The 68,870-nt window shown below is 54.8% G+C and overlaps 4 protein-coding genes across 6 annotated transcripts; 3 read left to right on the forward strand and 1 right to left on the reverse strand.

The window, feature by feature from the left end:
• Positions 1-4,747: 4,747 nt before the first annotated feature.
• Positions 4,748-19,584, forward strand: LOC125626156 (retroviral integration site protein Fli-1 homolog). 3 transcript variants are annotated; one of them, XM_048828850.2, is made up of 9 exons: positions 4,748-4,918; positions 13,973-14,172; positions 14,700-14,848; positions 15,401-15,604; positions 15,928-16,011; positions 16,478-16,540; positions 16,713-16,772; positions 17,219-17,266; positions 17,786-19,584. In XM_048828850.2, exons 1-9 carry the CDS (start codon positions 4,901-4,903, stop codon positions 18,298-18,300), a joined length of 1,341 nt encoding a protein of 446 aa, XP_048684807.1. In that variant the 5' UTR covers positions 4,748-4,900; the 3' UTR covers positions 18,301-19,584. The 3 variants fall into 3 exon arrangements, with proteins under 3 accessions (XP_048684807.1, XP_048684808.1, XP_048684809.1); XM_048828852.2 differs by lacking the exon at positions 4,748-4,918 and adding an exon at positions 5,169-5,434; XM_048828851.2 differs by lacking the exon at positions 17,219-17,266.
• A 1,864-nt stretch (positions 19,585-21,448) lies between these two features.
• On the reverse strand, positions 21,449-31,466 carry RBM42 (RNA binding motif protein 42). The gene is made up of 11 exons (XM_048828847.2): positions 31,290-31,466; positions 30,332-30,485; positions 27,900-27,987; positions 27,737-27,811; positions 25,908-25,973; positions 25,230-25,393; positions 24,487-24,630; positions 23,459-23,665; positions 22,817-22,937; positions 22,277-22,471; positions 21,449-21,860 (listed from the first exon to the last, which is right to left on the reverse strand). The coding sequence occupies exons 1-11, from the start codon at positions 31,424-31,426 to the stop codon at positions 21,748-21,750; spliced, it is 1,464 nt and encodes a 487-aa protein (XP_048684804.2). The 5' UTR covers positions 31,427-31,466; the 3' UTR covers positions 21,449-21,747.
• A 347-nt stretch (positions 31,467-31,813) lies between these two features.
• On the forward strand, positions 31,814-37,291 carry LOC125626152 (CD276 antigen homolog). Its single transcript, XM_048828845.2, has 4 exons — positions 31,814-33,055; positions 34,329-34,680; positions 35,193-35,486; positions 35,748-37,291. Exons 2-4 carry the CDS (start codon positions 34,599-34,601, stop codon positions 35,879-35,881), a joined length of 510 nt encoding a protein of 169 aa, XP_048684802.1. The 5' UTR covers positions 31,814-33,055; positions 34,329-34,598; the 3' UTR covers positions 35,882-37,291.
• Positions 37,292-43,304: 6,013 nt separating this feature from the next.
• Positions 43,305-48,772, forward strand: LOC142069997 (CD276 antigen-like). The gene is made up of 5 exons (XM_075122877.1): positions 43,305-43,602; positions 46,025-46,136; positions 46,572-46,919; positions 47,584-47,880; positions 48,142-48,772. Exons 2-5 carry the CDS (start codon positions 46,082-46,084, stop codon positions 48,414-48,416), a joined length of 975 nt encoding a protein of 324 aa, XP_074978978.1. The 5' UTR covers positions 43,305-43,602; positions 46,025-46,081; the 3' UTR covers positions 48,417-48,772.
• The last annotated feature ends 20,098 nt before the right edge of the window (positions 48,773-68,870 follow it).

Raw genomic sequence — 68,870 nt, forward strand, 5'->3', positions numbered from 1 at the left:
CCTGGGACACCGCGCTGCCCTCTCGCCCCCACAGCTGTTCACGTCCCCAGGAGCTACTCTGATAACTTCGTAGCTAAGTGGCAATCACTGCCCCGGAGTGACTCCGATGCGGACTCCCCGCACCGGTTTCTGCTCAGACACAGAGCATTCTCTCCGCCCGCGTCCTCGGCTCATCTCGCCGGGCCCCCTGGCTGCCGCCGGACGCGGCTGATCTGCATAACCCCGCCCCCCGCCAGGGGACCCGCCCCGCACCGCCCCCTCGTCTCCCTGCCCCAGGCGCTGGGTGCCGCGCTCCTCCGCAGCCCCGCTGCCCCTCTCGGCCCCGGCCCCGGGGGGCGCCTCCGGCCGCCACTGGTCCAGCCACCGCCCCGTCCCTGCCCTGAGCTCCCCCAGCTTCTGCACTCGGCTCGGGGAGCCCGGCAGTGAGAGCCGGGCTGTGCATGGAGGGGAGTTTCTGGGGGTGCGGGGCGCGCAGGGGCGACGGAATTTCCGGTCCCTAAAAGGGGGGGGCCACCAGCGCCGAAACGTGGCCACCCCCCTCCCGCGGCTCCCCTTCATCCGAGCCCCCACCTTTGCCCCTCCCTATCCGCCGAGACCCCGCCCCTTCCCCTAAGTTCCCCCCTGGCGCTTCAATTCTCCGCGATCTCCTGCTCTCATGCCGCCTCTTCCCCCCAGTCCCCGCCCCCGCACCGCCCCTTCCCCCAAGGCTCTGCCCGGTACCGCCCCTTTTCCCTAATTCTCCAACCCCGCAATGCCCCTTCCCCTTTGTGCTTCCCCTTCTTCTTGAAACCATGGCCCTGCCCCGCCCCTTCCCCAAGACTCCGCCCCTTTCCCCCAAACCCCGCCCCCACACCTCCCTTCCCTCATCCCTTCTCCCGCATTGTCCCACCCCGCCAGGGCCCGGCCCTGCCCCGCCTCTTCCTGCAAGGATCCGCCCTCGCCCCGCCCCTCTCCAGAGGCCCCGCCCCCTAACCGCCGCTTCCCTCAAGGCTCTGCCGCGTGCCGCCCCTTTTCCCCAATTCTCCAACCCTGCATTGCCCCTTCCCCCTTGTGCTTCCTCTTCTTCTTGAAACCCTGGTCCTGCTCCACCCCTTCCCCCATCCCCGCTCCCACGCTGTCCCACCCCTCCTGGGCCCGCCCCTGCCCCGCCTCTTCCTCCAAGGCCCCGCCCCCAGCCCGCCCCTTCTCCCGAAGCCCCGCCCCTGCACCATAGCGGCCCAGGAGCAGGGCAGAGTGGGGAGACGGGAGGGCAGAAACTTCCTGAGGAAAAAGACTCCGGTCCCAGCCCCCTGTTCTGCCCCACACTTCACAGGTGCCCTCGGGCACATCACTCAGTCTCTCTGGGCCTCAGTTCTCCCATCCGGGAAATGGGGCTGGTGGCGCTTCCCGCCCTCGCCGGAGCCTGGGAGGAGAACTACCCTGCGGGTTGGGAAGAGGCTCGGACCCTGGGGTAATGGGCGAGGGGCGCAGGGGGAGCGTCTTAGCACCATCGTTTGGTATCTGGAGTCTGTCTGGAAACAAAATATTTCCCGAAAGTCATTCCAAAAACCTGTATCCAGCCATAACCTTGGGAAATATTAAAGCCGCACGTTTTGTCCCCCTGCTCTAACCTCTAGACCCCGCTCCGTGCCCAGAGCCAGGGAGAGAACCCAGGTGTCCTGGCGCTCAGCCCCCACCCCGCTCTGACCACTAGACCCCACTCCCCTGCCTGGGTGCTGCAGGGTAACTGTGTCTGTGTCCCAGCTCTGCTCAGGGCCTTGACTGATTTTCCCAAAGTGCTTCCTTCCAAATCCATCACATCTGCCCCCCCCCCCCCGCACCACTGCCCACTCGCGTGTGGGGCCACCAGCACCGTGCGGGGTTGTGATGGGAAATCATCCAAGCTGGCCCTAGGGAGACGTGTGTGTTCCTGCCGTCCCCTGCTGGCCCGGCTGAGCCCTGCTCTGTGTGTGTGTGTGTGACAGTGTGTTTGTATCAGTGTCAATGTGTTGTGGGGCTAACCGGTAGGAAATGGTTTTGCAGGACTTTGTATCCTGTAGCAGGTGACACACACACACACAAACACACCACAGCTACCACACAAACACCTCAACAACTCCACACAGCCCGCCATTCAGACACGCTGACGCTCAAAGGGACTCACACAGACCCAAAAACACCTACAGACACTCACACACTCCACATCCAGGGCACACGCTAGCCCACCCCCGAAAGAGAGGGACAATCACACCCCCAGCCACAATCACAATCACCCCCCCACACACACTGGAATATTCACAATCATGCTCAGACACAACCACACAGAGTTCACTCCCAGCGCTCCCAACACAAGGACCTCCCGCCCCACGCAGCCTTTGCCGAGGTCTGTGGAACTCACTGCCACTGGACAGCTACCTATGGGAAAGGACCTTTCCAGGAGACCCATAGACATAGCCATGGCAACAGATGAGGATGGGCTCCCTGGGTCTGACCCGGGCTGAGACTGGGCTAGAGGGGCCCATGGCTCTGATCTAGAGGGGTCTATCCAGCAGGGGGCACCGTGACCCACACACAAACCCATCGGAAGCACCTTTCTTAGCAGATCTCCCAGGCCATCCCCCACCCTGCCCCTGGTTGAGTAACTAAGGGGGCCGCACGGGACTCTGGGCCGTGTTGCAACCCGGCCCCACCCCCTTGCTCCCACACGCTGGCGGGTTGGTTAACTGCCGAGGGATTACACAAGAGAGAGTCAGAGCCAGGAAGAGAACCCAGGAGTCCTGGCTCACTCCTTCCGCCCCCACCACTCTAACCACTAGACCCGACTCTCCTCCCAAGGCTGGGGATAGAACCCAGGAATTCTGACCACCAGCCCCCCCCCAAACACTAGACCCCACTCCCCTTTTAGATGTTAGGCTCGCTGCCTCTTCTATCCACGTACCCCACCCTCTCCATCTCTCCATCCCTTTGCTGGAGGTTTTTGGGGTGTCACCCCTGCTCTGCACTCCTCCAGTGCAGCCCAAGACCTTCCCTCCCCCCAACCACATATCCTCTCCCCCCTGGTACTGGATCATCTGCTTGGCCCCCCACTCCCTCTCGGGGCGCGCTGAGCAGTATGGCTGGGGATTGTGCAATGATCCAGCACCAGGCAACGCGGAACGGAAACCACAGACCCTGCCCTGCCGCGCCCCACCCGATCTGCCCTCCAGGTGCATCAGAGCCCAGCGCCCCGCACCTGCACCCTCCTGAGCCACAGGGGGCGAGCTGAAGCCCCCACCACACTCCGCAGACGGGCGAAGGGTCAGGCCGGCCAGCCCTTGTAGGATGGGGGAATCGCCACTGAGGTTGACGGTATGGGGGCTGTGACACATGGAGAAGCAGTTGTCGCTGTAGCCAGCAGAGGGCAGCAGAGATGCACACACACAAACATAATTGCAAACATACACAAACACATGCATGAATCCAGCCACACACACACATTCTTACTAACATACACAAACACCCGCACAAATCCAGCCGCACACCAACACAACCCTAACAGATGCAAACACATGCATAAATCCAGCCACACGAACACACACACCTGCACGACCACCCCCCCACAGCTACACAAACACCCACACACACACACAACCCCTGCAGAACCCAATTCGTACACAAACACTTGCACCAATCCGTACACACACACACGCCCCCCCCATCCCCCTCCTATAGACACACCCTGGGTCACTGGGACACTTAAGACTTCAATTAGATGGGGTGCCCAGTACCGTGTCTATTCTCTGCCTCTCAGGGCCCGTAGGGGGAGGATTGGGGTGTCATCGAGGTGCACTGTGCTGTGGCTATTCTCTGCCCCCCAGGGCCCATACGGGCGGATTGGGGGTGTGGCCATGCTGTCCTGCACTGGGCTATTCCCTGCCACCTAGGGCTTATAGGGGGTGGATTGGGGGCCTCAGCCAAGGGGGGGTTAGAGGTGGGGAGGGGGCCGTGGTTTCTGCACCACCTGGTTCCTGGCACAGGCTCCTTCGAGGATTTGCATTTCTTGGTAGTTTTCACCCCATCACCATTTCCTGCCCAGCCCCCTCCTGCTGTGCGAGATGGTTAAGGGGGGGATGGGAAGAACCCAGGATCCTGGCTCCCAACCCCAGCTGTGCTAACGTACCAGACCCCACTCTAACCCCAGAGCTGGGAATGGAACCCAGGAGTCCTGACGCCCAGCCTCCCTTCCTCTAACCACTAGACCCCACTCCTGCCCATTTTGGGAGCCAGGATGCCTGGGTTCTAGCCAGGCTCTGGGAGAGGAGTGGGGGCTATTGGTTAGAGCAGGAGGAGCCAGGACTCCTGGGTTCTGTTCTCAGTGCTGCTGTGTGACACCGGGCCTCTCTTTTTCCTCCCACTTTTTGGTAATGGAGACTGTAAACTCTTTGGGGCAGGGCCTGTCTCTCGCTGTGTCTGGGCAGCGCCTGGCTCAACAGGGCCCTGATCTCTTTAGGTGCTGCTGTGGTACAGATCACTGGTCCTGACTACTAAAAGGCATGGCACCACTTTGCTGTGCAAGGGCTAAATGGGATTCTATCCCTGTGGCCCTCCGTGCACCCTCTCCCCCCAGCTCCCCAATTCTCAGCCTTGTGCCGTTGCCCTCATCAACGGCAGTGCAGAGAGCCACCCAGCCCTAGCGCCAAAAGAAGAAGACAAGAAAAAAAAAAAGCTTTGCAAACTTGGTCACACCAATAGGAAACCAGCCCCGGCGGTTAGTGACTTCACTTCCCAAAATTAGACGCACACACACACATACACACACACACACATACACACACACACACACACACACACACAGAGCACCGCTCATCCGGCCCCCTTTGCTAATGCACCACCTCGCCTCGTCCATGGAGGTCTAGGCGGGGAGCTCCGTGGGGGAGCAACGATGGATGGAACAATCAAGGTAGGTTCTGGAGATGTTCCTCCAGGTGCCGGTGTCTGGGCTCCAGCTGGTGCTGGGCTCATGCTGGGCTGCGTTCAGTTCCTCTCTCTCTCTGGTGCGCGCCCCGGCTCCACAAACGCCCCCCCCCCCTCCGCTCTTTCCTTCTGGTACAAAAAATTTCCTCTTCCTTCCCGTTCGTGGCGGTCGATGTCGCTGAGCTTAAATAACCCAAACCAAACCGCCCGAGAGAGAGACACCCACGGTGCTGCTCAGCCGGAGCCCCGCAAAGGCACATGCCTCCCCCACCCTCCCCTCCCCGTTCCCAGGAGCGTGCAGGAAGGGGGTCAGGATCGGGGAGAGCCTGCGTCCCGAGGGGAGGAAATGGGGGGCTCACCCCCTCCATGGAGCATGGGGGTGCCATGGGGCACCTATGGATGGTTCCCACAAAGCAGGGCAGAAAGGATCTCAGGCCGGGATGGAAATGGGGGGGCCTGTGCCCCCAACATGGAGAATCTGGGGTGCAACCTTGCTTAACAGGTCAGTCTGTCCTTCTTTCTGTCACTGTCCCATTCTAACTTTATCTAGCGCTCGTGTTTGTTCTTTTTTGTTCCTTTCCTTCTCTAGCTTGCATGTTCTTGCTTGCTTTTGCTTTTTCCCCCCCTCTACCTTTCATGCTCTTTCTTTCTTTCCTTCGTGTTCTACCATTTTTTCTCTCCCTTTATTTCTTTCTCTGCCTTTCACACTCTTTTCTCTCTCTCTTGCTTGCTGGTTATTTTTTTTCACTCGCTCTTTTTCCTTGCTCCCTTCCGAGCCAAGTGGGTTCTCCTCGCGCACAGATTTTGGGGCAGGTTTCCCTCCCAATCACCGAGTGGATTAAACACGCCCCAGGAGCATATTATGGGTTACCCAGCAGCTCCGCTGACAGGACCACGGCTGGCCCGGGAAGCCTGGAATTTCGTGCACTGCATCAAACCGAAAACCCATTGGCATCAAGGGAACAAGATCCGTGGCCAAGACCCAGTTGGATTTTGGGGGCGGCCTTCGATACTTAGAGACGTTGCATCTTTATCCAAGGGGCAGGGAAGGCGTTTCTCGGGCTCAGAGCCACTTTGATCATCTCCAGGATTCTAGTGCTTTGGGATCGTGCTGGGCTACTACATTTGTTCCTCAGTAGGGAGAGCCAGGGCTTAAAGCCGGTTTGCACAGTGGGGAGCAATAGGGGGGCTGCAAGGGGGGGGGTCCCAGAGCCAGCAAGGAAATCACAAGGTCTATTAAGACTGATCCACCATCATCCTGGAAATCAGTGGCAGCAAGGCACCAAAATGCCCGGGAAGGTCTGGGCCTGCTGGACGAAAGCTGCTGCACCCAGAGGATGCTAGATCCCCCGGACTCGGTTCTGTGGCCACTTTAAGCACCGTCTGGCGAGAGGATGTTTTAACCGGCCAGGCCGCGACTGGGTTGAGGGGAATTAGCAGCCTTGGCAGTGACGGTGGGGTCTCGTCATCTCCTTGGCCAGGGGAATTGTCTGATTTGCAGTTTGCTGAAGGGCTTTGCTGGGGCAGTTTCCTGGGGATCGGCCTGGAGCCTGCATATGCCGAGGCAACTGTGCCCAATTGATTCTTTCTGACCCGGGCACTACACAGACACACAGGGAGAGATGGGCCCTGCCTGGCTGAGATCAGGGCCCTATTGTGCCGGGCGCTTCCCAGACACACAGAGAGACAGGCCCTGTCTAAAGAGCCCACAGTCTGAACAGATAAAGGACAGGAGTAGAAACTGAGGCCCAGAGAAGCGGCCAAGATTACATGGTAGGTCAGGGATTAGTCCTGGCTCCCAGCCCCCCCACCCCCAGTTCTAAACCATTGGACCCCCACTTCCAGGGCGGGGGATAGAACCCAGAAGTTTTGACTCCCAAGGGCCCTCCCCAGAGCTGGGGATAGAACCCAGGGGTAGGGTTGGCCAATTTTGGTTGGATGTATTCCTGGAGATTTCATCACATGACATCATCTCTAATTAAAGATTAATCTTTAATTCCTGGAGACTCCAGGCCAGTCCTGGATGGCTGGCAAACCTACCCAGGAATCCTGGCTGCCAGTCCCTCCTGTGCTAACCCCTAGCCCCCCCCTCCCCAAGTCAGGGATAGAACCCAGGAGTCTTGGGTCCCAGCCCTCGTCTCCCATCACTAGACCTCCCTCCCCTTCCAGAGCAGAGCAGAGTACAGATTGCTAATTTACAGCACACAAATTCTCCCGATCCAACTGACATGATTTGCTTCCACGCAACGTTTGACCCCTCTGCCAGTTTCTCCCAAAGTCCAGATTCAGCGTCTGGGCTGTTATCAGGGCGAAACCCCCTTATCACACGGGGGTGGGGTGGGGTGGATCTGAAATGGAAACCGCATAGTCTGTGCCACTCCCTTATTACACGGAATCCCTTCTCCTTGGCTTCCCGGGCTGTTCCGTGGTTCTGGGGGTGATGCGGGGAGAGGGAGGTATCTGTGTCTGGCTGTCTCTCTGTCTGTCTGTGCGGGTATGTATCTGCCTGTCTGGGTGCGTGTGTACCTGCCTGACTCTGTGTGTGTCTGCCGGGGTGTCTGTCTGTCTTTGTGTCTGTGTGTATCTGCCTGTCTCCCTCTCGCTCTCGCTGACTCTGTGTGTCTGCCTCTGTGTATCTGTGTGCGTGGGAAGGGGGGGTTACACCCTACCTCTCGCTGTGTTTTAGTTTCCAGGTGACAGCTAATGTAGTTGCAAGGGGTGAAAAGGTCGGGTGTTTCAAGTGCAGGGCTGCGCACTTGGTACACACACAGAGGGAGGCTATTCTCAGTGTATGGGGGAAACTGAGGCACAGAGTGATGTAGCAACAGGCACAAGGTCACCTAGGGAATCTGTGGGAGACCTGGGCGTAGAACCTTGGGGGGGGGCGCCTGAATTCAGCACCTTCCCCACAAGACCTGCCTTCCTCCCACACAGTGTTTTGCAGCAGGGGAGGAGGGGCTGGGAGCCACGATCCTGGGTTCTCTCCCCGGCTGGGGGAGGGGAGTGGGGTCCTGTGGTTAGAGCAGGGGGAGGGAGAGTTGGGAGCCAGGATTCCTGGGTTCTGTCTTGGCTCTGGGTGGGAGCTGGAGTGAATAGCTGTGTGTGCAGGAGGGCACCCCCCCCCCCGCAAACCGGTGCCCCAGCCCCCAGCCCATTGTCTGGCCGGATGGGGAGCTATTTAAAGCAGCCCAGGCCAGCGCTGCTCAGAGCCTCGCTCCCCATCAGGTGGCCTTATCAGCAGTCCAAGAGGCTTCCGGCTTCGTAGCCTCAGGCTTCCTGCCTTGGCTTCCTGTGCTGCTGCCCAACACAGCCCCGCCCACTGCACACAGCCCCACCTCCACCCCTGCCAGATCACACCCATGGGCCCATCTACCCTGGTATCCTGCCCCAATCTGACCCATGGGCCCATCTACCCCAGTATCCTGCCCCAATCAGACCCACGGGCCCCTCTACCCCAGTATCCTGCTCCAATCTGACCCACGGGCCCCTCTACCCCAGTATCCTGCCCCAATCTGACCCATGGGCCCCTCTACCCCAGTATCCTGCCCCAATCTGACCCATGGGCCCCTCTACCCCAGTATCCTGCCCCAATCTGACCCATGGGCCCCTCTACCCCAGTATCCTGCCCCAATCAGACCCAAGGGCCCATCTACCCCGGTATCCCACCCTGGATCAGACCCATGGGCCCCTCTACCCCGGTATCCTGCCACAATCAGAACCCTGGGCCCCTCTACCCTGGTATCCTGCCCCAGTCAGACTCACGGGCCCATCTACCCTGGTATCCCAGCCTGGGTCAGGCCCATGGGCCCATCTACCCTGGTATCCCAGCCTGGGTCACTTCCATGGGCCCATCTACCCTGGTATCCTGCCCCGATGAGACCCATGGGCCTATCTATCCCAGTATTCTGCCCTGGATCACATCCACAGGCCCATCTACCCTCGTATCCCGCCCTGGATCACATCTACAGGCCCATCTACCCTGGTATCCCACCCCTATCAGACCCCTAGGCCCATCTACCTTGGTATTCCACCTTGGGTCCGACCCACAGGACCATCTACCCTGGTATCCTGCCCTTGGTCAGACCCATGGGCCCATCTACTCCAGTATCCCATCCCTTCCCTGCCTGCCATATCAGAGCCCTGGGCCCATCCAGCCCCTAGAGATGGATAGAGGGGTTCATATGGGGATGGATCTATAGCGTCCGGTCACCCCATGCTGTATGGGGTTGGGGTGGTGATGCAAGGCTTGTGCCCGCTGCCTCAGGCAAGAGTACCTGGCTTCCTGCCCTCCTGGGCACATGTGGAATAGGGTAACCTGGGTCCCCTTGAGGTGCTTGCGTCTCCCTCGATTACATGGGCACAGTGTGTAGCCCACAAGGTATTTGCACCTCTTATCAGACACAGCAGTGCCCCTTCCCCTGTGCTTTGAGTCCCGTGGGACCCTCCCTTGTGCGTGGGGTTTCCAACATTGCATCCACCTGGTGCCACGGGACTGTGATTGCACTGAATGCAAAGCCTGCAGCTCACCCGTCATTCAGTGGGTGTGCAATCGCACGGATGGGGCATGTTCTGATTTTGATGCACACGGCACAGCTGCCGGGCAACGACTGTGCAAGTACACCCATGCATGCTCTGCTTGTGATGCAACTGGCATGCCCACCGTGCAATGGCTGAGAAGGGCCCTGACCATGCAGTGCTCTGGTTGTGAGGCATGTGGCGTGGCCTGGCAATCAGTGGGCAATTGTGTGGATAGTGCATCCTTGGGCGCATCCCTCCTGCAATGGGGCCCGGGCTTGGGCACACGCAGGTTGTGACGTGAATGGCACCTCTGTTGTAGGGAGGGCTGTCTTTGTGCACACACTGATGGTGACACGAGCGCTTGTGGGGCACGTGGGCCATCCGTCGTGCAATGGGGGGACCACGATTCCACTGCTTGTGCGTGCACAATACGGGACTCTGTGCTGCACGGCATGGCCCTGCCTTGGGCACAGGCAGATGGTTCCGCACATGGGCATCTGTGTCCGCAGGCCACCTCACCCCAGATGGGCACCCAAAGCTTGTGCAACGTAACTCACCAGCCCTTTGCATGCCACCCCGGCACCTCTGCCGTGCCCTGTGCCATCTGGTGTGCAAGCAGGCCTTGCGTGGAGCTCCCTACATGTGCTTTGTGCCGTGCGTGCGCTTGCCATGTCATGCAGCCTGTGCCCCACGGGCCAGCTGCATGGTACCATGTGCCCCAGTGGCCTTCTTGATTACTGCGCAGCTCGGGCATCATCGGTGGCCCCTCCACGGCACCCCACAACGAATCCCATGAATGCAATGTACTGCAGCCCCTCCGGTCAGCACTGCAGGGCTGGTGCCCCCCTTGGGCGCCACGTCTGGTGCCACACCGGCACTTCCATGCCACGTCGCGTGGGCATTGTCCCCGTGGGCATTGTCCTGCGTGGGGCACCCTCCATCGTGCCTCCTCCGGGTGGGTGTTCCTCCCTTCCCTGGAGCCCCCCCCGCCTTGCCCCTCACGGCTCCTACCTGCCTTTGCAAGAAGGGATGCTGCATGCAAAGTCAGCAGAGCCCTGCGCAGAGCAGCAGCCTCGGGGGTGGGCAGGCACGGCAAGGGAGTAACCGCAGCCAGGCCCCCCTCCCCCCCCAATGCTTGGGCGCCCGATAACATCTCCAGCGCAGCAGCTCCGGCTGCAAACAGAGATCAGCCCAGCTCCCCTGAGACTTCTGCTTTCTGTGCAAAGAGCCCACACCCAGCGTGCAACTGTATGTGTGTGTGGGGGGAACCTAGAGGCAGATCAGATCAGAGCCCCCCCCCACAGCCCTGCAGCAGGAGCACACATAGCGGGGGATGGGGGGAGGTCAGTGTCAATCGAGTCAGGCTGGGCTTGGGAGGGTTCCCCTGGTGCCTGGGTCATCCTGAGATTCCTGCAGCTCCCACTGCCAACAGGGGGCACCGCAAGGGGTGGGGGGAGCTTGCAGTGCCCAGTTCTATCATCCTCCAGCAGGGGGCGCTGCAAGCAGTGGGGTGTGGGGAACCTTGCAGCTTGGGGCTTTGCTAGCTACAGGCTGGGGCATATAACCCAAGGCAAGGGCGGGAGGGGGGCCTTGCGGGAGGGGCGAGTTTGAGCTATGAACCTGTGTGGGACCTCCACTCCTCTGCTTCCCTACCTGTACCCGGGACTCCCTGCCTGTAGTCTATGCTGGAGCCTGAGATGCCCTCCCTGTCTGCTGCTGTCACCGCTGCTCCTCTGTCTGTGTTTCCCGCCTGTCCCTGTGATGCCCTGGCTGTACCTCCATGGGTGTTGGCACTTTCCCTGCCTGTGTTTTCTGCCTGTACTTCTGCTTTCCCAGGAGGCTACCTGCAGACTCCTTCTCTGACCTCTGGCCAGGCTTCAGGGCCTTTCTCTGCTCCCTCGGCTCCACTGCGCTGAGGCTGCATAGCCCCTCCCTGCCTGGGCTGGTGCCACATCTGACTGCCCAGGGATCCCAGTGTCACAGCCCCGCCCACGCCCCCTGTGGAGTGGGGGGAGGCTGGGCTCCAGGACTCCTGGGTTCTATCCCCAGCTCACGACAAGGGAGTGGGGTCTTGAGAGGGGGGACTCCTGGGTTCTATCTGTCCCCATCTCTGGGACGGGAGTGGGCTGTGGAGGGGGCTGGGACCTGGGACTCCTGGGTCCTGTTCCTGCATCTGCCATAGACTATGTGACTTTGGACAAGTTACCTCCCCCCACCCCATGTCTCGGTTTCTCCATCAGTCAAATAGATACAATGGGATGTACCCAGCAGGTGCAGCCAACTGTACCCCCCACCCATAGAATCATAGAATATCAGGGTTGGACGGGACCTCAGGAGGTCATCTAGTCCCACCCCCTGCTCAAAGGGGGACCAGTCCCAATTTTTGGCCTAGATCCCTAAATGGCCCCCTCAAGGATTGAACTCACAAACCTGGGTTTAGCAGGCCAATGCTCAAACCACTGAGCTATCCCTCCCCGCAATTACAGTGCATTATGTATGTGTGTGTCTCTGACTGTACATTTTCACAAGCGCACTGGGTGTGACCGACTGTACATCTTGCACATGGTTTTGCATGCACTGTGCAAGCGTGTCAGCCATATGTGTGCGGACCATTTATAGCTGTGTAGGCCTGCACAAGTGCGTGTGTGTGTGTGTGTCTGGGATTTTGTGTGTGCGATTGTCTGTGTGTGTGTGTGTGTGTGTGATTGTCTCTCTGGGATTGTCTGTGTGTGTGTGTGTGTGTGTGTCTGGGATTCTGTGTGTGCGATTGTCTCTGTGTGTGTGTGTGTGTGTGTGTGTGCCTGGGATTGTATCTGTGTGTGTGTGTGTGTGTGTGTGTGATTGTCTCTCTGGGATTGTCTGTGTGTGTGTGTGTGTGTGTGTGTCTGGGATTCTGTGTGTGCGATTGTCTGTGTGTGTGTGTGTGTGTGTCTGGGATTCTGTGTGTGCGATTGTCTCTGTGTGTGTGTGTGTGTGTCTGATTGTCTCTCTGGGATTGTCTGTGTGTGTGTGTGTGTGTGTCTGGGATTCTGTGTGTGCGATTGTCTCTGTGTGTGTGTGTGTGTGTGTGCCTGGGATTGTATCTGTGTGTGTGTGTGTGTGTGTGTGATTGTCTCTCTGGGATTGTCTCTCTGGGATTGTCTGTGTGTGTGTGTGTGATTGTCTCTCTGGGATTGTCTGTGTGTGTGTGTGATTGTCTCTCTGGGATTGGCTCGGTGCATGCGTCAGGCTGTGCCGTGTGGGTGTCCAGCTGGGCATTGGTGTGTGGGTGGGTGCAGCATGTGTGTCCGTGTAACTGTACCTGGCCTGGGAGTGTCACACGGCAGACAAGGTTCCTTCGGCCTCAGTCCCGGGTGGGGTGGGTGGGTGTTTGCAGCCCAGGCAGGGCCAGCCCAGGCAGGAAGCCGCACAGGCCACTGAACTGTCACCTGCTGGCAACCACGCTCGGGCGCCGGCAAACAGGAAACGTCCCCTCCCCCCAGGACTAACGGCCGGGGACAGACACCACCCTGGTGGGGGCAGAATAACACCAGGGCACCCTGGCAGTCAGGGCTGGCCCCGATGTCCCAGCGCAACGTAGCCATGCTGTGGGGAGCAGGGTGGGGGGCTCAGCAGAGGGCGCCATGCTGCAGGGAGTTGGGTGGGGGGCTCGGCAGGGGGCACTGTGCTGCAGGGAATAGGGTGGGGGGGCTCAATAGGGGATGCCGTGCTGCAGGGAGTTGGGTGGGGGGCTCGGCAGGGGGCGCCGTGCTGCAGGGAGTGGGGTGGGGGGGCTCAATAGGGGGCGCCATGCTGCAGGGAGTGGGAGGGCACAATAGGGGGCGCCGTGCTGCAGGGAGTTGGGTGGGGGACTAAGTAGGGGGCACTGTGCTGCAGGGAGTTGGGTGGGGGGCTTGGCAGGGGGCACCGGGCTTCAGGGAGTGGGATGGGGGGGCTCAATAGGGGGCGCCGTGCTGCAGGGAGTGGGAGGGCACAATAGGGGGCGCTGTGCTGTAGGGAGTGGGGTGGGGGGGGCTCAATAGGGGGCGCCATGCTGCAGGGAGTGGGAGGGCACAATAGGGGGCGCCGTGCTGCAGGGAGTGGGAGGGCACAATAGGGGGCGCCGTGCTGTAGGGAGTGGGGTGGAGGGGGCTCAATAGGGGGCGCTGTGCTGCAGGGAGTGGGGTGGGGGGCTCAATAGGGGGTGCCATGCTGCAGGGAGTGGGAGGGCACAATAGGGGGCGCCGTGCTGCAGGGAGTTGGGTGGGGGACTAAGTAGGGGGCACTGTGCTGCAGGGAGTTGGGTGGGGGGCTCGGCAGGGGGCACCGGGCTGCAGGGAGTGGGGTGGGGGGGCTCAGTAGGGGGCGCCATGCTGCAGGGAGTTGGGGGGGCACAATAGGGGGTGCTGTGCTGCAGGGAGTGGGGTGGGGGGGCTCAATAGGGGGTGCCATGCTGCAGGGAGTGGGAGGGCACAATAGGGGGCGCCGTGCTGCAGGGAGTGGGGTGGGACACTCTAACCTCGCCATATGTCCCCCCCTGCAGGAGGCACTTTCTGTGGTGAGCGAGGACCAGTCCATATTCGACCCCTCCTACGGCCCTCCCCACCTCATGAAGACAGAGGTGCCCCCTGACGAGGAGTACAACTGCAAGGAGAGGCCGGTGCTGGGGGAGCCGGACTGGTCCAGTCAGACCAGCAGGGGGCACTCTGTGAAGAGGGAGAATGAGACTGTCAACTGCTCCAGGTCAGGCAGCTGGGGATAACCTGCCGGACTCCCTGCTACCAGGGATTAGTGGGGTTAACCTGTGGGACTCCCTGTCACTGGATATTAGTGTGGTTAGCCTGTGGGACTCTCTGCCACTGGGGACTGTGGGAACTGGCCCATGGAGCCAGGCTGCAGAGGGGGAGGTTCTTGCGCCCGTGGCCCAGCAGAAGGACCCGGCACAGCCCCCCTGCCCGCCCAGGGTCCACAACTCCCAGCTCAGTAGAGCTGGGCTGAACCGGCGCCCGCAGGAAATGACTCACTTCCCTCATCCCATCCCCAGGAAACCTCGGTCAGCGCCAGGGGCTGCACTAGGAGCCCAGCCGGCCTCAGTGCCACAGGGTGGGGTGGGACCGGCCAACACACAGCCCTGCTGGTGCTTCTCACTCTTGACCCGCAGCCCCTGCTAGCCCTGCCCTGCCCCCGCCTACACAGTGGGTCTGAGACTGGCGAAACTCAGTCCTCTTGTGGTCGGATCCAGTCCTCACCCACCCCCTGTCACCCTGCAGACAGTCCCCCGTGGACTGCAGTGTATCCAGACGGAGCAAATCTGGGAGCGACCCACACCCCATCCCCTACCCAGCCAGCTACAGTGACCAGCGGAGCAGCCCCCCAGCCAACCCCCCCAGCGAGGAGAAGAGGGTTATCGTCCCAGCGGGTGAGTGCACCCTCCCTTCCCCGCGTGCCCCCCGATGGCCTTTCACTGTAGGACAGCCCCTGCCCCCTCCCCTGACACGTGGCCCAGTGCTGGGGTCTCTTATTTCCTTGTTTGGGGCAGGGTTGGTAAATGCCTCCCAGGAACCCAAACGTCCAGCTCACTGTGCCACGTTTCTGGGCGGGTAGCTGCAGCCCAAGAACCCAGGTGTCCAGGGCCAGTTGGCCTCTTCCCTCTCCAAGCGAGGCTCAGAGTGGGTTGCTGTTCCTCTGGAACCCAGGTGTCCAGGCTGGCTGGATCCTTTCCCTACTCCTGTGTGTGTGCGCTGTGGTCTGGGAGGGCAACTGTACCCCGGGACCCAGGCATTCGGGCTGGCTGGATTCTTTCCCCCTTCCCAGCAAAGCTGTGACAGGGTGGTTGTGTCTCAGGGACTCAGATGTCCGGGCCAGCTGGACTCCCCTGTGCATGTGTGTGCCATGCTTTGGTTGGGTGGAGCTCTCAGGAACCCAGGCATCCGGGCCGGCTGGACTCCCCATGTCTGTCTGTCTCCTGCAGACCCTGGCGTGTGGACCCAGGACCATGTGCGCCAGTGGCTGGACTGGGCGGTGAAGGAGTACGTGCTGGAGGAGGTGGACGTGGGCCTGTTCCAGCACGTGGACGGCAAGGAGCTGTGCAAGATGGGCAAGGAGGATTTCCTGCGCCTCACCTCGCCCTACAACGCTGACGTGCTGCTGTCCCACCTGGCCTACCTGCGGCAAAGTACGGCCAGGCCCCACGGAGCCCTGCCCATCCACAGGGAGCCCCACCCACAGATAGGGAGCCCTGCTTCCCCACAGACAGGGAGCCCCCGAGGATCAGGATGACCATACATGTCTGGGAGCCCCATCCCCAGACACAGGACCTAGGCCCCCAGACATAGGAGCCCCACCCCTAAACCAGGGAGCCCCGCCCATCACCATAAACCACGCCCCCTCTTGCAGGAGCCCCACCCACCTATTGCAGGGCCCCCCTGCTCCACCCTGTCTGTGGTGCTCTGGGCAGACCCCAGCTCTGACCAGTGCTCTCTTGTCTCTCCCCCACAGGCAGCCCAACCTTCACCTACCCGGCTGCCCCAGCTGTGACCCCTCAGCCCCCCGCACCCCCACCACGGGTGCAGGTGAAAACAGGTGAGTCTGCGAACACCAGCCCTGCCCCTCCCCCATGGGCTGGGAGCCAGGACTCCTGGGTTCTAGCCCAGCTCTGGGTGGGGAATGGGAACTGGGGCAGGATTCCTGGGTTCTATCCCAGCTTGGGGGAGGGGGGACTCCTGGGTTCTATCCCAGTGGGGCTGGGGCGGGAGTGGGGAAATGGGAACTAGTGGGGGGGAGGGCTGGGAGCCAGGACTGCTGGGTTTGCTCCCCAGTTGTGGGAGAGGAGTGGGGTTGAGCGATTAGAAAGGGGAGGGGGCTGGGAGCCCGGACTCCTGGGTTCTGTTCCAGCTCTGGGTGAGGAGTGGAGTCTAGTGGTTAGAAAGGAGGGGGGGGGGGGCTGAGACCAGACACAGAGCAGGGCTTGTCCTCTCCAGCAGCGGTTCCCCTCCCCTTCGCCACTACTAATGGACTGTTTCCCCCCCACCCCACTATTGGCCTGCAGAATCCCCCTATGAGGAAATCAGGCGAAGCAGCTGGAGCGGCTCCCTCAGCGGGGGCCCCAAAGGTACCATCATCTCCCCCCACCCGTGTCTCCCCAGGGGGCACTGCCCCATGGCTGGCTAAAAACCCCTGAATCCAACTCAGGGGATGGCTCCTGCTACTTCCCCGGGGTGCCGGCTGGCGGGTCCTTCCCCTCCCCTAACGCTCTCCCCCCACATTTCTCCCCCACCCGCCAGGGTCCCCCCCGCAGATCCAGGGGGTGAATCGGACGAGTGAATCCCCGCGGATCGTAACAGGTGGGTGCCTCTGCTTGGGGAGTGGGGTGGGGGGAGATTGCCCCCATAGCTAGGCCCCTCTCTGCCCCATGAATGGCCCCCTGCCCCACACACCAAGGTCAGGGAGTGCTGCGAACCCACAGAAGGGGGTATTGAATGCATTTTGAGGGGTACGTCAGTCCCCAAACAGTGCAAGGTTTAGGGCTGCTTATGGAGAGTTTTGGGTTGGGCCCTGGGGGGGCGGTCTGATTGGGTTGGGGGCAACTGGGGATTTGGTGTGAAGCCCATCTGGGAATGATGGGTCATGGGGACCTGGGGGGTCAGAGGGTTAGATGAGGGGCTGGGAATCAGGACTTCTAGGTTTCCATGATGGGGGTTGGGGTGGAATGGGTCCCAGCGGGGGGCAAAGGGGGTGTCTCTGACGCCCCCCAAAACTAACTCCCCCCAACTCCCTTTTCACCCCCCAGATCCATACCAGGTCCTGGGACCCACCAGCAGCCGCTTGGCAAACCCAGGTGGGTCTGGGCACCTATTACAGCTTGGGATGGGGTGAGGTTCTTTGTAATTGCTAGAGACATGGGGGGCTGGGAGCCAAGACTCCTGGGTTCCATCCCTGGCTCTGGCAGGGGAGCGGGAGCTAGTGGGTTAGAGCCGGGGCCGGAGGGAGGAAGAGGGGCTGGGAGTTAGGACTCCTGCGTTCTGTCCGTGGCTCTGGCAGGGGAGTGGGCTCTAGCGGGTTAGAGACCCTACAATAACAAACCCGGGCCCTCCTTCCTGGGGCAAAGCAGAGCCCCTCCGTTAACAAACAAGTGCACCCAGCAGACCCTACCATAACCAGCCAGAAAAGACCCTACAATAACAAACCCGGGCCCTCCTTCCTGGGGCAAAGCAGAGCCCCTCCGTTAACAAACAAGTGCACCCAGCAGACCCTACCATAACCAGCCAGAAAAGACCCTACAATAACAAACCCGGGCCCTCCTTCCTGGGGCAAAGCAGAGCCCCGCCGGTACCAAACCCGTCTCCCCGCCCGGCAGGCAGCGGCCAGATCCAGCTGTGGCAGTTCCTGCTGGAGCTGCTGTCGGACAGCAGCAACGCCGGGTGCATCACGTGGGAGGGCACCAACGGGGAGTTCAAGATGACTGACCCGGACGAGGTGGCGAGACGCTGGGGCGAGCGCAAGAGCAAACCCAACATGAACTACGACAAGCTGAGCCGGGCCCTGCGTTATTACTACGACAAGAGCATCATGACCAAGGTGCACGGGAAGCGCTATGCCTACAAGTTCGACTTCCAGGGCATCAGCCAGGCCCAGCAGAACCACCCGGGCGAGGGGCCCCTCTACAAGTACCACCCGGCCGACCTGTCCTACCTGCCCTCCTACCACCAGCAGAAGGTGGGCTTTGGCCTCAGCCACGCCGCCCAGCTGCCCGTCTCCTCCGCCGGCTTCTTCGGGCCCCCCTCGCCCTACTGGAACGCCGGCTCCGGGAACCTCTACCAGAGCCCGCCCGTGCCCCGGCCCGCCGCCGGCCACCTGAACTCCTTCTACTAGCCGCGGGGGGCGCCCGGCCTGCCGCCGGCCACCTGAACTCCTTCTACTAGCCATGGGCGGTGCCCGGCCCATTGCTGGCCACCCGAACTCCTTCTACTAGCCATGGGGGGCGCCCGGCCTGCCGCCGGCCACCTGAACTCCTTCTACTAGCCACGGTGGGGAGAGGGGGGCGCTTGGCCCGCCGCCGGCCACCTGAACTCCTTCTACTAGCCATGAGTGGATGCTTGGCCCACCTCCGGCCACCTAAACTCCTTCTACTCGCCACGGGGCGCGCTTGGCCTGCCGCCAGCCACCTGAACTCCTTCTACTAGCCACGGGGATGCCCCAGCCTGCCGCTGGCCACCTGAACTCCTACTAGCCACGGGGAGGAAGCGGGTGCCACAGCACATGGGGGCTGCCTAAATGCCTACTAGCCATGGGTGGGGTCTCCCCAAACATGGATAGCCACGTGGGATCCTTCTGCTACCTGTCCCCACCCCTGTTGCTGCCTCCAACCCAACCAGTGCCTGGAAAGACCTCCCCCTTCCCTCCCCTGCCCCCATAGTGGGGTGCCCCCCCGCCACCTCAGGTTTTGGGGGGCCAGGGGCTCCCCACTCTGGCTGGACTCCTTGTGCTCTGGACTGGGCGGGGCCAGGGGGAACAGCCCAGGAGGCTGGGATTAATTGGGGAGCAGGGTTTTTTAAATGAGGGATTCACCGGCAGCTGTCCCTCCCAGAAGGCAGAACACCCCCCCCCCAACCCTGCCTTGCGCAGAGGCCTCCCCTCCTCCTCCCAGCGTGGCTCCCAGCTCCCACAGCAGGTGCTTGTTGAACACTGCGGGATGCCTGTTGGGGGCTGGCTGAGAACACCCTTTGGGTGAGGCTGCTGGCTGTTGAGAGTGGACACCTGGCAGGGGGGGAGGCGGGTTGTTGCCTTTGGGAGCCAGCTGAGGGTGGACCCCTGTTGTTACGGGAGCCAGCTGTTACCTCCAGACACTAGGGGGCGCTTGTTGGGCGAGGCCAGCTGTTGTGTGGTGGTGCCTGGGGGGGGTGGGGGTGGGAATCGGCTATTGCCTCTGGACATGCAGGGCTGGATCAGGAATCCCAGCCAGGTGTCTCCCCCTCCATCCCCTCATCCCGGCCCCCCCAGGCAGGGCCCGCGGGTCTCCCCCTCCCTGGGAGAAGGGTGTGCGGATACATCCTAGCACCACTGCTCCGCAGGGGGATTGTATCCGTGACACCCCCCACACCCCCAGACTGTAATATGCCTCCTCCCTCACCCCATGTATTAAAGGTTGTGTTGTTATGTGTGACATTGTTTATGCATGCAAGGTGGGGGGGGTCCTCCTGCTGGCAGGGGGTTGAGGCCCTGGCATGTTGGGGAGATTGGCTGGGGAGGCCGAAGGGGGTAGGGAAAGGGACTAGCTGTGGGGAGGCCTAGCAACCGGTGGGAAGGGGGGGCGGCAGTGGAGGGGGGCAGAAGAGGGGGGGCTCGCTCTACTTCACACCCAAAGCTCCAGGAGAATCTCCCTTAGCGGACACAGCCTCAAGGCTTGGGGCCGCTCCGGGCTGGCTCTCTCCAGCAGGGGGTGCCGGCTGCTCCCATGGGAAGGGGTTCCAACTGGGAAAACGGGGGGAGGAGCTAAGTGGGGGCAGACCTCCACTCCCCCTACTCCTTCCCCCAAAGGATACAGCTGCCCCTGCGCTGTCGGAGCAATCCTGTCCCCCCATGCATGGGGGGTATCAGTGCTCACAGCTTCCTGCCCCCAGTCCTCCAGACCAGCTGGGGCTGGGCAGGGATCATCTACAGGCAGGGGTGTCTGGCTGAATGGGGGCTGAGGTCAGGCCAGGGAGCCAGGACACCTGGGTTCTATCTCCAGCCCTGGGAGGGGAGTGGGGTCCAATTGTTAGAGCAAGGGAGGGGGGGCTGAGATTGGCTCCAGGGAAGACTGCAGACAAGTTCCCACCATTCACCAGCAGGTGGCCCTACAGCCTGCCACACCTACTGCCATCTGCACCTACCTTCCAGCTGCACAGTGCTACTGCCCGCTGGTGGAGACACTGCAGGGCTCCCTCCCCTAGGGGTTACAGCCGGGGTGGGCAAACTTTTTAGCCTGAGGGCCACATCTGCATATGGAAATTGTATGGCAGGCCATGAATGCTCATGAAATTGGGGTGCAGAGGGAGTGTGGGCTCCTGGGTGGGGCCAGAAAAGAGTTCAGGGTGCAGGAAGGGGCTATGGGTTGAGATGCAGGATGGGGAGTGTGAGGGCTCCGGGCTGGGGGGGTGCGGCTTCCAAGGTGGGACCAGAAATGAGGGGTTTGTCATATGGGAGGGGGCTCCGGGCTGAGGCAGGAGATTGTGGGGTGGGCGCGGGTAGGGGCTGGGGTTGGAGCAGAGGGGTTAGGAGTATGGGAGGGGGCACCAGCAAGGGGGCTTTGTGCACTGCCCTATCCACAGGCACCACCCCTACAGCTCCCATTGGTTCCCAGCCAATGGGAGCTGCAGAACCAGTGCTTGGGGCAGGGGCAGCAGCATGCAGAATCCCCTGGCTGCCCCTACGCGTAGGAGCCGGAGCAGGGACATGCCACTGGCTCCCGGGAGCCCTGTGGAGTGGGACAAGTCCCTGACCCTGGTCCCCAGCGGGAGCTCAAGAGCCGGATTAAAAGGTCTGACAGGCTGGACACAGCCTGTAGTTTGCCCACCCCTGGGTTACACATACCTGGGCTGCCTTACCAGGTCAGAGCTTGAGATCCAGCACACAGCCAGCCCCCCACAGCAGGGGCTGCAGGTCAGGATAGAGGGGCACTGGCAGAGCTTGCAGGGGGGGAGCCCAGGTCAGGCCCAGCAGGGGGCTATTGAGCCAGGATTGAGGGACACTGGCAGAGCTGGGGGGAAGCGGGGGAGCCCAGAGCTGGGCTGCAGGGTGGGATTGATGGGCACTGACCCGAATTCTTCAGCTCTGTGGGGGAACAGCTTGGTGCTCGCAGTAATCACCTCTCCCTCTGCCCCCCTACCCTGGGTTGGAGGGAAGCGAATGAGGCTTTAGACCCATCCCCATCCCTGAGCTCCGACCCTCCAGCAGGAGGCGGTATGGACCTGGGGAGCACCCCCCATACCACGCCCTAGGGAGAAACAGCAAGGGAAACTCCAGCCATTGGGCTTGTAAGTACAAAAGAAAAAAAAAAAGAACATTTATTAGAGTGGAGTCCCTGGCCTGGGGGGAGCATTACACACACGCCCAACCCCCATGGGCACCGGTACCCCCGGGCAGCACCCAAGGGGGCACTGGAGAGTCCATGGAGGAATCTGCCCTGGGCCAGGAGCTGTCATACAAGACAGATGGAACGGGGCAAGGAAGCTGGCCACCCAGCACCAAAGCCCCCAGGGCAGGCGGGGGCCAAGTCTGCCTGGCGTCTGCTGGGGGCCCCAGGGCGGGGGCCCGGGCTGGCAGGATCCTCCCCCCCGGCTATCTCAGTCCAAGTTTCTTCTTCTCTTTCTGCTTCTTGCGCACCACATCGATGTTGCGATCCTTCCACATGCTCTTGCGCAGCTTGATGGGGCGGCTGCCCACGTATTTACCTGTCGGGGGACACAGATGGGAGCAGGGGGTCAGTAGACGCTCCCAGAATGGGGGGGGGGGGGAACGGGAGGAGACACCACACAGATCTGGCTGCACCTTCCTCCGCAGAGGTGCTCTTCAAACACCCTCAGGTCGTTCCCTTCGTCAGGCTGGGTGCTTCTCTCAGGCCAATCGCCAGGGCTCTATGTGGGGCTGAGCTGCCCCATAGCTTGCATTGCCCGCCAGGCCCTCCCCCCGTAAGTCACCTTTGGGCAACCTCAGCCCCCCCGCCCAAGATACACGCTGGGGGTGGCAGCAGAGTCAAAGGGCAGCCAAGCCAATTGGAGCAAGACAGGGTAACCTGCCCCACGCATTCGTGGTGCGACAGCCTAATTCCCCCTCCCCCCACCCCAGCACCTGTCCCACCTCCCCTCACCGTTCATCTCGCGCATGGCGCGGACGTAGTCGTTGGGGTCCTTGAAGCTGACAAACCCGTAGCCCTTGGTCTTGCCGGTGCGCTTGTCCCGGATCACCTTGGCCTTGAGGAAGGATGGGTAGCGGCTGAAGGCCCGGGCCAGGATGTCGTCGTTCACCTCATTGCCCAGGTCCCCGCAGAAGATCCGGAAGTCATCTGGGATATGGGGTGGGGGAGGGAGGTTGAGAGTGGGGCAGGGCCATAGGACCCCTGCCTGTGATCATGGCAATCCTCTGCCACAGAGCTCAGCATCTGCTGCATGGAATGAGCCTGCCAGGTCAACCCCCAGCAATATCCAGTGGCAGGGAGTCCCAGAGGTCAACCCTCATCATCATCCCCCTGCAGCAGGGAGTCCCACAAAACAACTGCAATAATATCCTGGGGTTCGCTTGCACCCCGCTCCAGTTGGCAATCTCTCCCCTCCCCACCCCACCCCACCCCAGCCACCTGGGATTCCCCCCCCCCCCACTCCAGCTGATCACGACCCTGCCCCCCACTCACCTGAGTCCCACTCCAGCAGGCTGGAGTCCTCCCAGCAGCTCCCGGCGGCCGTGCGGATGCAGCGCTTCAGCTTTTCCTGCCTGCTTTTCTTCTTGTCCTCGACCACGGGTTCCACCACGGGCTGGGGAGGCCACAGGTCAGCCACATCCCAGGGCAGACCCCAGAGCAGCCATCCCCGCGCTCTCCACTCCTTCCAGAGAGTTCACAGCCCTCTGGCCCAGGGCTGGCTCCAGACCACCCCCTGCCCTGGTGAGATCCTGACTGAGCCATGGGGAACCCCCCCATTCCCCTTGGGATTTCCCCAGCCTGCAGCCCATTGGCAGAGGAGGGACCGTCACACAGTGCAGACCAAGCCCCACCCCCGCATGCAGCACTCCCACGGTACAGACCCCCACCCCCTGTAGGAGCAGCCCCCTGCCTTGGCACAGGACCTTCCTTCCCTATTGGTACCCCTGGTGTCTCTGGAGAGACCCCATCCCCACCCCTCCCGTGGTTCCCCCCACTCCAGCCCAGACTCCCTCCCACTTGGTGTCCCCCCACAACCATCCCACGACATTCCCCACCCCAGCCCTCCTGTTCTCCCCCCACTCCTGCACATACCCCTCCCCCGATCCCCTCCACCAGAGAAAGATGTCCCCTTACCTCCATTGGTGCAAATCCAGGTTCAGGGCCCCGGGGCCGCCGCCCCCGTATGGGCCCCAGTTCAGGCCCACGCAGTGCAGGCAGCGCCCTGGCCTCTGGCATCACAGGCTCCACCTCAGGCATGCTGGGGCCAATCACAGCCTCCTCCAGCCCCCCCGGCTCCTTCTCTTCCACCACAACTGGCGGGGGCTGCTCCCGCAGCTCCTCCTGCAGCAACAGGGAGACTGACACTAAGGGCCATGCGACTGCAGAGGGACTGTCCTGGGGAACTCCCCACCTCATTAATCCAGCCCAAGGGGGGGAGGTGTGTTCGCCCATGGGACTCCCTGCCCCATGAATCCCATGGAAGGTCAGCCTGAAGCCCTGAGTTAACTGACTATCCAGCCAGGACAGGTTATTATAAAGGAATTAACCAATAGGACACCCGAGCTAGCCCATGGGACTTCCTGCCACTGGGGCAGTTAATGGGGTTAACACAAAATCACTGGGTCAAACCTGCGGAACTCCCTGCCACTGGGACATGTACTGGGAGTTCTCCATGTTCCACACACTAATCCTCCAAACATCGATGCAGTGGGCGAAATCCGAGGTACTATAAGGATGGAATCCTGGGGGACATTAAAGTCCGTCCCACAGGACCCCTCCACCCCTGCTGCAGGGGTGTGGCTGGCACCTGCCCCACCAATCTCCCCGCATTCCCCCCAACCTGGCCAGCACCAGAGCCCTTCCAGGACACCTCCCAGCCACAGGGACATGGCGGCAAGCAGCTTGGTATGTTTTAAAGGGGCATTAGACATTTAATAACCCCATACAAGACTGGCAAGGATCAGAGCTCTTGACCCTCGTACTTCAGAGCAGGAGTAAAGCCACAGACTGGGGGAAGGAAGGAAGCTCCCCCATGGGGTGGGATCGCCCAGCGAGATGTGTTTTGGGCAGGGGTGGGTGGGTGTGTTTAATGCCTTCCTCTCAAGCACCAATGGAGTTTGAGTGGCAGAAGGCTCTGCCTCTGCCCCCCTGCCCCCCCATACCTCCTGCTTTTTCACTGGCGGTGCGGAGTACACTGTGGGAGCTGCCTGGATCACCATGGGGTTTATCTTCGGAGCTGCCACGACGGGGGGGCGGGGAACCGACATCAGAGGAGTGATCGGGCCGATGGGGACCCCGGGTCCCACCTAAACAGCAGCAACAGCAGGGCCATTAAAGGGGCTTATGCAGACAATGGCTCCCGGCCTGTGCCTCTGTCCAGCTGCTGGACAGAGCTTAGAATACAGCCCCACCCCCACAGCTGGCGATACCCCCAGTGCTGAAATGCAGCTGCCTCTGGGGTGGGACATAGCAGTTAGTGAGCAGCCACACACATCAGGGTCAGCCAGCACTGACCGTGAGAGGACAGTGCCCCCTCTATTGAGCCCTCTGCCACGCTCCCTGCAGCACAACGCCCCCTAGTGCCATGCTAAGGCATTGGGACCAGCCCTGACTGCCAGGGGAGAGCGCCCCCAACCCCGCTCCCTGCAGCACAGCGCCCCCTAGCGCTGCATTGGGGCCAGCCCTGACTGCAAAAGGAAAGCACTCCCCCACAGCTTCCTGCAGCACCTATCATTCCATTTGCCTCTCCTCCAACTGCTGACCAGCCCCAACCCTGCTTCGCTCCAGATCTGATCCCACGATACAGCCACAGACGCCTTCCACCCTGGCCGGTGAGAGCCAACCGCCACTCCCCCTTGGCTCCTGTCCCTCCCTCACGCCCCATCGCTGAAGGAAACACACTCACCGGTGGGCCAGTTCTCATCGGCCCTATGGGCCCCATGAGCGGGCCAGGGGGCCTCTGCATGGGGGGTCCCATCATCATCTGTGGGCCCTGGGGACCGGGCATGGGGGGCCCCACCATGGCTGGGTGGTGAGGCGGACGCATCGCCAGGGGCCTGGGAGCACCGGCTAAGAGACAGACAGACAGAAACGGGTTTTCCATTTCGATGACAACAGGATTTCCCCCATGGCTTCGATTCTGGGACTAGCCCCTGATTCAAGGACGGAGGGAAATCCAGGAAGCGAAACTTACCCAACAGGAAGTGAAACCAACCATCCCACCCCCGGGCTTTAGGAAGTGCAAAGAAAGGAGCAAGCAAACTGCAAAAGTCACCAGGAAAACAGGCTTCCCCCTTCTGCTTGGGTTTTAGCATTTCCCCTGAGTGGGGGAGAATCCAGGAAGTGAAACTGGTCTCCCCGTCCCTTGGCAAAGAATAGAGCAAACAAACTGCTAACCTCAGGATTTATAGAAAGGCCTGATTTATTTCTGCAAGAATCTCACTTAACAGGAAAACTTGGGAGGGAATTTTTATTGAAATACGATTTCAGACTCAACAGTGTCTCCTGATTGAAAGGGAGAGCACCGGTAGGATCCAGGCACGTCAGACTAGGGTAAAGATGGGGCTGGCTGGGGGAAGCTTACCAGATCTCTGCAGGACGTGAGGCACAAAGGCTGGTCGAAGGATTGGAGGCCTCTGTGGAGGAACAACTGCAGAGGGTGAGACGGACAATTTTACGTTAAGGCGCCAGGCCGGGTCTTGCAAGTGCCGAGTTCAATTCCCAGCACTGCTGCACGCTCCCTGCGTGACTGCGGACAAATTACTTTGACTCTCCATGTCTCACTTTCCTCACCTGAAAAACTAGAATGGTCCTTCCTTTGCCTCGTCTAGTTATATTGAAAGCTTTTTGGGGCAGGACGGTCTCTCATTGTGTCAGGGCAGTGCCTGGCACGATAGGGCCCTAATCTCAGCTGGGGCAGGGACTGTCTCTCGCTATGTGTCTGGGCAGCACCTGGCACAACTGGGTCCTGATCTCAGGTGGGGCAGGGACTGTCTCTTGCTGTGTGTCTGGGCAGTGCCTGGCACAACTCAGCTGGGGGTGCTACTGTACTACAAACAGACCAAGCGTACTAGCTCTGGGATTGATCATTAGGGGAAAATCCCTTCTAGACTCCAAGCTGTAAGGCAGCAATGTACAGGAATCATGTTACCCTGAGGAAATTGCATCCTGGTTGATTAGACAGCTGCCTTTGGAGAAGGAGCCTTGTTAATATCCATCCACACCCATCCCAATTCTGTACAGTGATCACATGAGTTACGTCAGGCATCTAGGGTGAAGGAAGATGGGAGCTGGAGTCCCCTCCCCCAAACCACGATTGGAGTGCAGGTGTCCACACACATTTCAACAACATGAGGCAAACTGAGTCACAGCCAACTGCTGGCTCAGCTGGATTCATTCCCACCCCGTCTTGTGATGTCAGCACGGGCAACAGAACAAATACGACATCTTTTCTACACCTTTGCAGCTAAAGGATCCCAAAGTCCTTTAGAGGCTGCATACACAGCAGGGGTTCTCAAACTGGGGGTCAGGACCCCTCATGGGGTCACGAGGTTATTAAATGGGGGGTTATGAGCTGTCAACCTCCATCCCAAACCCCGCTTTGCTTCCAGCATTTATAATGGTGTTAAGTATATTAAAAAGTTTTCTAATTTGTAAGGGGGGGGGGCAGGTTGCACTCAGAGACTTGCTAAGTGAAAGGGGTCATCAGTAAAAAACGTCTGAGCCACAGATATACAGTAATCATTCACTCAGTGATGAAATGCAGCTGCCTCTAGGGTGGGGCACAGCAGCTGTATACAGGCAGCTGCATCTCACCACAGAGCGAATGATTACTGTATATGCAGCCTCTAGAGGGCTTTGGGATCCTACATAGTGCAGGGCTAAGATGCAGCTGCCTCTGGGATGGCATACAGCATTTATAAAGCATGTTAGGCTTCTTTAGGGTTAGGAACAAACTTTGCCTGAGAGATTATTCCTTAACTGTCCACTAGGGGGTGCACCTTACACCATCCTCTGAAGCAACTGGTGTAGGCACCTGTCAAGAGACCAGGCAGACGGGATACCTCACTAGAAGGACCTGCTGGTTTGATCCAGACAGCAGGGAGGAGGCCACGTTAGACGAGGCCACGGTTCTGATCCAGAGTAGCAGGATACCGGGTTAGATGGGCCTATTGCTATATATATGATATGATAAAGCTGCTCCCCAGAAGACGACCGTTCAGTAGCCCCATGTATGAAATGAAGTTACTGGGTCTCCTGTCACTTCCTAGCTATATCGATGCCTGCAAACAAACCCAGCATCCAGCTGGGACAAATAGCTCATCGGCAGCTGTGGAAGAGGAGCCATGGGCTGGCCGAGCCCCCACTCCAGGAGGTGAGGTATGTGGAGGGACTCCTGTCCTGTCGCTGTACCTGCCCTGCGGATGAAGAGGGGGCTTCGGTTCTCGGGGCTGTCGATCCGGCACCTCTCGCCAGCGCTGAAGTTCACTCAAAGAGAAAGAAAGGACACATTGCTTTGGAATCTCAAACGTGCCATGTGCAGTCAGACACTAGGCCACCGAGACACGCTACGTACCTGGTCCCACGAACGGTACCGGGGGGGCCACGATGGGGGCTACGACGGTGGCTGCGGCAGCCGCTCGGGCTTCTAAGCTCTGCTGGACCTGGAGCAGAACAGAAACAGGAATCAAGAGCGGCGGCTGTTAATGCAGACCTCTATAATACCCCTGGGGGAGAGGCACATGGGCTAGTGCAGAAGGAATACCACCCCTCCTCATGCCCCCTGCCCTGAAACATCTGTCCAGAGGCAGGTAACACAGCCCCCACCACCCCAGGAAACATCTGTGCAGCTGCAGAAAGGACCAGCTAGTTAAAGGGCACAGCAGGACCAGGAAAGAGGCTGAGCAGTGGGATTTGACAGGGCAGCTGAGGGAGTGAGACCCGCAAGCCTGGCATAGGAGTGGAGGGCTAATTTAGCTTTAGCTCGCCACACCACTGGCCTCCAACAACACCAGACCATCAGCACAGAGAGGCAAGGGGAGGTGGACGACACTGCACAGAAATGAGAGCAAACAGAGAGCCAGAGACCCACTCCGGGAACAGCCCATTAGGGGACTGGGTCCCAGCTACATTCCGTCTGTGTGCCAACCTGGAACTTAGACCCAAGACAGTCAGGAGATGGACATGGTAACTGGCTACTGCTTTTCATGCAGAGCAGTTTTCACAGATTCCAAGGCCAGAAGGGAGCATCAGATCGTCAAGTCTGACCTCCTGTATAACACAGGCCAGAAAATTTCAGCCAGCTCCCACTGTACTGAGTCCAGTCACTTGTGTTTGACTAAAGCTTCCTCCAGTAAGGCATCTGGTCTGGATTTGGAGACATCAAGAGACGTACAATCCGCCACTGCCCTGGTGAGTTTGTTCCAATGGTTTGTTTGGATTAAGCTAAACAGGAACAAGACACCCTTAATCTGAATTAACTTCTCATTTTAGACAAGCCTAGAATAAGGTAGGGCAGTGGTTTTCAACCTTTTTTCACTTGTGACCCCCTAAAAATGTTGGCGGCACAGACTCCTTTGGAAATTTTAGACAGTCTGTAGACCCCCAGGGGTCTACAGACCACAGGTTGAAAACCACTGAGGTAGGGTGTGAATTTAAAGTGCAATAGCTATTCCTGATTAACTCTCTAATGTGGATAACCTTATTCTGATATGAGTGTTCCCACATGAAGATAGTTAGGATCAACTATTCCTAAACAGTTCCAGGAATAAACAAGACATAATTGTAAAATCTCCAGGGGAAGGAATGTCTTTTTCTTTGTGTGTTCGTACAGCACCAAGCGGGGAGCCCTGGTCTATGAGGACACTTGGCAGAATTTTTTTAAATAATTTCAAAGCCTAATATTGGTGTTTTTAAGCATTTTTTTCACCAATTTCTATCCATTTAAATGTTCACAGTTGCGGGAAGTTATTGGGGGAAGTCAGACAATAATTTAATGACAGCAGATGTTGAGGTTCTAACAGTTTGTAACTGTTAAACAAATTGTCAACATCACACGTCATATACAAAGTAAATATCCTTAAATCAAACTCGTGAGTTTTCAAGCAGCATATTGCTTACTTTGCATGTAAATTTTGATTATCACGGATGGAAATATTTTTACAGCATTTGCAAGTGCACAGTGAAATCAATGTTTAACAACAAAAATCAAATCCTTCCCAGCCTAAGATGACTAGGGCCCCAGGAGCTACCCAACACAAATAAGGGACTGAGACAGTGGAGAGAGGTGTTTTGCATTTAATGATACTTCCACACAATCTACTCCACCACTCAAAAAGCATCCTACCGACGTGCAGCTCCCTAAAAGCCAATGAGGGAGAGCAGCCGGAGACCCCTGAGGACTATTAGGGACCTCACTATGTTGATCTATTAACCTGGGGGCAAAGGTACCTTGGTTGTGAATATTTCATCTAGTAACCAAGGGCGATGGACGACTCACTCCCTAGTGATGGGTGCCAACACTGTCCCCTAATCAGACAGACAGATGGACACACAGCAGAGAGTTGATGGAGAAGGGGTGGCGGGGGGGAGGGGAGTGCAGTCACAGAGAGCCCAAGTCAGGGCTGTGGCCAGCACGTGCCCAGAGCATCTCTGTTTTTAACAAAAAGAAAAGGAGTACTTGTGGCACCTTAGAGACTAACCAATTTATTTGAGCATAAGCTTTTGTGAGCTACAGCTCACTTCATCGGATGCATCCGATGAAGTGAGCTGTAGCTCACGAAAGCTTATGCTCAAATAAATTGGTTAGTCTCTAAGGTGCCACAAGTACTCCTTTTCTTTTTGCGGATACAGACTAACACGGCTGCTACTCTGAAATCTGTTTTTAATCACTCAGCTGCCACCAAACTACATTCCCTCACCGCATTTCTGGGCTAATGAACTGCAGCGGTACCCAGCATCGCTCCCACGCTGCTCATCCCCATGGTGAGGGATAAGCCAGTACCTCACCTGCTGGTAGGTGTTGGTGGCGATGATGGGCCGGATCACTGGGACTGGGGGCACCGTGGGCACAGCTGGCACTGTCAGAGCTACTGGGACGGCCTCCACCACCGGGGCCCCGGAGGGCAGGGAGACAGGGGCCCCCAGCACCTCCTGCTCAAACCTGTACGGGGCGAGGGATGACAAATGGAAGCACATTGAGGCCTCCCTGCTACCATCCAGAGTTTTCCATGCCCTTGCCCTGAGCCCCTCCAGGTCCCAGTTGCTCAGGTCCCCCTTCTGCCACAAGGCCCACCCCTTCTTCAATGCAGGGTCTTTCACCGCTTTGCCCTGATATCTGCCCATCCCCAGCCCTCCTCCTCGCAGCTCCCCATTCCCTCCCGCCAAGAGCTCTCCGTTACCCTCACTGGACACCTCAAGGATTCCAGGTGCTCCCGCCTCCCTGTGCCCTCTCAGGGGTTCCCATCCCTTTGTCCTTCAATCTCCCTGCAGGACTCACCCCCTTCCCCCCCCCACAAGTGTCTACTGATCTCCAGCCCCTTTCTACTCCAGCTCTCCCACTCCTCTGTCCTGGGCTCTGCTCATCACACGCCCACCACCGCGAGCCCTAATTCTTCAGCCGAACCCTCCTGCTCCCCCCCTCCACCATCCTCTCCAGACACCCCCCCAGCTTCCTTTCAACCCCTGTATCCTCATCCCACCCCCTCCCGGAGTCTCCCAGCCTTTTGTCCCAGCCCAGCTCCCCACAACCCATCCCTCAAGTCTCCCCACCCACAGGCCTCGCCCCCTTTTACCCTGGTCTCCCCGCAAATCCTCCGCTGCCCACTCCAGCTCACCCCCCCAAACGTCCTCCCGCCCCTCCCCACGGTCACCCCCTCTTCTCCCGCCCACCCCCGGGCCCCGATCTCCCCCACAGACCCGCTCCCCCCCCGCTCCGGGCCCCCCCAGCCACTGCCCTCGCGCTCACAGCGCCATCTCCGCCTCCATCTCTTTCAGTCGCTCCTCCCCACTCTTGGGCCCCCCCGCAGCCGCGGCGCCCCCCGCGGGGCCGGGTCCCGGGGCTGGGGCCCCCCCAGCGGGGGGCGGGGCGGGCGGAGCCGCCATGGCGGGGTCCGGGCTCAGCCTCCGCCGCACCGCGCTGCGGCCCGACACACCCGCTTCCGGCGGGACGCCAATGACGTAGAGCACCTTCCGGCGCTGGCCGGTGAAGGCGCCACTGATTAGCCGCACGCCACTTCCGGCGCGCGTTTGTGACGTCTCACGGGGGCGCGCGGGAAGGGTGGGGCGGCCGGAGCTTTCCGAGGCAGGAAGGGGGCGTGGCTTGGAGGGCCCCCATGGGGCGGGGCCAGGAGGACGGGGTTCCCATTGGCCTTTGCGGGGAGCACGTGATTCTTGTTCATTTCCCTGTCTCCTACCCAGGGGCGGCGGCCGGGGACTTCACCCCCTATGTCAGAGCCCAAGCAGGGCCTAGCCCCGCCCCTTCCACGCTGCTGCCCCGCCCCTTCCTGGCCCCGCCCCCGCAGCGGGCCCCGCCCCTCCCTGCCCCACTGGCTCCGCCCCTCGGCTGGTTCGTCCACAGTACCCCAAATTCGACCCGGCGAGGCCGACTTCAGCGCCAATCCCCTGCCGGGGCGGCGGAAAGAAATCGGTTTTAAGAGCCCTTTCCGTGGAAAAAAAGGGCTTCGTCGTGTGGACGGGTGCGGGGTTAAATCGATTTAACGCGGCTAAATTCGACCTCAGCTCCGAGCGTAGACCAGAGCGAAGCCGCGTCTCCTCCAGCGGGTGGGTGGGGCTCACCCTGACTCCTCCCCGGTGGGGCGGGGTGCAGGGCGGAGCCTGGGGGCTGGCGGCTCTGGGGGCTGGACTGCTCTGGTCCCAGTGCCCGGGGCTGGGTGACTCCCCAGGGCGGGCGCGTGGCAGTGGGGTGCTGAGCTCCCTCCCGGCGCTGCAGAGCGGCTGGGATCGCGCCTATGACCCGCTCCCAGGGGGCTCCTGCCGTTGGCCCTCAGTGCCCAGCATGTGTCCCCCTGGCCCTGCACAGCTGGCTCCAGCTTTTCTTTCTTGGTCTGAATAGAATTAGGGCCCTACCAAATTCAGGGCCCATTTGGGTCAATTTCACGGTCATAGGATTTTAAAAATAGTCAGTTTCATGATTTCTGCAATTTAAATCTGAAATTTCACAGTGCTGTAATTGTAGGGGGTCCTGACCCAAAAAGGAGCTGTGGCAGGGTCACAAGGTTATTGTAGAGGGGGGCTGTGGTACTTCTGCCCTGCTGCTGGCGGGGCGCTGCCTTCAGAGCTGGGCGCCTGGCCAACAGCTGCTGCTCTCCAGCCACCCAGCTCTGAAGGCAGCATAGAAGTAAGGATGATGATACCGCAATCCCCCAACAACTCCCTTTTGGGTCAGGATTCCCAATTTGAGAAACGCCGGTCTCCTCCCTGAAATCTGTATAGTATAGGGTAAAGCACACAAAAGATGAGATTTCACGGGAGGAGACCAGATTTCACGTCCGTGACGCATTTTTCATGGATGTGAATTTGGTAGGGCCCCAAATATAACGCAGATCCAAAATTTCCAAAATATACAGTTTTGAAAATCTGAAATTACTCTGTTTTTGTTGCTGGGAAACACTGGCCCTCCCACTTGAAGGACAGAGGGGCTGATGAAAACGAAAGAGGGGCTGATGAAAGTGCCGATATAACAACCAACAAACAATTGTGTGTGGTTCTGAGGTACTATAGTATGACACAGAAGTGAATTTTATCAATATTTGGTGACATGATTGCTTTGCTGGATGGATATGAATGAATCACATTTGCTTACATTTCTTAAAACTACATTGGAACTGTTTTTAACATTGTCATTTGCTATTTTTTGTTTGAAACATCTGCCACCGCTCGACTGGGTTACAGGTACCAGTATTGAGGTCCTGATTTTGGATTTGATTGTCATCTCATATCTTTGTTGCTAATGTGGATGAACTCCTGCTGTGGCTCGTAGCTTTTTTTTTTTTTTTTTAAATCAAATCTGTACTAGGTGTCTAAGGGAATCTTTCATTTGTTATTTGATGTACAGACCAATGTGTTAATAAGAAAACTTTGTTTCAGTAAATAGATTGGGCTAATTTGGGGCCATTTTTAAATGACCTTGGGCTATTAATGCAGTAGAAATGCAGTGTCAAACCAACCTAATAGCTATCTTTGACAGGATAACAAGCCTTGTGGATAGGGGCATATACTGTGGTATATATTGACTTTAGTAAGGTTTTTAATATGGTTTTGCATAATATGGTCTTGCAGTTAAGGGGGGGAGGGAAGGCAGGGTGCGGGGCTGCTGGGTGTAGATTGTCCAATAAGATCTTACACGACAGATTCACATTCCCAACCATAGGACTGACACATTCTTTGGAGAGGCCAACAGGTGCCTATGGGGCTGGGGAAGATGGCTGGCATTGGCCACTGTCAGAAGACAGGATACTGGGATAGATGGACCTTTGGTCTGACTCAGTATGGCCATTCTTATGAGGTCAGGACACCTGGGTTCTGTCCCTGGCTCTGGGAGGGGAGTGGGCTCTAGTGGTTAGAGATGGGTAGCTGAAAGCCAGGACTCCTGGGTTCTCTTCCTGCCTTTGCCACTGACTGTTGGGGTGACTTTGAGTCCGTCAGTTCACTGCCTTTGTGCCTCCATTTTTCCATCTGTAAAATAAATTGTGATGCTTGTTTATAGCTGAGGCTGGGATCTGGTTGCTGGTTAAAGTGTGTGTGTGGATCTTCTGTGGCCTGGATCTCTAGGTGGGGGAGGGGGCTGGGGCTGGGGCTGCAGCTGAGATCTCTGGGGTCACAGGGCAGCAGGGAGTGGGGGGCATGGCTGTGCCCAGGATCTCTGGAGTTTCTGGGCACCGGGGGAGTGGGAGTGGGGCTTCAGCTGGGATTGCTGGGGTCACTGAGTAGTGTGTGGGAGGGAGCTGGAGCTGGGGTCTCTGCCCCAACCCTGTTTCCCTTTCAGGGCCCATCAGAGCAGCATTGCCCGTCACTGCTCTGTTTGGGGGGGACGTCACTCTGAGCTGCCTCTTCCCATCCCAGCCCGGGCTGAACCTCAGCGTCTGACCCTCACCTGGCAGAAGGAGGGGGCGGTGGCAGGGGTCCTGATGGTTCATAGTCACTATTACGGGAGGGAGCAGCTGGCGAGACAGGACGAGGCTTATAGGAACCGGACCCGCCTGGATCCGGAGGGGCTGGCCCGGGGGAACGTGTCCTGACGCTGAGGGGCGTCCGCATGCAGGATGAGGGCGTCTATCGCTGCCACGTCACCACGGAGCTGGGCACGACGTCTGAACACTGGGAGCTGAGAGTGGGAGGTGAGTGCCGGGGATGCTGCATCTTGGGATGGGCCTGGCAGTGTGGCTCTGTGTCCCCCTCTCGTGGCTGTAGCATGAGTGGCACTTTGAACCGACCAGCAACGTTCTGTTACTGTGACTCCTTCTTTAGCTCAGGCAGCTGCAGCTCAGGAGGAGAAACCTACAGGCCATGGGTTCAAGCCCCAGAGATAACCTGATGTGATTGTCGTCAAAATATTTTCCCCACTGGCGAGGGAGGGCTCATCCCAAACCTGTTATCTCCTGCAGCTGGGACTGTGTTTACTGCATGTGCTGGGAGGGTGAATCCTGGAGCTGGGGCCCTCAGAGTCCGCCTGGAATCTCTCTGCGCTGAAGCTGCCTTGCATGTCCCAGCTGCTAATTCCAGGTGCTTTCAGTGAGTCCTGGGCCAGAGCAGACTCAATCCGGATTCACAACCCAGGGCAGGATCCAGCCTTTGGGGCCCAATTCTGAGTCCCTTCCCTAAATCCATCCCCATGGTTCTTTTCCCTCAGCCCTGTTCAGCGAGCCCCAGCTGACCTTCAGCCTCTCCAGCGCTGGGGTCACACTGACTGTCCGCACATGGGGCGGGTACCCCGCGGCCACAGTGCAGTGGCTGGACGAGGCGGGCAGGGACATCATGACAGAGGGCGCCACGGAGCAGCAGGTGGATGAACAGGGGCTCTGCCACGTCACCAGCTGGGTCAGGGTGCCGTCTGTGATGCACCGCACCAGGCTGACCTTCGTGTTAACCCCCCGAGTTCTGGGGGAGCCGATCACCCGGCCCCTGAGCCTGGAGCTGAGCCCAGGTGAGTCAGAGGGTGGGAGGATCTGGATCTCAGCTCTCGGAGGGAGCTCAGGCCTGGGAACACAGAGTGGGGGAGGAAGCTCCTGGGTATAGGGGACCCCATTTATTCCCCCCACCCAGGATGGCCCTCTGCAGTCTATTCCCCGCAGCTCTTAAATCTGCCCTGCCAATGCGATTGGGCATCCGCCCCTTTCTCTGAGCATTCGCCCCAGCCGTCGTCAGCGCAGGACCCCTGCTGCCCCATTCCCTCTCTCTGTTGCAGGACTCCTGGGTCCGCCGGTCTCCTGTCTTGAGGGCCGCTTGGCTGTCGTCTTCACCGCCTGTCTCTGTTTCATCCTGCTGGCCGTCATGTTTCTCTGCCATCCCAGCCGGGGCCCGGCCAGTTCCTGCTCCTGAAAGAACGCTGAGGAGGAGGGTGAGAATGAGGTCTCTTGACCGGTCCCAGCTGGCCCCAGCTCAGAACAAGCTGGCCACAAGCAGCCGGCAGGGACTAAGTCCTAGGGGATCAGCTGGGGCAGAGCTGGAGCCACCATGAGCAAGATCTAGTACCACCTCCTGGCGACTGAGCCCCTGGTGGACCTAGGACAACCCCGCTGCCCCGGATCTACCAACCAGCCATGCCCCTATCACTGGTGCCCTTGACCTTGACCAAGAGCTGGGGAGACTCACCTCATCCTCTAGCAGCATCACCAAGGGGTCTCCGACCTTCCCCCCACCTCCATCATGAGAATCTGGCTCCTTCCGTGGCCTGTTACGTTCCCAGCAAGTGCACACAGAGATGTTAGATCAAAACAGGAAATCCTCCTGCTGGGAGGCTGCCACGCCCCATGACTTTATTGCTTACACTCCAGGACCCAACACACAAAAACCCAGCCCAGCGAGAGACAAAGCAGGCTGCTCCCAAGGGAGTGAGGTACAACTCCCCCACCTTGCTTTAAGCTGACTCAAACGGAGTCCAGCAGGACCGGAAACCCCCCCTTCCCTGACTGCATTTGCCCCCCTCCCCATGTGCCTGTGCCACCCGGGACCTGGAACCAGGCCTGTTGGCTCCTGGGCTGCAACTGTATCCACACTCCTACCTCTGGTGAAGAAGGGAACAGCAGCCTGGGAGCCCTGTCTCTTCAAGCACCACTGCATGTCCTGCCCACAGATGTCCTGGTTGGTGGAGCCTACTGCTGTCCCTGATGGGCCTTAAATAGGGTGCCTGGGCCAAGTTGGAGGCTGGCTGTGCCCCTAGGGCCTAGGGGATCAGCTGGCTTGCTGCTGCAAACAGACCCTGCTGCCCTATCCTGAGACCCAGCCTTGCTCCAGGTTCCTCCTGGTCCCCTGCGCCTTTCCTGAGGGCTCACCCTGCCTCTGCTCCACTGGTCCCCTTTGGCTGACTCACCTGGCTCTGACCCGGCCCATCAGCGTCAGCTCTGTGCTGACCCTATGGCGTGACGCTGGTACGGATGGCTGCTCCTGGCCTTGGCCCTCCACACTGAACTCAAACCCCCTCCAGCCCAGGCACTCAGCTGATTCTTTCTGAGCTTTATTCATGTCCAGACCTGACTCTGGCACAACAGACAAATCACCAAACTCCTTCTGAGTTTCACATACATCCAGAATCACCTCTGGCTAATCAGGATTTTTACACAAGGTAAACTGCTAGACTTCATAGTCAAAAGATTAGAAGCATTCTCTTCCTTGTTACAAGTTTCCACACTGTCAGTGGGTAACATAGTCAAATCACCGTCATGCTTTCCTTGTGTCCTGGCTGTGATATTGTTGGATCATATTAAAGAAGTTCTGTATTAAAATCACAAATGAGTTTGATTCCTCATAGTTTAAATTCTAGGGTATTACTAACTAAGAGGTCTCTTGGTTTTTGGTACTGTTTCTCTCCCTCTATGTGTGAAACTTGCAAGCTGCTAATTGTGTTAGTACATTCTAAGACAGAGTCTGTTCTCAAAGCAATTCTTTGTAACAACAACTACTCACACAGAGAGACTCAAAGCAATACTCTGTAACAACAGAAACAGCACCCAGAGACTCCCCGCCCTTTTGTTGTACTCATCTCGCTTTGTTAACAATTGTGATTAAAATAGAGATAGAGGATGTATGTGGATGGATGCTTGGTGTGGATAATAACTGAATGACCAGGGAGGTGCCAGCCTAAGAATCCAGTGTCCATCGGCTGAAGAAGGCGTCAAGTGGAAATAACCAGAGGACCCCCAGAGGGCAGACTGGAATCCACCCAACAGCCTCAAGAATGGGAGAACCAAAGAACAAAATAACATCTGGCAGCATGGAGCCGTCAGGAATGTGCCATCTGCTGATTGATTCAGCAACAGCATGATGAAGCAATTCCCATAGACTGGCCTAGGAAGAAATTCCTATAAAAATGGCCTCTAGAACATGAGAACTTTGGGGTCTGATTCTGCAAACCAACTTCCAGGAGCATCAGATGAGCATCTGACAAGGCCCTGCTCCCTCCTCATGTCCAGGCCACCTGGCCAGTAGCTTGGCATGAGCAACTCTAAGGCTGGTAACTATGATAGCTCATGAAAGCTCATGCTCAAATAAATTGGTTAGTCTCTAAGGTGCCACAAGTCCTCCTTTTCTTTTTATGATAACAACCTTGCAGAACCTGTGTGTGTGTGTGTGTATGAATGAATGTGTGAATAAATATGAGATTGAATGGAATGTTATAGCTGTAACTAACTGCTTACTACGATTCTTTCTGTATTCACAATAAATGTGGTATTTTGCCTTGTCCCTTTAATAAGATCCTGCTGGTTTTTATTTTATTGGTATAACAATGACAGGTGCATTTAGCCGTATGGAGTGGAAATCTATCAACTGCATGAAAAAACTTGTACAGATACAGACAGACATCATCTTCCTTTCCAAATGCAAACAGATGGACATCGTACCAAAAGGACTGAAGGTCAAAAATCCATTACAATCTACATACCACACAGACTATGCTGACAGCTTGTGCCTCACGCTCTCAAAGAAACTGCGGAATCACCTGATCAAGATCCTCTACAGCAAACAGGGAAAGATTAAGAATGAGCTCTCAAAAATGGATACTCTCATAAAGAACCAACCTTCCACACAAACTTCCTCGTGGCTGGATTTTACTAAAACTAGACAAGCCATTTACAACGCACACTTTGCTTCTCTACAAAAGAAAAAAGACACTAAACTTTCTAAACTACTACATGCTACAAGGGGCCACAGCAATGGTTCCCTCACCCCACCTAGCAATATTGTTAACCTATCCAACTATACTCTCAGCCCAGCAGAAGCAGCTGTTCTATCTCGGGGCCTCTCCTTCTGCCCCTCCACCCCCACGAACATGATACAGTTCTGTGGTGACCTAGAATCCTATTTTCGACGTCTCCATCTCAAGGAATATTTCCAAAATACCTCTGAACAACATACTAATCCACAGAGGTCTCCCTGCCAACACTACAGAAAGAGGGATTCTAGATGGACTCCTCCTGAAGGTCGAAACAGCAGACTGGACTTCTACAGAGAGTGCTTCCGCCGACGTGCACGGGCTGAAATTGTGGAAAAGCAGCATCACTTGCCCCATAACCTCAGCCATGCGGAACGCAATGCCATCCACAGCCTCAGAAACAACTCTGACATCATAATCAAAAAGGCTGACAAAGGAGGTGCTGTTGTCATCATGAATAGGTCGGAATATGAACAAGAGGCTGCTCGGCAGCTCTCCAACACGAGTTTCTACAAGCCATTACCCTATGATCCCACTGAGAGTTACCAAAAGCAACTACAGCATTTGCTCAAGAAACTTCCTGAAAAAGCACAAGATCAAATCCGCACAGACACACCCCTGGAACCCGAACCCCGACCTGGGATATTCTATCTACTACCCAAGATCCATAAACCTGGAAATCCTGGGCGCCCCATCATCTCAGGCATTGGCACCCTGACAGCAGGATTGTCTGGCTATGTAGACTCCCTCCTCAGGCCCTACGCTACCAGCACTCCCAGCTGCCTTCGAGACACCACTGACTTCCTGAGGAAACTTCAATCCATCGGTGATCTTCCTGATAACACCATCCTGGCTACTATGGATGTAGAAGCCCTCTACACCAACATTCCACACAAAGATGGACTACAAGCTGTCAAGAACACTATCCCCGATAATGTCACGGCTAACCTGGTGGCTGGACTTTGTCCTTACCCATAACTATTTCACATTTGGGGACAATGTATACCTTCAGATCAGCGGCACTGCTATGGGTACCCGCATGGCCCCACAGTATGCCAACATTTTTATGGCTGATTTAGAACAACGCTTCCTCAGCTCTCGTCCCCTAAAGCCCCTACTCTACTTGCGCTATATTGATGACATCTTCATCATCCGGACTCATGGAAAAGAAGCCCTTGAGGAATTCCACCATGATTTCAACAATTTCCATCCCACCACCAACCTCAGCCTGGTCCAGTCCACACAAGAGATCCACTTCCTGGACACTACAGTGCTAATAAACAATGGCCACATAAACACCACCCTATACCGGAAACCTACTGACCGCTATTCCTACCTACATGCTCCAGCTTTCACCCTGACCACACCACACGATCCATCGTCTACAGCCAAGCTCTGCGATACAACCGCATTTGCTCCAACCCCTCAGACAGAGACAAACACCTACAAGATCTCTGTCAAGCTTTCTTACAACTACAATACCCACCTGCAGAAGTAAAGAAACAGATTGATAGAGCCAGAAGAGTTCCCAGAAGTTACCTACTACAGGACAGGCCTAACAAAGAAAATAACAGAACGCCACTAGCCGTCACCTTCAGCCCCCAACTAAAACCCCTCCAACGCATTATTAAGGATCTACAACCTATCCTAAAGGATGACCCAACACTCTCACAAGTCTTGGGAGACAGGCCAGTCCTTGCCTACAGACAGCCCCGCAACCTGAAGCAAATACTCACCAACAACCACATACCACACAACAGAACCACTAACCCAGGAACTTATCCTTGCAACAAAGCCCGTTGCCAATTGTGCCCACATATCTATTCAGGGGACACCATCACAGGGCCTAATAACATCAGCCACACTATCAGAGGCTCGTTCACCTGCACATCCACCAATGTGATCTATGCCATCATGTGCCAGCAATGCCCCTCTGCCATGTACATTGGTCAAACTGGACAGTCTCTACGTAAAAGAATAAATGGACACAAATCAGATGTCAAGAATTATAACATTCATAAACCAGTCGGAGAACACTTCAATCTCTCTGGTCACGCAATCACAGACATGAAGGTCGCTATCTTAAAACAAAAAAACTTCAAATCCAGACTCCAGCGAGAAACTGCTGAATTGGAATTCATTTGCAAATTGGATACTATTAATTTAGGCTTAAATAGAGACTGGGAGTGGCTAAGTCATTATGCAAGGTAGCCTGTTTCCTCTTGTTTTTTCCTACCCCCCCCCCCCAGATGTTCTGGTTTAACTTGGATTTAAACTTGGAGAGTGGTCAGTTTAGATGAGCTATTACCAGCAGGAGAGTGAGTTTGTGTGTGTATGGGGGTGGGGGGGATGTGAGAAAACCTGGATCTATGCAGGAAATAGCCCGACTTGATTATGTAAAGAGTTGTCACTTTGGATGGGCTAGCACCAGCAGGAGAGTGAATTTGTGTGGGGGGGTGGAGGGTGAGAAAACCTGGATTTGTGCTGGAAATGGCCCACCTGTTGATCACTTTAGATAAGCTAAAAGAAAAGGAGTACTTGTGGCACCTTAGAGACTAACCAATTTATTTGAGCATGAGCTTTCGTGAGCTACAGCTCACTTCATCAGATCAAACATCTGATGAAGTGAGCTGTAGCTCACGAAAGCTCATGCTCAAATAAATTGGTTAGTCTCTAAGGTGCCACAAGTACTCCTTTTCTTTTTGCGAATACAGACTAACACGGCTGTTCCTCTGAAACCTTTAGATAAGCTATTACCAGCAGGACAGTGGGGTGGGAGGAGGTATTGTTTCATATTCTCTGTGTGTATATAAAGTCTGCTGCAGTTTCCACGGTAAACATCTGATGAAGTGAGCTGTAGCTCACGAAAGCTCATGCTCAAATAAATTGGTTAGTCTCTAAGGTGCCACAAGTACTCCTTTTCTTTTTGGTATAACAATATCACCCTGATCAGACAAGGTTGTCATATCTTTACCCAGCAACACACTAGCAGCAGACAAAACAGAAGCACCAGAATCGCTTGGTCCCTGGGATTTATTTATGACATTAACTGGATGCAACTTAGTTACAATGTCATTATTCCTAGCAGACACAAATTTAGGACCGCTTCCTTCCTGGGCTTTAGCTGTATCCAGATTCAACTCTGGGTCAACTGATACATTTTCAATCATCATAGGCTGACAGGGTTCTTCTTTCTGCTTTACAGACAGAGAAGTAGAGAGGAACTTTTCCTCAGCAGGCATGCTGCTATTCAAACAGAGAAACAATGGGAGATATCCTTTCCTTTGTCCCAGCACTCCTTGCTGATTTCAGACACATATAGGGTGACCAGATGTCCCGATTTTATAGAGACAGTCCCAATATTTGGGGCTTTGTCTTAAATAGGCGCCTATTAGGCCCCCCTCCTCCGTCCCGATTTTTCACATTTGCTATCTGGTTACCCTAGACACATACCTGGAAAGTGAGACAGCTTCTTTCACAGGCAAGTTGCCACTCCCAACAGATAAACTGCTATTCTCCACAGACAGAGTCTCATTACACTGAGCTGCTTTAAACAAATCATTTTTTACCTTTTTCGGGCTTACTTTCACAAACTTCACTTGCTAACAATCTATCACTTACCAAGACTGTGCCCTTTCCTTCCTCAGTTAGGGCTTTAACCTGACCATCAACTTTAATCTGCTCTAGGTAAACATTCTCCTGAGCCTTGTCTAATGTCAGATTCACTTCTGAGATACAGACAGACACTTAGAAATTTCATCACAGGAAGAGGCAGCTCAGGGTGATGTCCCCCCGCAAACTGAGTGATGACGGGCAAGTCAGCTGTGATGAGCCCTGAAAGGAAAACAGAGTTGCGGGAGAGATCCTGGCTGCTGCCCCAGCTCTCATCCCCAGCTACCCAGAGATCCCAGCTGCAGCCACGGCACCTGCTCCTGGCTGCAGCCCCCCGCCCCCCACTGCCCAGGGACCGCAGAGATCCTGGCCACAGTTATAAACAAGCATCATAATTTATTTTACAGATGGAAAAATGGAGGCAGAAAGGCCATGAACTGAGTGACTCAAAGTCACTCTGACAGCCAGTGGCAAAGGCAGGAAGAGAACCCAGGAGTCCTGGCTTTCAGCTGCCCAGCTCTAACCACTAGACACCACTCCCCTCCCAGAGCTGGGGATAGAACCGAGGAGTCCTGGCTCCCAGCCTCTGCTGCTCTAATCACCAGATTACGCTTCTCCCTGGTTAGTACTATCTATGGAGAGACCAACGTCACCTTCTGAACAACCCGCCCCGGGGTGGGGGCTCGAGCCGGCTCTGCGCTGGGTTGTTAAGAGGGACCCCTGGGTATGGAACCCGGCCCTTGTTGCTGCCGACTCCACCTGGCAGCAGGGTTCAGTTACCACAGGATACGCTGTGGTCACAGGCTGTTTAACCCCCCATCCATTGAGGGGTCTGACAGCTCCACGGTGAGAAGCAGCAGGTCCCTCAGAGGCTGCCTGTGCGGCTGGGTTGAGGACTAAAGCAAACTGCAGGTGATTCTGTATTTGCTTCGCCTTCCACCCTGGTTACAGGAAATTGGTTACAGAGGCTTAGAAGCAGCAGAGGTTTCAGTAAATTTGTCCCGAGGCCAGACCCTCTTGACAGAGCTGGGCTGATGGAAACTCCTCGATCATGTGCAGGCATGATGCAATGTTTGGGGACATCTGCAAACCCCTGTGCTTCCCCCATAGCAATGGGCTGCCGGGAATTCCCTTAGCTCAGCAATTTAAAAACCCAACAAGGAGCGACTGATATTCAGAGCAGGCTTCAGAAGGCCACACTGCCTGTGCCTGTCCCCCATTTCCTGACTGCGACTCTCTCTGGGCTCTCTGTCTGCCGGGATCCAGCTGGGCTGCGCCGGTGAGTACGTCAGTGGCCCAGGTTGCTTGTCCCAGACAGCATCCGCCTGTCTCCAGGGTTCGAATGGCCAGGGCCAGCCTTAGGGGAAAAAAGGTGCCCTGGGCGAACTTGTATTTTGGCGCCCTTTCTTTGAGTTTAAGTATGTAGTCGTGTTGGGGAACGTTTCAGAAATAAGGCTGTAATCTCTAAACAGGGCCCTCTCGCTGGGCAGCAGCACGGGAGAGGCCAGCGCCCGTCACGGGGTAGAATCAGAGCTGGCACCAGATCCCGGCTGGTGTCAATCGGCCCGAGCTCCATTGGTTGCTGTCAGTGGGGCCAGATCATACTCTCCAACTCCATAGGTGCTCTGGGACTCAAGCGCCCACGGAAAAAGAATGAGGAGGTCTTCAGCACCCACCAGCCACAGCTGTTTGGTGAGGCCCCGGGGCTGGCCACTAATCAGCTGTTTAGTGGCTAGCGGGAGGTGCTGGGGGAGGGCGGAGAGGAGCCAGCAGCAGGCAGACGGTGGGGGGGGGACTTGTATGAGGGGGCTGCGATGAGCAAACAAAGGGAGGGTGGAGTGGGGTCAGGAACAGAGGGAGCGAGGGCGGGGCCTCAGGGGAAGGAGCAGAGTGTGGGGCGGGACATCGGGGGGAAGACCCACCAGGGAAAATAAAAGTCAGCACCTATGGGCCAGATCCCAGCTGGTGGGAATTCCAGCTGAAAAGCAAGTCACTGGTTGTCAGCACTGAGCGGGCGTTAATAGGCATGAATACTTTGAAGCCACACAGGTGAACACACCTGGTGCAACACTGCATACAATGCAGTAGGGGGCAGTAGTGTCTGTGTGTGTCTCATTCACACTCACTTGCACGCACTACAAGTTGGACGTTTGCCCATCTTTACAAAAGGGAAGGAGGAGGATCTAGGGAACTACAGTCCAGTCAGCCTCACCTCAGTCCCTGGAAAAATCATGGAGCAGGTCCTCAAGGAATCCATTCTGAAGCACTTAGAGGAGAGGAAAGTGATCAGGAACAGTCAGCATGGATTCAAGGGCAAGTCATGCCTGAGTAACCTAATTCCTTCTATGACGAGATAATTGGCTCTGTGGATGTGGGGAAAGCAGTGGACGTGTTATTCCTTGACTTTAGCAAAGCTTTTGTTATGGTCACCCACAGTATTCTTGCCAGCAAGTTAAAGAAGTATAGGCTGGATGAATGGACTATAAAGTGGATAGAAAGCTGGCTAGATCATCGGGCTCAGTGCATAGTGATCAATGGCTCCATGTCTAGTTGGCAGACGGTATCAAGTGGAGTACCCCAAGGGTTGGTCCTGGGGCTGGTTTTGTTCAATATCTTCATTAACGATCTGGAGGATGGTGTGGATTGCACCCTCAGCAAGTTTGCAGATGACACTAAACTGGGAGGAGTGGTAGATATGCTGGAGGGTAGGGATAGGATACAGAGGGCCCTAGACAAATTAGAGGATTGTGCCAAAAGAAATCTGATGAGGTTCAACAAGGACAAGTGCAGAGTCCTGCATTTAGGACAGAAGAATCCCATGCACTGCTACGGACTAGGGACCGAGTGGCTAGGCAGCAGTTCTGCAGAAAAGGACCTAGAGGTGACAGTGGACGAGAAGCTGGATATGAGTCAACAGTGTGCTCTTGTTGCCCAGAAAGCCAATGACATTTTGGACTGTATAAGTAGGAGCATTGCCAGCAGATTGAGGGAAGTGATTATTACCCTCTATTCAGCACTGATGAGGTCACATCTGGAGTATTGTATCCAGTTTTGGGTCCCCCACTACAGAAGGGATGTGGACAAATTGGAGAGAGTCCAGCGGAGGGCAACAAAAATGATCAGGGGGCTGGCGCACATGACTTATGAGGAGAGACTGAGGGAACTGGGCTTGTTTAGTCTGCAGAAGAGAAGAGTGAGGGGGGATTTGATAGCAGCCTTCAACTACCTGAAATGGGGTTCCAAAGAGGATGGAGTTTGGCTCTTCTGAATCATAGAATCATAGAATCATAGACTATCAGGGTTGGAAGGGACCCCAGAAGGTCATCTAGTCCAACCCCCTGCTCAAAGCAGGACCAATTCCCAGTTAAATCATTGATTCTGAGTGGTGGCAGATGACAGAACAAGGAGCAATGGTCTCAAGTTGCAGTGGGGGCAGTTTAGGTTGGATATTAGGAAACACCATTTCATAGGGAGGGTGGTGAAGCACTGCAATGGGTTCCCTAGGGAGGTGGTGGAATCTCCATCCATAGAGGTTTTTAAGGTCAGGCTTGACAAAGCCCTGACTGGGATGATTTAGTTAGGGTTGGTCCTGCTTTGAGCAGGGGGTGGGACTAGATGACCTCCTGAGGTCTCTTCCAACCCTGATCTTCTATTATTCTATGTAAGCTGCCCACACATCTCTCTCTGCCACTAACCAACAGGGCACATGAATATTATCGAGCAGACAGGCAGCTCGCAGTGACGCTGGAGGCTGGGCCATGATTTCCTTCCTCAGCTGCTGCTTCTGGCTCCCAATGCTGGCCATGAAAACAGGTAACGGAAATTTCCTTGGAATCACATTTTCCTTACAGAAACCCCACAGCCAGAGCCTGAACCTTGCTCCCCACAGCGCCCCCTGGTGGGGTGGGAATGGCTGGGAGCTCCCCCTACAGCCAACACCCCTGCCCCACTCCCCACAGCGCCCCCTGCTGGGCCAGGCCAGGGCTGGAGTAACTGGGAGCTCCCTCCACAGCCAGTGTCCTGACCTGCTCCCCATCGCGCCCCCTGCTGGGCCAGACTGGGGCTGGAGTAGCTGGAAGGCTCCCCCACATCCAGCACTCCCACCCAGTTCCCCACAGCGTCCCCTGATGGGAGAGGCTGGGACCAGAGTAACTGGGAGCGCCGTGCATCGCCCCCTGTTGGGTGAGGCTGGCACTTCTCACACACAATCCAGACCTCACTAACGCCTGTGCTTTCTGCTCTGTGCAGTGCAGTTGGAATCAGACGTTGTAGCTCATTTTGGGGGGGACGTCACGCTGAGCTGCCTCTTCCCATCTCAGCCCGGGATGAACCTCCAGGACGTGACTCTCACCTGGCAGAAGGAACAGGAGGGGGCAGAGGCCCTGGTGGTTCATAGTCACTATTACGGGAAGGACCAGCTGGCGAGACAGGACGAGGTTTATAGGAACCAGACCCACCTGGATCCAGAGGGGCTGGCCCGGGGGAACGCGTCCCTGATGCTGAGGGGTGTCTGCATCCAGGATGAGGGCATCTATCTCTGCCATGTCACCTCGGAGCTGGGCTGGACGGCTGAGCGCAGGGAGCTGAGAGTGGGAGGTTAGTGCTGGGGACGCTGCATCCCGAGAAGGGTCTGGCTAACATGATGTGGCTGACTGCTTGACTTATCTTATATAGTACAATGTCCTTTCTCTGCCTGATAAGTCATTTGCCTCCCTAATCCTGTCTTCCAAAGAATGAGCTGCCTCTCCCCCTTATTAATTACTCATGATGGACCAGGTCTCAGCTACACTGGCATTGCTGTGTTACTGTGGCTGGTTCTTTCGCTTAGCCAGCTGCAGTGCAGGGGGTTAGATCTCCAGGTCATGGGTTCAAGCCCCAGAGAGAACCTGACATGGTCGTCATTAAATACCTTCCCCACTGGCAAGGGAGGACTCATTGCTAACCTGTGACATCCTGCAGCTGGGTCTACCGGGTTAATCCCACGTGCTGGGAGGGTGAATCCCAGAGCTGGGGACCTCAGAGCTGGGCTGGAATCTCTCTGCACTGAGGCTGCCTTGCATGTCCCAGCTGCTAACTCCTAAAGGCACCTTCAGTGAGCCCTGCTCCAGAGTGGACTCAATCTGGATTCGTGACCCAGGCCAGGACCCAGCCCAGTTCTGAGACCCCTCCCTAAATTGCCCCCACATTTCTTCCCCCCAGCCCTGTTCAGCAATTGAAGGTGAAAAACTCCAGAGACATGGGAAAGTGTTTTTCCTTTCAGCACCCTACAGTGAGCCTCATCTGACCCTTGACCTCTCGTTTCGACTGGGCCACAGCCTCTTGACCTTCAGCTCAGGGGGCGGGTACCCCCGGGCAAGCGTGGCTTGGAGGGACGGGATGGGAATCAACCTGACAGAGCTCAGCTGTACCATAGAGTCCATGGATGCCCAGGGCCTTTATACCCTGCACAGCGAGCTGGTCGTGCCCGTGGGGCAGAGCACCAACCTCACCGTGTTCCTGGTGACAGCACATGGATTGGAGACCCCCATGCAGCACGTCACAGTGGCAGCAGGGCCTGGTGAGTGGGGGAAGGGGGGTGGGAATTGTCCAGCCGGTGCAGGGCTCTGCCCCACAGCGTGACGCGGGGAGGGGATTAGTGGGTGAGCAGTTATTTAACCCATTGTCGTTCCCCAGTGGCAGAGCGGGGTATTGCCGCTCAGCAGCCCCGAGTTTGGGCTTTGCCATGATGGCCCAGGTGGGAGGGCAACACACTGAGCCTGGGAAGCTCGCTCCGGCTCTCAGGCCCTGTTCACAGGAAGCTCTGGGCTCTCTCTTGCAGGGCAGAGATGCAGCCATGTCTGGCTGCTGGTGGCCTGTCTGGGTGCCGTGACCCTGTCCGTGATAGTGGCTGCAGGGATCCTTTGCCCTCCCAGCCGTGGGACTTGCAGACGCTGCTCAGAGAGTCGCTTCGCCAGGACGAGGGATGTGGAGGATCCTTCACCCCAAAGCCAGCTGGGCCCTGGCACCTGCCCAGCCATGGGTACACCCACCACCGCCCTCAGGGCTGATCTCCCGGCGGCTCCCTCGGGCCACCTTCATGCCAAGGCTCTGTAGCCGGGAGCTAGGGGTCTCTAGACCCAACGGCCGCACTTCATAGCAAGGACAGCACAGTTCAATGGTCAGCACAGAGCCGCTGCACCAGGGCTTGGCTTTCTGAGCCTGTAAGGGGATGGTTGCCCCTCCCAGACACTTAGTGGGGGGTTGGTTGGCCCCTTTCCCAGCACCAAAAAAAAGGGGAAGGGCTGGTGAGAAACCAGGACTCTGAGATCGACAGTCGCCAGGGCCAGTGGGGAGAGGCCAACGCTCAGGTCCGCCTGATTGACACGGCAGGCAGGCCAATGAGGGAGTCCGGAGGCCAGGGGGTCCCATCCTCTGCATGAGCCAGAGCTGCCTGTGCGTGAGGGGAGGAGGAAGGGGAGACTTGGGGGTGGATTGTGGAGAGCTGGGCTGGGGGCTGGGGCAAAAGGCTGGGAGACCCTAGGAAGGGGGTTTGGAATCCCAGCAAGGGAGCTGGGTGACCCAGGCTGGGTGGACAGAGGAAGAAGAGGGTAGGGAGAAGCTGGTGGGGATCCGGAGAGGATGGCAGGGGCAGAGAGCAGGAGGGCTCAACTGAGGAATTAAGGCTGGCCCAGGCCTAGGATGGGCAGAGCCCAGGACAGAGGGGTGGGGTGTGGGGGAGGAGAAAGGGGCTGTAGGTCAGTAGAGATTTGTGGGGGGGTGGGGGTTCTGAAGGGAGATGGAAGTGCAAAGCGATGGGAACCCTTTAGGGCCCTGCTCACTGGTCTCCTCAACAAACAAGTCCTGGGACCAGACTCCCATCTCAGGGCCCTCCCCTCCCAGGGTGCTAAAAGAAATTAACAGCACTCTCATGCACCGTACCACACTGAAGGACAGGTTCTATACACCTGCTTTTTACCTGTTAGTGTTGTGGAGGCAGTGAAAAGCCAGGGTTCGTGCTGCATGCTTTGCCCTACACTGAAGTTATGGTGCGTGCTGTAACAGATGACAGCCTTCCTTCTCAGGAGCCATTATTTATTTATATTTAAAAAATATGAGACAACCTCTTAAAACAATGGACAAGGAGTGTACACAGGGCAGAACAGAAAGCAACGTGTAAATACTGCAAATGTGAATTAGGAGCACATCAGAGCGCTCTTGTTGTGCACAGTAGACCGGATAAGCTCATAAAGAAAACTGCTCTGTTTTCGAACTCAAGAATCCTGTTTGACTCCAGAATCAAAACAATACATGTTGATAATCCAGTGAAAATTGGTGATCCTAGACTAGCCACTTACATTACATTATAGATTGGACTATAAGGTGGATAGAAAGCTGGCTAGATCGTAGGGCTCAATGGGTAGTGATCAATGGCTCCATGTCTAGTTGGCAGCCGGTATCAAGTGGAGTGCCCCTGGGGCCGGTTTTGTTCAATATCTTCATAAATGATCTGGAGGATGGTGTGGATTGCACCCTCAGCAACTTTGCAGATGACACTAAACTGGGAGGAGTGGTAGATATGCTGGAGGGGAGGGATAGGATACAGAGGGACCTAGACAAATTAGAGGATTGCGCCAAAAGAAATCTGCATTTGTCCTTCTTGAACCTCCGAGCCCTGCACTTAGGAAGGAAGAATCCCATGCACTGCTACAGACTAAAGACCGAGTGGCTAGGCAGCAGTTCTGCAGAAAAGGACTGAGGTGTTATAGTGGACAAGAAGCTGGATATGAGTCAGCAGTGTGCCCTTGTTGCCAAGAAGGCTAACAGCATTTTGTGCTGTATAAGTACAAGGGGCATTGCCAGCAGATCGAGGGATGTGATCGTTCCCCTCTATTCGACATTGATGAGGCCTCATCTGGAGTACTGTGTCCAGTTTGGGGCCCCACACTACAAGAAGGATGTGGAAAAATTGGAAAACGTCCAGTGGAGGGCAACAAAAATGATTAGGGGCCTGGAGCACATGACTTATGAGGAGAGGCTGAGGGAACTGGGGTTATTTAGTCTGCAGAAGAGAAGAATGAGGGGGGATTTGGTAGCTGCTTTCAACTACCTGAAAGGGGGTTCCAAAGAGGATGCATCTGACTGTTCTCAGTGGTACCAGATGACAGGACAAGGAGTAATGGTCTCAAGTTGCAGTGGGGGAGGTTTAGGTTGGATATTAGGAAAACCTTTTTCACTAGGAGGGTGGTGAAGCACTGGAATGCGTTACCGAGGGAGGTGGTGGAATCTCCTTCCTTAGAAGTTTTTAAGGTCAGGCTTGACAAAGCCCTGGCTGGGATGATTTAGTTGGGGATTGGTCCTTCTTTGAGCAGGGGGTTGGACTAGATGACCTCCTGAGGTCCCTTCCAACCCTGATATTCTATGATTCTATGATTGCTTGTCAGTCAAGTATTCTCTCCATTGGCCATCTTGGACCTATAGTAGCTGAGCTGTCTAATAAGGACATATGTTTGCTCTGAACAAAACGCACAGTGCTGGTAAAAAGTGTTCTTGGCCCTACAATGCAGCATGAACTTATGACAGACATAAAAGGTGTGTCGTATTCGCTTTTGATGGACAAAAATACCAATACAGAACCAACAAACAGTTGTGTGGGGTTCTGGGGTTCTATAGTAAGACAGAAGCAAATTTTGTGGATGTTTGATGGCACGATCATTTTGCCGGGTGGAGATGCTGAATGCATCACACAATGTTTGCTGAAATTTCTTAGAGAGAACGACATGCAGATTCGTTATTGTATCTGTCTAGCTCCTGACGGCTGCAATGCAACATGCGGCAAAAATAACTCCGGTATCCAGGCTGCGCGCTCTTCATCCAAACATTGTGTTTATCAAGCATGTGTGTCGTTCTTTGCAGCTTTGTTTATCAAAATCAATTCCGTGGCTTCCTCAAAATACTGATTTTAGGATTTCATAAGCATAGAACTGGGTTTCTCGCAGCACTCAGTGTCAGACGTGGTACCGTGAACTCTACCCTGCTATTAACGTCAGCAAAGCACTGCTGAAGAAGATACTGCAGTTTTCTGACACAAGGTGGCTTTTCGTTAGTCCCTGTGTGAACAGGGTTCTTGATCAGTTTCAGATAGCCAAAGACAAAGAAAGAAATACCATGCTGAACTTCTTTAGCTTACGTACAGTGATCCAGTGAACAACATTTACCTGATTTTCTTACCAAATGTTTCAGCTGGAAAGTGCTAATACAGGAAAGCTGCGGTAGGAATTGATGACATTCTCCCACAGCCTGCTGGTGAGAGTTGTGGAACTGTAACCGTGTGTTTTGGAGAACAGGATTGCTTTGACAAACGACGACATCACCTGGGAGTCAAATTACTTACTGCTTTGCCCAGTCGCTTTTCAGCTGGAACTTTCAAAACACACAACTAACTAGTCCGGTTGTCGAAGACATCAGAAGCAGGTGCCGAGATTTCATATTGGAGTCTGTGAAACAGAGATTTCCACCAACTGTCCGGGTGAGTGAGTCACTTTCAGTACTAAGTCCTTCTACAGCCCTGCACACCTAGACTGGCAGAAATGAGATTTCAGCCGTTCTTTTGTGGACACCTCAGACAGTTGGAGCAGCAGGGGAGAGTTTTGCCTATGGTTCACCAGCATCATACTCAGGACAACCAAGTGGAGGAGTTTTGGGCTGAAGTTCTCGAACACACGGCTGCTGCTGGGGACAAAGACTTTAGTGAACTTGGCGCGTTTGCTCTTTCGTTGCTGTCGATACTTTTTAGCAACGCTGCAGTTGAAAGATTGTTTTCTCAGATAACTTGATAAAAACCAAACTGCGCAACAAGATGCAAGAGGAACGGTTACAAAGCAGGGCTAGGGCGTATCTGTAACGACACAAAATGTGTTTTGAGTAGTTTGTACAAAGAATTGCTTGCTGAGATGTCTGACCAGCCACAGGAGCATTCAACTTCCAATGAACAAATTCAACACAAACTATGGACCCTGACTCCCATCACTGAATGCATTTAGAAATACATAGATACCAAGGTGATTGTTTAGTGTTTTTATTAATGCTTTAAAAAACAATCAGTTCTGTGCTAGGTATCTAAGGGAAGCTTTCACTGGTTATGTGATGTATAGACCAATGTGTTAATAAAAATACTTCGCTTCAATAAATTGGTTAGGCTACTTTCAGGCTAATTTTAAAGTGACTTTGGGCTATTAAAACACTACAAATCTGGCAACTCACATCAGGCTGCGCAGATGTGGGGCTGGGGAAGGGCAGATGTGGGGCTGGGGGTGCAGAATCCACTGGAATTGGGGGGGGAGGGGCTGGGGGGAAGAGCTGGACCTCGAGCGCCCCCTGGCAGCTGGCAGGGCCGGAGCCACCTCGCTCCGATTAGGAGAGAGATACAACTGCGGCTGCCTGCAGGCTGGGGGGAGGGTGGGGTATAAATAGACTCCAGCCACTTTCTGTTTCCTTCTGTGAGATTCTTCCATGCGGGGGACACGTGCGATCGTGTCCCTAGCTGAGGAAGTACAGTCAGTCCTTCCTTCCTTCCTTGCTTCTGCTCTGCCCCGACTGCCCTGGGCTATACCCACTCCCCTGCTCCCCACCCCGGGGCCAGGTCCAGAGCCGGGACTTTCCTGGGCTCTCAGGGCTGGGGTCACAGCGCCCCGGTTGGCGAGTGGCCCGGTGCCAGGCATTAGGGGCTGAGCTGTGGCTCTAAAGCAGGGCTGGGGGGGGGTCAGTGGGTTGGGGGAGTTCAAGCCCCTCTGAGAAGCAGGTGTGGGAGGTTTGGATTTTCTTCATAAATGTCCGAATTCAGCATCCCCGTGTGAACTGGGGACAGAATATTTCCAATTCCAGTGACAATAATCGACGTTTGCAGAGGGGCCAAGTAAGGAAAACGCTGCTGGAGTCCCACGTACCGTGCTGTCAGGGTTCCTTCCCCACTCGGAACTCTAGGGCACAGATGTGGGGACCCGCATGAAAGACCCCCTAAGCTTATTCTTACTAGCTTAGGTTAAAAACTTCCCCAAGGTACAAACTTTGCCTTGGCCTCGAACCCTATGCTGCCACCACCAAGCGTTTTAAACAAAGAACAGGGAAAGAGACCACTTGGAGACGTCTTCCCCAAAATATCCCCCCAAGCCCTACACCCCCCCGTTCCTGGGGAGGCTTGAGAATAATATCCTAACCAACTGGTTACAAAATCATCAAAGACCCAAACCCCTGGATCTTGGAACAATGGAAAAATCAGTCAGGTTCTTAAAAGAAGGATTTTATTAAAAAAAAAAAAAGGTAAAAATCATCTCTGTAAAATCAGGATGGAAAATACTTTACAGGGTATTCAGATTCAAAACACAGAGGATCCCCCTCTGGGCAAAACCTTAAAGTTACAGAAAACAGGAATAATCCTTCCTCTTAACACAGGGAAAATTCACATAAAACAAAAGATAAACTAATCTGCTTTGCCTGGCTTACCTATCCTGGTTACAATATTGGAGACTTGGATTAGGATGGGTTGGAGAAGATGGATTTCTGTCTGGCCTCTCTCAGTCCCGAGAGAGACCAACCATGTAAACAAAGAGCACAAACAAAAAGCCCCGCAAGATTTGAAAGTATCTTGTCCCCTCATTGGTCATTTTGGCTCAGGTGCCAGCCAGGTTAGCTGAGCTTCTTAACCCTTTACAGGTAACAGGATGTTGCCTCTGGCCAGGAGGGATTTTATAGCACTGTATACAGAAAGGTGGTTACCCTTCCCTTTATATGTATGACAGGGGCATAAACCACATCGCGTGGGTGTTAGCGAAGGTGGAGCAAGGGCGGGGGGGTTGTTTCCATAACTTGAACTCTGCATCTCAGCGTCTGCTGTCCTGACATGATTCTTGTCGGACCCCCACCACTCAATTTCACACAGCTGTGGACATCTACATCAGTGGTTCTCAAACCTTTGTCCTCGTGACCCCTTTCACATAGCAAGCCTCTGAGTGCAACCCCACCCCCTTTAAATTAAAAACACTTTTTAATATATTTAATACCATTATAAATGCTGGAAGCAAAGTGGCGTTTGGGGTGGAGGCTGACAGCTCGCGCCCCCCCATGTAATAACCTTGTGACCCCCTGAGGGGTCCCAACCCCCAGTTTGAGAACCCCTGATCTACGTGGATACAAATAAAAAAATACTGCTTAAAAATACACCGCTATTACTCGTCGAAATTATAAAAACTGAATTCTGCCAAGCCTAGTGAAAAGTAAAACACAAGCAAGCCTGTGTGTGTGTGTAATGCTACATCCACACTGGGGTGCATTTCCCTAGACAAACAATTTCTTTTTCTCGTAGCATCCTTCCTCTTCTATTCCCCATCAGAACATGCTCCTCTAGTCAGAAAAGGTCACTTCCCTTGTTGAATGAATGAACCAGTGATAAACTTCTTACCCTGTGTCACACAGCTCACCCCCCCATGGCCAACCATGGTGCAACAGGCGAGTCCTGCCTCAGTTTCCCCTGCTGTTCCAGGGCTGACTGAGTTGCCCATCCTTTCTACCGTGGGGCAGACGGATGGTCCACTCTGCCCAGAAGAGGAGTGTTGTCTCATTCAAGCCTCTTCTGGGCATAATTTACTTATACAATTCCAGGCTTTGGTCGATCCCTTGAAATAAGGCAATTCACAACCCCAAAGTAAGACGGATGAAAAGGCAGCAGTTCTCCATCCCCGCTCCTGGGGTGGTCATGCAGGCATTCTACAAGGGTCTTCCCGCAGTGCTGCACTCTCGAGGCACCTGCAAGCCCTACCCCTGTGGAGTGTGGTATATTGAAAACTGTGTTAAAACTGGGATCTATCACTTTAAATTCTAGGGGTGTTCCTGACCCTACTGGCAGGCTGGGGGCTCTGTAGGGAAGGGTCTGATCAGAGTTTGCAGAGAGCCAGCTGAGAACAACGTGGGTGAGTTGAAGCCCTGGGCTGTGGGGTGCAGCCTGTTTTGTCTATTGAGAAACAGTCAAATGAAAGAGTCCCATTCAATTACATCACGTAATGGCAGACAGCTAAAAAGGGACAATTTTTTAAGTGCTTATATACAAATGCAGAACAGGTCATGCTGGTGGGGGAGTGGCACTATATATGAAAGAAAGCATAGTCAAATAAAGTAAAAATATAAAGTAAAAAATATAAATATAAAAATAAGATATAAAGTAAAAATCTTAAATGAACCAAACTGTACCATAGAATCTCTATGGATAGTAAATTATAGAATCTCAGTGTTGGAAGGGACCTCAGGAGGTCATCTAGTCCAACCCCCTGCTTAAAGGGCTGATCCCCAATTTTTGCCCCAGATCCCAAATGGCCCCCTCAAGGATTGAACTCACAACCCTGGGTTTAGCAGGCCAATGCTCAAATCACTGAGCTATCCCTCCCCCCAAATGTGAACTCCAAATAAAAACCATAGTAAGAGGACCAAACAAGTGCCACCCTGGCTAGACAACATAATAAAAGAAGCAGTGAGAGGCAAAAAGGCATCCTTTAAAAAGTGGAAATTAAATCCTATTGAGGAAAATAGAAAGGAGAATAAACTCTGGCAAGTGAAGTGTAAAAATACAATTAGGAAGGCCAAAAAAGAATTTGAAGAACCGCTAGCCAAAGACTCAAAAAGTAACAGCAAAAATTTTTTTTAAGTACACTAGAAGCAGGAAGCCTGCTACACAACCAGTGGGGCCGCTGCATGATCAAGATGCTAAAGGAGCACTCAAGGACGATAAGGCCACTGCAGAGAAACTCAATGAATTCTTTGCATTGGTCTTCACGGCTGAGGATATGAGCCATTCTTTCAGGTGACAAATCTGAAGAACTGTCCCAGATTGACGTGTCATTAGAAGAGGTTTTGGAACAAATCGATAAATTAAACAGTAATAAGTCACCAGGACCAGATGGGACTCACCCAAGAGTTCTGAAGGAACTCAAATGTGAAATTGCAAAATTACTAACTGCAGTCTCCAACCTATAATTTAAATCAGCTTCTGTACAAGATGAGTGGATAATGTGACACCATTTTTTAAAAAAAGGCTCCAGAGGCGATCCTGGCAATTACAGGCTGGTAAGCCTGATTTCAGTTCTGGACAAATTGGTTGAATCTATAGTAAAGAACAGAATTATCAGACACATAGATGAACACAATTTATTGGGGAAGAGTCAACATGGTTTTTCCAAAGGGAAATCATGCCTCACCAATCTACTAGAATTCTTTGAGGGGCATGTGGACAAGGGTGATCCTGTCAACATGTCAACAAGCATGTGGACAAGGGTGATCCTGTGGATATCGTGTACTTAGATTTTCAGAAAGTTTTTGACAAGGTCCCTCACCAAAGGCTCTTAAGCAAAGTAAGCAGTCACGGGATACGAGGGAAGGTCCTCTCATGGACTGGTAACTGGTTAAAAGATAGGAAACAAAGGGTAGGAATAAATGGTCTGTTTTCAGAATGGCGAGAGGTAAATAGTGGTGTACCCCAGGGGTCCGTACTGGGACCAGTCCTGTTCAACATATTCATAAATGATCTAGAAAAAGGGGTACACAGTGAGGTGGCAAAATTTGCAGATGTTACAAAACTACTCAGGATAGTTAAGTCCAAAGCAGAACTATGAAGAGCTACAAAGGGATCTCACAGAACGGGGTAACTGGAAAACTAAATGGCAGATGAAATTCAATGTTGATTAATGCAAAGGAATGCACATTGGAAAACATAATCCCAACTATACATATAAAATGATGGGGTCTAAATTAGCTGCTACTGCTCAAGAAAGAGATCTTGGAGTCATGGTGGATAGTTCTCTGAAAACGTCCACTCAATGTGCAATGGCAGCCAAAAAAGTGAATAGAATGCTGGGAATAATTAAGAAAGGGATAGATAATAGGGCAGAAAATATCATATTGCCTCTGTATAAATCCATGGTAAGCCCACATCTTCAATACTGTGTGAAGATGTGGTTGCCCATCTCAAAAAAGATGTATTGGAATTGGAAAAGGTACAGAGAAGGGCAACAAAAATGATTAGGGGTATAGAACAACTTCTATATGAGGAGATTAGAAAGACTGGGACTTTTCAGCTTGGAAAAGACAACCAAGGAGGGACATGATCGAGGTCTATAAGATCATGACGGGTGTGGAGAAAGTAAATAGGGAAGTGTTATTTACTCCTTCTCATAACACAAAAACTAGGGGGCACTAAATGAAATTAATAGGCAGCAGGTTTATAATATAGGGAAGTATTTCTTCACACAACGCACAGTCAACCTGTGGAACTCTTTGCCAGAGGATGTTGTGAAGGCCAAAACTATAACGGTTCAAAAAAGAACTAGATACGTTTATGGAGGACAGGTCCATCAATGGCCATTAGCCAGGATGGGCAGGGATGGTGTCCCTAGCTTCTGTTTGCCAGAAGCTGGGAATGGGCGACAGGGGATGGAGCACTTGATGATTCCCTGTTCTATTCATTCCCTCTGGGGCACCTGGCATTGGCCACTGTCGGAAGACAGGATACTGAGCTAGATGGACCTTTGGTCTGACCCAGTCTGGCTGTTCTCATGTTTTCTCTCCCTGGCTTTGGTTCTTGCATGTTAAAGTTCTGGAGTCTAAGAATTAAACAGTGGGATGTTGCAATCTCCCAGTGAGATCTGACCGGTCTGTGTGTATGGCATGAACGTAACACTGAGCTCCTGGGGTTAGTCCTGGGCTGAGCTGATTCTTCCACTTTACCTAGGGGCTCCTGCCTGAGTCTTTTCCCGGCGAGGTTCCCTGCCTCTGGCCAGCCCCATCCCATCAACTCTTGTCACTTCGTTCTCTGCCTCTGCTCTTCTCCAAGCAGCTTACCCTTTCTCCAGCCTTGCGTGACACCCCCAGGAATGCCCTGTTCCTGCTTCCCCTTCCTCGTCCTTCCCAGCCACTGCCTGGCTCTTTGCAGAGCCCAGGTGCCCTTTCTCAGGCCCCATTGGAGGCAGCTAATGAGTCACAGGGGATCTGGACCCATTCCCTCTTAGTGGGGCAACCCTCTGACATCCTCTCCCGTGGGGGGAGCTCCCTGTAAAAATCTGCCAACCTACCTGCACAGGGGTCCACTCACCACAGCAGCGCTTCCTTGCGGCTGGGTCTGGGAATTGGCTTTTAGCAAGCCTCCCCTTTCCGTCGGTTGCTTGCGCAGGGGCCCCCTCTCTCTCCGTGACTCAAGGTGCTCCCTCTTCATGACTCAGGCCACCTTGTCGGTGGCCAGTAGGGGAACCCAGGCCCTCCCTCTACACTGCTAAAAGCCCAGGGACCCTGTACCCAGCAGCCAAGGTCGGCACAGTTACACCCCTTGCTGCTGTTTCCCTGGGCTACTTCCTACCTACCTAGCAACCTCTCTTGGGCTTTCTTCCTGCCCCCCGTCCCCATTCACCCCAGTCTTATAATTATGATCTGTTTTGTACAATACATGCCTTGTGAGGGATCAGTTTAAAAATCCTGATTTGCTGAACAGAAATATCCTGTCGGATCGTATGTGCTAACCTTCTACGTGGGGTTATGAGGCTACATGCGCTAAACTATGAATTTATTTTTATTTCTTAGGTAACCCGCTCTGATCTCTACGCCTGCTACTTATAATCTGTTAAAATCCAGCTCTCCTTAGTCAATAAACCTGTTTTATATTTTCGTTAAAACAGTGGGTTTTAGTGTTGAGGTCCTTGGGAAATCTGGTAGGGTTACAAAGGCTGGGGCATGTCCACTTTCCTATGAAGAAGTGGCAAACTAAGTATTGAGCTTACACTGGCCAGGCTTCTGAGCAGGGCAAGATGGTACAGTCCTGGGATGCAAGGCGGGAGCTGTGGGGAATTGGCTGGAGCCTCCCTATTGATGGTTCATGAGGGTCTGGGAGACCATTAATATAACCCAGCTGGGTTTGTCCCAGCCTGTGGAGGCTGTGTAAGTGCAGTGCCTGTCAGAGGCTTCTAGCTTGATATCAGCATCCCAGTATGAGAGGCAGCCCAGGCTGGAGGATCTGAGGGCTCAGTGGTCCCGCAGTCCAGGTTGCACCCCCAGGGACCCTGTCACACTTGGCCGACTGCGGAAAAGGACCTAGGGGTGACAGTGGACGAGAAGCTGGATATGAGTCAGCAGTGTGCCCTTGTTGCCAAGAAGGCCAATGGCATTTTGGGATGTATAAGTAGGGGCATAGCGAGCAGATCGAGGGACATGATCGTTCCCCTCTATTTGACATTGGTGAGGCCTCATCTGGAGTACTGTGTCCAGTTTGGGGCCCCACACTACAAGAAGGATGTGGATAAATTGGAGAGAGTCCAGCGAAGGGCAACAAAAATGATTAGGGGACTGGAACACATGAGTTATGAGGAGAGGCTGAGGGAGCTGGGATTGTTTAGCCTGCAGAAGAGAAGAATGAGGGGGGATTTGATAGCTGCTTTCAACTACCTGAAAGGGGGTTCCAAAGAGGATGGCTCTAGACTGTTCTCAATGGTAGCAGATGACAGAACGAGGAGTAATGGTCTCAAGTTGCAGTGGGGGAGGTTTAGATTGGATATTAGGAAAAACTTTTTCACTAAGAGGGTGGTGAAACACTGGAATGCGTTACCTAGGGAGGTGGTAGAATCTCCTTCCTTAGAGGTTTTTAAGGTCAGGCTTGACAAAGCCCTGGCTGGGATGATTTAACTGGGAATTGGTCCTGCTTCGAGCAGGGGGTTGGACTAGATGACCTTCAGGGGTCCCTTCCAACCCTGAGATTCTATGATTCTATGATTCTATGACTCAATTTTTCACAAAGCAACTTTCTTTCCACCGAATATGGTCCCCCAGTGCCATAGGAGGTGATCAACTGTTTCTTTGGTTCTGGGCACATTACTCAGCTTGTTTTTCTGTCTTTTTCTTAAGTTTAGCTTCTTGTTTAAGGCACAATTGTCTGTGAACTCCCTAAAAATGGTGACTTCACTTTTTCTGTCAAGACTACGGAGTATAGCATTATCTGCCATTTTTCCGTGCACCCATCCTAGACTCTGTGCTGGGGCATCTGACCCACACTGGCATGTAAGGGGTTAATAGAGGTCTAGGGAGGCTGTGTGGGGAAGCAGCCAATAGGAGAGCGGCTGTGAGGAGCAGCCAATCCGGGCCCAGCAGGCCCTTATAAGAAGAGCTGCAGGGCAGAGCAGGGTCAGCCACTGCCTGGAGCTCAAGGATGGAGGACTGGGTGCACAGTGGGCTTGTGTCCCCCCTACTTGCCACTGGGGAAGTGGATGGACGGTTGGCCATACTACACCCTGAAAGGGGGCAGCACAGATGGCGACACAGCCAGAGGGAAGTGACATGAAGTGGACGCCACAGTCCCTGGATTGATGTGGGTCTGGGAGCAGATGTGATGGTGGGTGAGCACCATTGGGGGAGAGTGCACTGACCTGCAGAGCTAATCCCCAAGATGGCCAGCAGGAGGCACCAGTGGTGAGTCACACCCCATCACAGATCCTTTGTCCTTTTCTTTTCTTAGTCCATAGTTCTTGCCATTCCTTCACAAGTACCCTCATGAGCATGCTTTTAAATTCTTGTCTACTTAAGAGTATCTTAATATCCCCCTCTTTTGTTTTTTAGAGCACGTTTTGCTGCTTTGTCGTTTCCAGCTATTTGGAGATGTGGAAATGTTATTTGACTTATTATGTCATTTCTGCTTTCCAGAGTCCTTGTTTCGTTTGTCCTTCTGCCTGACAAGGAATCGGATCAAATTACAGCTGTAGCCAGCTGCATGTCTCTAATCCGATCTATGCCAACATTATCCCCAGTAGTGCAGCCACCAGGATGATCACACAAGTCGATCGCCTTTTAGATTTCTGGACACCACGGCTAGGAACACAGATGGCTGTTCCTGCTCTACCCGTCCTGTTATCTCTGCATCCATCTCTTCAGATGTCAGCCCCCTTCTGCTACAAACCTCCTTTCTTTATCGCACCAGCCTGCTCCAGCCCAGCTGGGCTTCAGGATGAATTAAGGCTGGGTCTCCTTCCAGGGGCAGCCAGGTGACAAAATTGGCTTCCCAGGCCCACATTAACCACTCCAGGGCCTGTGTGGAGCACTCACCCCATCACACCCCCTCATCCTCTTCCTACAGATTCCCCCCCCTGCAGACCCCCCTTTGCTGGGATACTTGCAGAAAACCCTTGGCTGCAGTTCGACTGCCAGTGCGCTGAGCCTGCTGCCGATCACGCTGCCCAGTAGCGTCTCATTATCTGCGGCCTCTTGTCTGAGACTTAGGTTGTGTCAGCGGAGAGTCAGGAGAGTTGTTTTGTTCAATGGGGTCCTGGCCCAGGACTGGGGCTCTGAGGCACCATCATAATAACCTAATAGATAATAAAAGCCTGGCTGGGATGATTTCGTTGGGGATTGGCCCTGCTTTGAGCAGGGGGTTGGACTAGATGACCTCCTGAGGTCCCTTCCAACCCTGATATTCTATGATTGTACGCCCTACTAAATTCCACCAGGATATCAGGGCGCTAATCGCTTGTCTGGGAGTTAGTGAATTGGAAAAGGCCATTGTAAACATTTCTGCCACTATGGAACTAATGGGGAATGCTACAGTGGATGCTATTACCAACTTGCAGACTGAAATCGTAGCATTTCCCAAATTTCCCTGCAAAATCGTATGTCCTTAGATCTACTCCTGGCCCGTCAGGGAGGTGTCTGTATCTTGGTGAACTCCACGGGCTGTGCCTACGTGGATAAAAGCCAACAGGTAGTAAGTGATATATATACCATCCAACAGCAGGTAAAACTGTTCCATGGTGTAGCATGAAGAAGACAACTCCAGACTGGGATTTGTGGTCCTGGCTTACGAGCCCCGTGGGCTCGCTCGGACGTCAAATCTTAAAAAGCCTCCTACTGATCATAGCCGTCCTCACTGCTGTCTGTCTATTATCTTTGCTTGCGGCAAGTGCTGTTGCTCCCTTGTACTCAAAAATACTTCCAATTCACTACACTCTATGCCCAAAGGATGTAACTACCAAAATGAGGAAATCATAATGCACGTTAGTCCATTACACCCTCCTGGGGCCACCGGAGGGTGAGTATGTGACCCTCCGAGCACCAGAGCAGGGAACCAATGCAGCCCATCAGGTACCAGAAGAAGGCAACCATGCAACCCCCCAGGCCCCGGAGGAGGACGAGGGTGCATATGTTGCAGGAATTTGGGGCTTGGAGTGGCGCTAAAAGCGCCAAAGGGGGGAATTGTGGGGGGAATTGCTGTTGACCTGACCCCTTCCCATTCTGTGGCACAATCTATGCACTATAAGCAAGGGCTGTAATGCTAGAGGCCTACAGGCCTATATCCTGTAAGACTTGGCTTAAGCTAAAAGCATTTACGTATGCTAGGCTGTGGCACTTGACCCAGATAATGGACTATTCCAATCTCTAACTAGAAAAGAACCAAAGGGCCTCCGGAAAAGTCCCGAGCTGTCCATTTAAGCACCCTCCACCCTGCAAAAGTCCCAAGTCAAAACGCGGCTACAGCAAACTGCAGATCTTGATAATAACAAGGTGCATCAGCACTGTGCTAATTATGAAACTGTCTTTCCATTATTCCTTATAAGGCTTTATTAATAATGCTTGAGTGGTGAAAAATAACTAATAAGGAAATGCATCATGTGGCTTGGATTTGGACCTATATAAGACTATATAAGACCTATAAAATACATTCTGCTTGAGAAGTGCTGCAGTTCTGCCTTTCACCCACCAGAAGCCGCTGTGGCACCAGAACAGCTTGCAGCATGAACGTGACCAGCTGTTCTGGCCCACAGCGGCTTCTGGTGGGCAAAAGGCAGAACGGCAGCACTTGTCAAGCAGAATGTATTTTCTGCAGGGGGGTGGGGAGGCGGAAATTCTGTGCATGTGCAGTGGTGCAGAATTCCCAGGAGTAACCATAACAGGGTTTGATTGCTCCTTCCGTTGAGCCTGAAGTAGGGAGCTTGGGGCAGCCACTGGCTTTAACCAGTGATTATCTTTAGATCAAATACTCCACTGAGAGCAGCTGGCAGCACGTTCCACAGTATGTTCAAAGCACAGGTCCTGTTGACTTCAATTGCAGCTGTGAGCTCTCAGCCCTTCTACAGACCAGGCCCCAGGCTCTTGAGTCAGGCATACAGAAAATCAGGAGCATGCAGTTAGTGTCCAGCTGTGAAAAGTTTGCTATAAGTGACATGCCCAGCATCACAGAGGAACTTGGTAGCAGAGGCAGGGATAGAATGCAGTTCTCCAGGGCAGCAACCAAACCATGAGACCCTCTTCCTGCATTCTCCTACCCTGTTCATTAAACACCTCCCAACTTCTGCAACAAACAAGGCAGGGGTGCTACAGATGAGTCTCCTTCACTACACACCCAATTGATCCCCAGAGCAGGTCTCTCCCATGCATTGAATGAGGGGCAGCCAGCACCGCAGACCTTCCACTGCTTTGTGTTCCAGCCCCATGCTCGGAGGTCCAACTGGAGATTAGCATGAGCAGCCGGGTGAGCCTGACCTGCCACACAGAGGGAGGGTACCCCAAGGTCTCTGTGCTGTGGCTGGACAGAGCAGGGAACAACGTGACGACAGAGAGCAACACCACCTTGCACAGAGACCCCAGCGGGCTCTGTGATGTGAGCAGCCAAATCCTCCTGCCCAGGGGAGAAAGCAGCAACTACACCTGGCTCTTGCAGAGCCCCGGACAGCCCTGCATCATCCGACACCTGACCGTCTCCTGCAGCCCAGGTACCCAGGCTGGAGAGGGCCCCGGTGCACACGCTGATGGGCGTCTTAGTGGCTCGCTCAGACTTGCCGACCGCCTGGCATGTGCCTGTCGTGTGTGGCTTTCTGGTCCCTCTTCCAGGGGATCCCCGTGCCCCCCGCACTCTGTGCAAAAATCTGCATCAGATTGGCCACCTTCCTCACTCCTCCCTGCTCTTGGTGTGACTCCTGCAGTGTGACTCCTGCAGTCCCCTGGCCATGGGACTGCCCTGAATTAATTCCTGTTTGAACCAGGGCAGCAGGCAGAGGTGGGGGGGAGAGGGGCAGTGGGTGGGCCCAAGGCAGAGGTAGGGGGAGCACAAGCCACAGATCGTACAGTTATCTGTAGAAAGAGAACATGGGGATGAACTGGGAGAACAACCAGTGCCTGCTTATCGCCCTGCCCCTGACGGTGCTGCTGGGAGTTCTTGGAATTGCCTTGTGCTTCCTGAGGCCTCGGTTCTTGCGGTATTCAGCTCCAAGCAGTGTGACCCATGTAATGTGAGCTGCTTCTCGGTGTCTCTGTCCCCCCTCTGTCTGGTTGTACGTCCTTTGAGGCAGGGCCTGTCGCTCGTAACAGGACGCTCATGCAAGGCTGTAGAGAAACAACAGTCCTTAATAGAGACTGAGGCTCTGAATCAGTGTGTGTTAGGTGTCATCTAGTGATAGTCCCTATAATAACCTACTACAGCTGCGGAGTGACTCCCTTATTTTCTTACGCGGACTGAAGCGCTAATTGGACCGACTGCTTTAACTCCACACACAGGAAAACAGCCTTGGAATCATAGAATCATCGAATATCAGGGTTGGAAGGGACCTCAGGAGGTCATCTAGTCCAACCCCCTGCCCAAAGCCGGACCAATCCCCAACTAAATCATCCCAGGCAGGGCTTTGTCAAGCCTGACCTTAAAAACTTCTAAGGAAGGAGATTCCACCATCTCCCTAGGTAACGCATTCCAGCGTTTCACCACCCTCCGAGTGAAAAAGTTTTTCCAAATATCCAACCTAAACCTCCCCCACTGCAACTTGAGACCATTACTCCTTGTCCTGTCATCTGGTACCACTGAGAACAGTCAGACGCATCCTCTTTGGAACCCCCTTTCAGGTAGTTGAAAGCAGCTATCAAATCCCCCCTCATTCTTCTCTTCTGCAGACTAAACATCCCCAGTTCCCTCAGCCTCTCCTCATAAGTCATGTGCTCCAGGCCCCTAATAATTTTTGTTGCCCTCCACTGGACTCTTTCCAATTTTTCCACATCCTTCTTGTAGTGTGGGGCCCCAAACTGGACACAGTACTCCAGATGAGGCCTCACCAATGTCGAATAGAGGGGAACGATCACGGCCCTCCATCTGCTGGCAATGCCCCTACTTATACATCCCAAAATGCCATTGGCCTTCTTGGCAACAAGGGCACTCTGTTGACTCATATCCAGCTTCTCATCCACTGTAACCCCTAGGTCCTTTTCTGCAGAACTGCTGCCGAGCCATTCGGTCCCTAGTCTGTAGCGGTGCATGGGATTCTTCCGTCCTAAGTGCAGGACTCTGCACTTGTCCTTCTTGAACCTCATCAGATTTCTTTTGGCACAATCCTCTAATTTGTTGAGGTCCCTCTGTATCCTATCCCTACCCTCCAGGATATCTACCTCTCCTCCCAGTTTAGTGTCATCTGCAAACTTGCTGAGGGTGCAATCCACGTCATCCTCCAGATCATTTATGAAGATATTGAACAAAACCGGCCTGAGTGCCCTTGGGGCACTCCACTTGATACTGGCTGCCAACTAGACATGGAGCCATTGATCACTACCCATTGAGCCCGACAATCTAGCCAACTTTCTATCCACCTTATAGTCCATTCATCCAGCCCATACTTCTTTAACTTGCTGGCAAGAATATTGTGGGAGACCGTGTCAAAAGCTTTGCTAAAGTCAAGGAACAACACGTCCACTGCTTTCCCCTCATCCACAGAGCCAGTTATCTCATCATAGAAGGCAATTAGATTAGTCAGGCATGACTTGCCCTTGGTGAATCCATGCTGACTGTTCCTGATCACTTTCCTCTCCTCTAAGTGCTTCAGAATTGATTCCTTGAGGACCTGCTCCATGATTTTTCCAGGGACTGAGGTGAGGCTGACTGGCCTGTAGTTCCCCGGATCCTCCGTCTTCCCTTTTTTAAAGATGGGCACTACATTAGCCTTTTTCCAGTTGTCCGTGACTTCCCCCGATCGCCATGAGTTTTCAGAGATAATGGCCAATGGCTCTGCAATGACATCCGCCAACTCCTTTAGCACTCTCGAATGCAGCGCATCCGGCTCCATGGGCTTGTGCTCGTCCAGCTTTTCTAGATAGTCCCGAACCACTTCTTTCTCCACAGAGGGCTGGTCACCTCCTCCCCATGCTGTGCTGCCCAGTGCAGTAGTCTGGGAGCTGACCTTGTTCGTGAAGACAGAGTCAAAAAAAGCATTGAGTACATTAGCTTTTTCCACATCCTCTTTCACTAGGTTGCCTCCCTCATTCAGTAAGGGGCCCATACTTTCCTTGACTTTCTTCTTGTTGCTAACATACCTGAAGAAACCCTTCTTGTTACTCTTAACATCTCTTGCTAGCTGCAACTCCACGTGTGATTTGGCCTTCCTGATTTCACTCCTGCATGCCCGAGCAATATTTTTATACTCACCCCTGGTCATTTGTCCAATCTTCCACTTCTTGTAAGCTTCTTTTTTGTTTTTAAGATCAGCAAGGATTTCACTGTTAAGCCAAGCTGGTCGCCTGCCATATTTACTATTCTTTCTACACATCGGGATCGTTTGTCCCTGTATCCTCAATAAGGATTCTTTAAAATACAGCCAGCTCTCCTGGACTCCTTTCCCCCTCATGTTATTCTCCCAGGGGATCCTGCCCATCAGTTCCCTGAGGGAATCAAAGCCTTCTACTGTTGCCAGTTAGTGGAGTGACTCCTTTAGCTCCACCTAGAATATAAGTGTGCTAGTTAGACATCAATGAGCCCCTCTGAAATCCTGGGTGCATTTGTCTCTTTGAAAGACGTATTTTCTTTCTGTTCTGATAAATCCAGAGCTGCTAAAATCCATCTACTGGGAGCGCTCAGGTTTTGCTCTGTGTGTTGGGTGGCCGTATGACTTGATGAGCCTGCACATGTCCCAGCAACTTATTGAAATTGCCAATGAACCAAAAAACCCGTTACTTGCCCAGTTGTGCCTCTGTATGGGCCGCTTAACCCTTAGAGCACTGGGGAATATTGTACCCAGCCCTGGTAAGCTGCACTGAGGACTGGAAGCCAGCTGGCCCTGTGCTGAGCTCTCGATCTCTCTTAGCAATGGAGCAGGGCTGTCTGTTAGGCAGGAGATTGCGTGGGTCCCATTTGCAGTTGCTCTGCACCCATTTTGTGCCAGCTGAACTGGTGCCCGTGTCTGCTCCCCTGGGGAATGCCCTGATCTGCAGCAGCCGTGCACCCTCCCCCAGCGTAGGGAGCAAGGGGCTATGAGGGGGTGTGCATGGCAGGGCAGAGGCAGGAAGGGGTGTGACCAGGGTGATTCTGCTCCCCTGCAAAGCCTCATAGGACCTGCTGAAGTAGGGAGGGGCAACTTAGAGCAGCCTTCACGGTAGCTGTAGTCTGCACCAGGGTTACCCCTCCTCTGGCATCCTGCACTGGTTTGAATCTGGTGTCCCTAGAGGAGTCAGAGTGGATGTGATGGTGGTAATGCTGGAAGTAGGATTAGAAATTCAACCCTCTCTGCGAAATGGGACTGAGACGCCCCCCATCTTGGCCCAAAGAGACACTTTGTCCCCTGGCTACCCCCTTGACATCACTTTTATACCTATCTCTTCTGTAGTTTCTCTTGAACAGGGTCGTTTCTGTGCCCAGGGCTGTTTAATCCATGCAGGTGCCCCCAGCGAATGGAAACTGAGTGTGGGGACACTACAATAAATGGACCTGTTTCCAGTGTAAAGTGACGTCTCTTCCTATGTGTGCACTGACAAAAATCCACAACCCCAGGCAGGCTAGACATTGGGCTGCTGTAAATCTGCACAGCCCACCTGGCTGCAGCGAGTGACTCCAGCTGAGGATCTATCCTTATTGGCTCCTGGGGAATGATGGGCGATCAATGCCCGCTGGGATCGGGCCCTGTTGAGTATATAAATCACACAAACAGGAGGAGGTGGGACTAGTACCATGTCCTTCAGTTTCATATGCACAGGACTCGACCACGGGAGCTGCCAGGGAACTCCCTCAGCTGGTACTAGTAGTAGGCCACTTATAGTGTCTAAGGAGCAGCCAGCAGAGGTCAGCATGGTCACTACACACAGAGCAGGTCTGACCAGAGAGCACGGGGTGTGTGTCTGTCTCACAGACACGGGGTTATGTAGGGTGGAGCCGTTGAATCTCTGAGACACCTACCATAGGATCAGGGATTCTGCCTGCCCGTTTTGCAGCTGGGCCTGCTGGGGAGCTGGGTGATACCTGACTGTCACAGTTCAGGGCAACTGCCCCTGTATCTCCCCTCACTGGTCCAGCAGGTCCCTCCTCACCCCGCCCGACTCGGTTACCTTTCTCTGTGGAGACCTGCATCTCTCTCCCTTGGGAGGCTGAGGACAGAGGGAATCACGGAAGTTTTAAGCCCCTCCCCAGCCCTCCTATGCAAGCCTGTGTAAGCGGGGGAATGGTCCGTCAATTGTGGGGCACTTTCCTGGCTTATATACTACCCCAGAGGGCTTGGCTCCCTCTCCCTTTCCCTTTCCCCAGAGGCCTGCCTGACCTTGGGA

Source organism: Caretta caretta, chromosome 24 (assembly GCF_965140235.1).
Source record: "Caretta caretta isolate rCarCar2 chromosome 24, rCarCar1.hap1, whole genome shotgun sequence".
In the NCBI taxonomy this organism is placed as follows: domain Eukaryota; kingdom Metazoa; phylum Chordata; order Testudines; family Cheloniidae; genus Caretta; species Caretta caretta.

Bases quoted from the DNA above. Each gene is read 5' to 3' on its own strand.
- LOC142069997 (XM_075122877.1), top strand. From the start codon at position 46,082: ATGATTTCCTTCCTCAGCTGCTGCTTCTGGCTCCCAATGCTGGCCATG. The intron at 46,920-47,583 runs GTTAGTGCTGGG...TTTTCCTTTCAG, and splicing joins CAGGGAGCTGAGAGTGGGAG to CACCCTACAGTGAGCCTCAT. The intron at 47,881-48,141 runs GTGAGTGGGGGA...TCTCTCTTGCAG, and splicing joins CACAGTGGCAGCAGGGCCTG to GGCAGAGATGCAGCCATGTC.
- LOC125626152 (XM_048828845.2), top strand. From the start codon at position 34,599: ATGCAGGATGAGGGCGTCTATCGCTGCCACGTCACCACGGAGCTGGGC. The intron at 34,681-35,192 runs GTGAGTGCCGGG...CTTTTCCCTCAG, and splicing joins CTGGGAGCTGAGAGTGGGAG to CCCTGTTCAGCGAGCCCCAG. The intron at 35,487-35,747 runs GTGAGTCAGAGG...TCTCTGTTGCAG, and splicing joins GAGCCTGGAGCTGAGCCCAG to GACTCCTGGGTCCGCCGGTC.
- RBM42 (XM_048828847.2), bottom strand. From the start codon at position 31,426: ATGGCGGCTCCGCCCGCCCCGCCCCCCGCTGGGGGGGCCCCAGCCCCG. The intron at 27,812-27,899 runs GTACGTAGCGTG...TTTCTCTTTGAG, and splicing joins GGTACCGTTCGTGGGACCAG to TGAACTTCAGCGCTGGCGAG. The intron at 24,631-25,229 runs GTGAGTGTGTTT...GCTGCTGTTTAG, and splicing joins CGATGAGAACTGGCCCACCG to GTGGGACCCGGGGTCCCCAT.
- LOC125626156 (XM_048828850.2), top strand. The intron at 16,541-16,712 runs GTACCATCATCT...CCCACCCGCCAG, and splicing joins CCTCAGCGGGGGCCCCAAAG to GGTCCCCCCCGCAGATCCAG. The intron at 17,267-17,785 runs GTGGGTCTGGGC...CCCGCCCGGCAG, and splicing joins CAGCCGCTTGGCAAACCCAG to GCAGCGGCCAGATCCAGCTG.